The sequence below is a fragment of the Xyrauchen texanus genome, chromosome 6 (assembly GCF_025860055.1).
Source record: "Xyrauchen texanus isolate HMW12.3.18 chromosome 6, RBS_HiC_50CHRs, whole genome shotgun sequence".
Lineage (NCBI taxonomy): Eukaryota > Metazoa > Chordata > Actinopteri > Cypriniformes > Catostomidae > Xyrauchen > Xyrauchen texanus.
This window is the reverse complement of record NC_068281.1, coordinates 48,563,885-48,627,183: the sequence shown is the minus strand read 5'-3', so window position 1 is coordinate 48,627,183 and position 63,299 is coordinate 48,563,885. Positions and strand designations below refer to the sequence as shown.

The window sequence follows — 63,299 nt, the reverse complement described above, 5'->3', positions numbered from 1 at the left end:
CACGGAATGGTGCAAGAACTCTATGCTAGTCTCTAGTTACTGTTCATCGCTGTTGGAGCTTGTGACTGTTAGATGCAGACCTTTTATCTACCACGGGAATTCACCACTGTTTGCATAACCGGAGTTTACATTCCCCAGCGCTAACGCTAAGGAAGCACTCTGTGAACTGTATGGGGCTATGAGCGAACTGCAGAACGCTCACCCCGACGGACTGTTTATTGTCGCCGGAGATTTCAACCATGCAAATCTCAAGACAGTGCTCCCTAAATTCCATCAGTATGTGGACTTTGCAACGGGAGGGGCTGAACGCGCTTGATCTTGTTTACACAAACATCCCAGGCGCGTGCCGGGCGGAGCCCCGCCCCCACCTCGGCTACTCAGACCACATCTCTGTTATGTTAATTCCAGCATACAGACCGCTCGTCAGACGCACAAAACCGCTTCAGAAGCAGGTGAAAACCTGGCCAGCAGGAGCCATCTCTGCTCTTCAGGACTGTTTTGAGTGTACTGACTGGCACATGTTCAGGGAGGCTGCAACATATGGCGATTCTACCAACTTGGAGGAATACACAGCATCAGTGACCAGCTACATCAGCAAGTGCATTGATGATGTCACTTTCTCCAAGACCATCACCACACGCTCCAACCAGAAGCCGTGGATGACTGCGGAGGTGCGCACGCTGCTGAGGTCCCGAGACTCCGCCTTCAGAGCAGGCGATAAGGCAGCCCTAAGAACAGCTAGGGCCAAACTGTCACGGGCAATCAGAGAGGCAAAGCGCGCACACGCCCAGAGAATCCACAGTCACTTCCAGGACAGCGGTGACACGCGGCGCATGTGGCAGGGCATCCAGGCCATCACCAACTACAGGACAACATCAGTTGCCTGTGACAAAGATGCCTCCCTTCCAGATGCGCTGAACGACTTCTACGCTCGGTTTGAAGTGCAGAACGACGTGATGGCGAGGAAGTCCACCCCTCCTCCCAACGACCAGGTGCTCTGTCTTACCACGGCAGATGTGAGGAAAAATCTACGTAGAGTCAACCCACGGAAGGCTGCTGGACCAGACAACATTCCTGGCAGAGTGCTCAGAGGATGTGCAGACCAGCTAGCAGATGTTCTTACCGACATCTTCAACATCTCTCTGAGCAGCGCCGTTGTTCCAATGTGCTTCAAGGCCACCACCATCATCCCCATGCCAAAGAAGTCTTCAGTGTCCTGCCTCAACGACTACCGTCCCGTCGCACTTACACCCATCATCATGAAGTGCTTCGAGAGGCTCGTCATGAGGCAGATTAAGACCCAGCTGCCCCCTCACTAGACCCACTGCAGTTTGCGTATCGTTCAAACCGTTCAACGGACGATGCCATCACCACAACCCTCCATCTGGCCCTCACCCACCTAGACAATAAGGACTCATACGTTCGAATGCTGTTCATAGATTTCAGCTCAGCATTCAACACAATCATTCCCCAGCACCTGATTGGAAAGCTGAACCTGCTGGGCCTGGACACCTCCCTCTGCAACTGGATCCTGGACTTCCTGACTGGGAGACCTCAGTCAGTCCGGATCGGGAACAGCATCTCCACCACCACCACACTGAGCACTGGGGCCCCCCAGGGCTGTGTGCTCAGTCCACTGCTGTTCACTCTGCTGACTCATGACTGTGCAGCAATGCACAGCTCGAATCACATCATCAAGTTCGCCGATGACACGACCGTGGTGGGTCCCATCAGCAAGAACAACGAGTCAGCATACAGAGAGGAGGTGCAGCGGCTGACGAACTGGTGTAGAGCCAACAACCTGTCCCTGAATGTCGACAAAACAAAAGAGATGGTTGTTGACTTTAGGAGAGCACAAGGTGAACACACTCCGCTGAATATCGACGGCTCCTCTGTGGAGATCGTCAAAAGCACCAAATTCCTTGGTGTTCACTTGGCGGAGAACCTCACCTGGTCCCTCAACACCAGCTCTATCACCAAGAAAGCCCAGCAGCGTCTCTACTTTCTTCAAAGGCTGAGGAAAGCACATCTCCCAACCCCCATCCTCACTACATTCTATAGAGGGACTACTGAGAGCTTCCTGAGCAGCTGCATCACTGCCTGGTTTGGGACTTGCACCGTTTCGGACCGCAAAGCCCTGCAGAGGATAGTGAGGACAGCTGAGAAGATCATTGGGGTCTCTCTTCCCTCCATCAAAGACATTTACAAAAAACACTGTATCCGCAAAGCAACCAGCGTTGTGGACGACCCCACACACCCCTCATACAAACTCTTTACCCTCCTCCCGTCTGGCAAGAGGTACCGAAGCATTCGGGCCCTCATGGCCAGACTGTGTAACAGCTTCTTCCCCCAAGCCATCAGACTCCTCAATACTCAGAGACTGGTTTGACACACACGTGTCCTGAGTTGCACTTTAATTACTGTCACTTTATAACTGTCTGCTACCTCAATAACTGCTATGTGCATAGAACATTATCTCATAGTATGTTATGTTTACATTTTAGAAACTGTCATCTTTTTGCACTACTGAGTACTGATCGGCGCTGCACTGTCTATTGTCCTGTTCATTGTCAGTAATTTGTTGTACTGTCCTGTACTTTTTGCACATGTTTGCACGTGCACTTTATATAGGTATATATAGGTAGTTTATATAGGTATTTTATTTCATTGTGTAGTCTCATGTGGTCCTATGTTGGTCCTTTGTTGTTTTTATGTAGCACCATGGTCCTGGAGGAACGCTGTCTCGTTTTGCTGTGTACTGTACTAACTGTATATGGTTGAAACGACAATAAAAACCACTTGACTTGACTTGACTACCACTGCCAAATGGAGTTTGTGGTTGTAGCAGTGCACATATGGGATATCTTTAACCACTTTGTTTTGCAGCAAAGCCTGCACACCGCCCCTCACTCCAGACATGACAGAAGCGCCATCATAACACTGAGACACTAAATTGTCACCATTGTAACCCAGGTCAGACAGATTAGACAGAATTTGGTCACACACATACTCAGCATCAAGCTGATTCAATTCAATGAGGCCGATTAGGTGTTCCTCTGGGATCGAGTTGCGGACAAATCTAATGATGACTGACAAATTCTCAATGTTACACCGATCCCTGGTACCATCACTTTTAATGCAAAGGCCAGGAGAGTCGGCCTCCTCATATTTAGTCTGGATGTTTTTTAGTACCATTTTGGCAAGAGTTTGAATTATCTCGTTCTGAATCAAATTGGATGTGTATTTCGCGTTTTCGGGAATGCTTTTTGCAATCTCTGCGAGTTTAGGGTCTTTTTGGAGGGTGTAATCAAATAGCCGAATTAAAAGACCTTCCTCATCCCCACCCCCGTGATGGTGCCCACGTAGAGCAAGTTCATTAACCACCAGAAACTGAATAACTTCCCCAATACTTTTTACATAATATCTGTTTTTTTCAATGTGAGTTTGACCAAGCTGGTGAACAATGGTATTATTGGTCTCTGTCCGGCACTGGTATTCCTGCCACGCAGACATGGCTCTGACGTGCGCAGGATAGGCATGTTTCTGAAAACCACTGTTTTTTATCAGCGCTGTTTTTTATCAGCGCTTTTTTCCAATTGTTGTAGCCTACTTTTGTGAATGCGTCATCTCTTTCCGAATTGGAGACACTAAATTTACGGCAGGGAAAGCAAAAGCTGGCATCACGTAAGACAGAATATTCGAGCCATGGTCAAGACTGATACCAGCCCGCATTTAAACACCTGATAGCCTGTCCAAATGGGCGCTTAGGATAGCTACTTAGCTTGGGCTGGGATGGGCTATACAAATCTAAGTCAGGGGGAACAGACACACTAGACCTGGAGGAGGATTGTCTGTTTTGGGGAGGGCAGAATGTTGCTGGCTCCGACACAGATGCAGAGCTGGAGGATGGTGCATGTGGATTTTGTGGAGGACACGCGTTTGGAGGATTTGCCGTTGTGCATGTGGCTGCAACAAGGCTCTGCTCAGTGTTGGGAGCAGAGGTACTGGGCTTGTCAGAGGCAGCATGTTCACTGTTACTAGCAGGTGTGCTGAGCTCGACAGAGGCAGCTTGCATGGAGGGTGAATGACAAGGTGCCTGTTTTTTAATGAGCCACTTATGTATTTTTTTATGTTTAATAAAAACTGGTCTAATTATTACATCCAAAAGTCTACTTCATTGACTTCAGTGCCAACTTCATTGACTAGAGACTAGCAATTTAAGTGACTAGCAGGTAGCTAAGCAGCCTGAGCTAGGGTATGTTACCCAACAAATTAATAGCCTGCAAAAATGACAAAAAAAAAAAAGTGCAAACAAAACTTAACTGTTCAAATACAAAACTTTCATGAAAAGCTTATAAGTACACACTAGCATTAAATGAGAAAATAACAAAGTTGTGAGCAGTGAGCCTTGTAACACGAGCTGCCAACAGATTCAAAATATATATCGTCTGTGTGCAGAGTGACTGTCTGACTGTGACTACTGCGCACTCTGGTTGTTAATGTGATCTGGCAGCAGACTGACACACACCCAATAACGGCCAATAGAAAAGCAATAGGCTACATTTTTTTTTAATGAACGTTCTAGTTAGGACTGTTCGTTTTTTATTTAAGGGGCTACTCGAGGAGTTTTGAGATCTATAGTCAAAATAGACTTAGATAAATGTATTTAATTAAATACTACTATTTTTCACAGTCTCATTTTTACTTTAAGACCGGGGTAAATCAAGGAAAACTAAAATTTACCTCAACAAGGTGGGATAATGAATGACTCTAGTCTCATTCGTGGAGGTGGAAAAACAAGTTCTTTGTGAAATGCAAGATTTATTGTATTAAAATTTAAATGCAAAAGAAAAGGTATGAGTCTGCTGTTTTTGTCAATTTTAAGTTTTAATTTAAAATGTTTGCGATTTTAATATAAATACATGGTTAAATATTTTTCCACTTAATTGCTGGAGCAAATTAATATATACATCTGTATAGAAGTAATGCATTGAATACGTTGATTAAATTGGGTTTTAACGTGAATACGTCTATTAAAGAGTGTATATGTGTACAAAGAGAATCGCAATGCTGACAAAAACTTTTTTTTTAAATAAAAGTTGCTGATAACTTCTGGATTTGAAATAAAAAAAATAGTAAGTATGCCTATGTGTTTCTGATACAGTACAGCCGCGGATCAGTTAGCCTACAAAGTAACGCAGCATATGTGAAAGCATCTCGCGCTACTCATGCACCGCATTTTTTTTGCTTTTGGCACCATTCTGAGTAAACTCTTGTGTGTGAAATTCCCAGAAAATCAGCAGTTACAGAAATACTCAAACCAGCCGGCTGGCAACAAAAAACAAAAATGATTTTATGCATTGCACTGCTGCCACACAATTGGCTGATTAGATAATTGCATGTATAATTAGGTGTACAAGTGTACCTAATAAAGTGCTCTGTGAGTGTATCTATATAATTTTGAATCATACCAATTCACTAATGAATTGTGAACCATTTTGGCCTATATATAGACTTACTCACAGTTTACTCACTATATAGAAGGATTCACTGACAAATCAGACATCACTATGGCATGTAAGCAGGTTTTACTCTACACAACAGCAAAATCTAGCTGATGAGATATTTTAGGCAGAGGAAATCTATAAAAATGTGTATTTTATATAAATATTATATTTTCTAAAGATTTTATCAACTTCCATGACTTTTCCAAGCCTGGAAATCACAATTGTAATATTTCCTGATATTTCCAGGTTCTGGCAACCCTGAGCAAATATGACTCTTTTAAGACTTTCCCTGACTGAGGCATACCTTCTAGACATTACTGTATTATTTAATTTAGCCAATCAGAATAGATGGCACTGGCATTTTTTATTCATAAAGGCACAGCAGCAAAAATCGCTTGTTAAATCTAAAAGGCGCTGTAAGCAATTTTGTTAATGGAATGGCACCTACAAAATGTCTGTATATACCAGACAGATATCAGTAAATCTGAAATACCATACCTTTCTCTGCGACAGTGTTTAATTTGTTTAGCAAATCATAAGATTTTTATGTGCTTTCTTTTGTCATGTGAGAGTGCTACTGCTACTTCTGAATTTTACATGACATAGTTAGGCATTTTCAAGAGTCTTTTTTTTTTTGCGTGTGCTGTCTTCATCTCATAGAGACTATCTATGTGTGCTGGAAGGGTGTTCTGTGAGGGGTATGGTGGAGCTCTGCCGTGGGCACAGGACCTTCACGAATGCCCTGCGGAAGCTGCTGTGGCACAGTGGGTACAGGAACGGGTTGATGGCGGAGTTCAACCACAGCAGCCAGAACGTCACCTCATACCAGTGATGGGACACACAGTCGCCACGACACGCCGCCCGCACGATCATTAACAGCGTGTACGGCGCCCAGCAAACGGCAAAAACACACACGATTATCGCCAAAGATTTCGCAATCTTTTTATCCTGCCTCAGACGTGAGCGCTGGACGCATCGCATCGCCAGACCGTTGCTCTCGGAGCGCTTCTCGCCATCCACCGTGCTGTTCCTCTTAAGCGTCAGCGAGTTCCAGCCCATCCGCATGTTCATGCGTGTCCTCTGCCCATATAGAGTTGCAGCGTCCGGGCACCTGGTATGGCAGGATTCTTTTTTGCTGCTGAGTCTCCTCTGTCGGATGCTGAGGTAGATGCTGACGTTGAAGAAAGTGACAGACAAAAATGGCGAGAAAAACTCAATAACTGATGCACAGAGCAGGAAGTACCAGGTGTAGTAGAACTCGGCGAAGCACTCATCCTCCGGCACGTGGCTCTTGCCCGTCAGCTGCTCCCAGAATAATATCGCCGGCCCGTAAAGAACAAATGCCAGAATCCAAACCACTGCAATCTTCACCATGGCAAAATGTGTCATTCCTTGCTTTGCACGATAAGATACCTGAATAAAAATACATAAAAAAACTGTGGTAAAATTACATTTAAAGTATTTAATAACTGACAAACATACAGTGCATTGTAGATAACAACAGATGGATTACTAAAAATATAGTAGTTTTGTTTAGTTGGCATGAATATTTGATTCGGATTGGCATTCTGTGATTAAATCTTTTTTTATTGTGACCAATAAACTGACATCCCAAGCAACTGAATTTCTTCATTGCCCTGTTGTATAAAGTACAATCATTATACTTAAGTAAAAGTAAATGGAAATGAATGAGTATAATTAAAAGTGGCTAATGAGACATATTCTTCAGTTAAAGTATAAGAAGAGTAACTGACTAAATTACAGTACAATTCCTTAAGTATCAAATGTTAATATTATATGGAATAGATAATGGTACAACAAAAATCTAGAGTTGCCACAAACTTGCCAAAAATGTCCCACTGAGCATTGTGGCAAACTCATCATTGTCGCCAAAGGCTTGCTGCTGATTCACCACTACAGGTGAAGAGCAGCAAACTTCTGACAAACATTTGCTGTGAATATCAAGCTAGTATACATGTCAAAATAATGAGTGGCGAATTTTGCCAGAACTTTAGATTTTTTGTAAGGGTAATTACACACCCATTGCAACCTGGGGTGCATTTCCCAAAAGCACTGTTTGCCAAATATGGCGCAAGTTCCATCGTTACCAACATAGTTTTTACCAAGATTTTTTGTTTTCCGAAAATGTAGATCCAACGAACATTTGCATACAGCATTGCACAGTTCTGTGTTTGGAAATGTAAATGCAGCATAGTTCTAGCGGAAATACTAGCAGCTGTACATTATTGCACCATTAGCTGGGTAATTCCCACCCAATCACATGTAAGCCATTGCTTTATAAGTCTGCTCACAATCTATCACATTGCTGTTTCAGTGTGCTAACATGGCAACCTCCACCACCCCACCACCACCAGTTGAGTCCCATCCCACACAAGGGTAGGCTCCTCGCCCCTGCCTCCTATCTCCTGTAGGATATGACAGTTCTGAGTACAACTTCTTCGGACCGTCAGACTGGGCCTACGCCAAAGAGAGACATTTCTTTTCTGTTTTATATTCATTAAATAAATGTCATCTTAAATTTCACTCAAGTCTGCAAGTCTTCCTGATAGAACTATAGCTCTTTACCTGTGTTTAGAAGCATAAACTGTTTTTCCACCATCAGGCTGAACAGTTCTCATTGCAAAAGCATACCATTCGGTGCCGATCTGGGCCAGCTGGCACGGTTAAGGTTTCTTTTTCCATGTTACAGATCCGTCTTTTGGCGACGCCATGAGAGGTAAACATTGGAACGAGTGCGGTGTGCTATGGAGGATGATCGCATATTCCAGTTTTAAGGATTTCTTTTTACCCTGCTTTTACTTTGAAAACAAACACCAAAGACACAAACCATGTTGAAAAGGAAAGTAAAGAGAAAAGACGGTAGGTTTACCATAATTTGCTGAGGGCTTGTGTTTACCACTGGATGATACACTAAATGAGTTGCCATGTACTAAAGCCATTCAACCAGCATGCTTGAGAATGTTTGAGTAGGGTTAGCCAACCGTGCAGAGAATTCCGGACTGAGAACTCTTTATAATCATGCTGTTCCGAACCGTGCTTGTGGAAATACTTCTGTAACTGTTCCATGCCGTGCTCAGAACCGTTCGGCCCATTGTTATGCTTTTGCAATGAGAACTGTTCGGCCCAATGGTGGAAAAACAGTACTGGTCGGCGCTGCACTGTGTCTATTGTCCTGTTCATTGTCAGTAATTTGTTGTACTGTCCCGTACTTTGCACATGTTTGCACGTGTACTTTATATAGGTATATATATATAGGTATTTTATATAGGTATTTTATTTCGTTGTGTTGTCTCATGTGGTCCTGTGTTGGTCCTTTGTTGTTTTTATGTAGCACCATGGTCCTGGAGGAACGTTGTCTCGTTTTGCAGTGTACTGTACTAACTGTATATGGTTGAAACGACAATAAAAACCACTTGACACTTGACACACTTGGTGTAAAAGCGGCTATTGTTTCTTGTTAGATTGCTGTGTAGAATGAATTTGATTTTGCTGAGACTTCTATAACTTTCATTCCAAATATATATTTAATTCTGTCAAAATATTGACCACGTTTACATGCATTTAAAAAAACAGCTTATTATGGGGTTTTGCAGAATGTGGCGTTCGAAAAGTCACGTAAACGAGAGTGCAGCAATTTAAGGGTTTAAAGACTGTTAAGAGAAAGTGTTTCATCACAGATGTTATGTGTTTATGTTAAAACATAAGTGGCATTAATATGTTTTTGAAGAGTGTGCATGTGTGTATGTGCTCAAGTATGTCAAGCAGAACACCGAAGTCTGATATAGTGGGAAACGCCAATATTGTAGTGCAATGCATCTGTCACATTGCAGATTGCATGCCTCTTTTGTGTCTTCTGCAGCTTTCTGGTGTACATGTGAATGAGCTATTATAATTTTATATTTGCAGAAGATATTACTCAACCCCCCAAGTTATGTAATTAACTATGTTGTTGAACAAAAATGGTTCGAACGATGGATGTGTAACATACAGTAGTTAGGATGGTTTTGAGAAACCAAGTCATGACGAGCTAGCGAAGTTACGCAGTGAGTTACGTCATTGTATGGAAAACGCACACATGGTTAGGTGGCAGTGCCTGAGTCAAAAACTGCTCTGTGGTGTGTTTCCCAAAATTATCATTAGCCATCTAGGGTTGCAAGTTCCATTGTTACCAAAATATTTAAATGGTTAAAGGTGCTTCCCAAAATCCGTATTTCAAATGAACATTTGCCAACAGTATTGCACAGTTGTTTGTTACGTTGCTGTGTGTACATCATTTCACTTCGCTGAGGGTTCTATACATTTCATTCCAAAAATATATTTGGGTGGTTTCACATATAGTCTATAGTTTAAATGAACCAAACCCAGTTCAGTTAAAGAGGACCAAAAAGGGAGCCGCAAAATATCTCAGTGCTTTTGGTGTTCACAATGTAAGTGGACTTGAAAGAGGACCCAGTTTCTTTTTTGGTCCTCTTTGCATTGATGTGGTCTCAGACCCTTTGTTGTTCACACCACAACTCCTTAAGAACTCAGACCACATTGCAGTCACGATTATGACAATTGGCTAGCAATGAATTGTCATGCATACTGTGATCGTGATGATAAATTATCATACATTTTAAGGTGTATGTGTGCTTAATTCACATTCACATAAGTAATAATTCATTAATATTTAACTTTGAATGTTATTTTTAGGGCTGTCGATTTAACGTGTTCATTCAGTGTGATTAATTTGACAAAAAATAACGCATTAAATTACGCAATTAATCGCATGCCCACGGACCATAATAAGGAAGATTCCTGAGAAATGCAAGCTTGTAGTACCACCTGTTTACTCCAGAGGGCAGTAAGTGAAATTTCAGCTGTATGCGCAACGCACAGTTTATACAGTGAAGAAAACAACCTTCAGCAGCAGAACAACACAAACATGTTACGTTCTTGCTTTCAAAACACTCGAAGGAGCGCAAATACAATCTAAGGGACCTCAAGGTGTGTTTAAAGATTGAGTATTAAACTATATTTAACTCATATAGTGACCTAAACATTTTATGTTTATGACGCAACACACCCGAGACGTCTGACGTAGGTGTAAATTGGTGGGCCCTTAAATTAGCCCTCATAATAAATCTCCAACTGATTGACAAATTCACTTGTGAAATTGCTGTGAACTGTGTGCCAATGATTGACTTATGATCAATAATATGGTAGTAAATAATACATTGTATTCTAAAGCCGCTTTTTGTATTGTCTTATATACATATATATATTATACTTATATAATCATTGGATTAACTCTTCTGCTACAAGAATGTAAAGCATTTTAATTATCTGAATATTTATATATTTATATATAAGTAAAATATTTACGTTAAAAAACACATTAATCGTATGCTTGCAGACATATTTGCAGGTTATTGTTTTTTTTTTAATCCAGACATGTGCCTGGGAACTTGCATATGCACATTTTAATGCCTGTTTTGTGCATACACATGCACAGTAATGTGTTAAAAACCACAGGGAACAACTTAGCAACAGCATAGCAACAACCTGGAAACCTTGGGTAAGTACAATGTAATTATACTGAAATCAACCACAATATTTCTATTTGCAATTCAGTTTGGTGATGCTAGTGGTGCATGAATTACACACTTTGGCTTCAGACAATTGCCTGAAAAGTTTTTGTCTTCAATTTGAATATTATCTGCTGTTTTAACATTTTAAACCCATTTTTTCTGAAATGTTTTCCTTGAAAGTGTTCTTGTGCTATCTTTCTTTAAAATAAATGCCACTTGCATTGATTCTTTGTTATTTAATACATGATAATGCATTCAGATATTTGAAAGTGTGACTTCAATGTGCAAATGTTTCACATTTTGTAAAGTATGGCATTAGTCCACGGAAGGAAACCAGCACTGTGAAAACATCACAGCAGGGAATGAAGACAAATAGTTTTTTTGTGTTGAGGCTGTTCTAAAGAGAACAAGTGTTTCTATCTTCACTGGCTTTGATTGAAGCTGAAGCCTCAGTCTGTGAGATCAAACATGGCTGTCGAGTAGATTAAAGGCAAATGTTATGTTTGTTATTTATGTGTGTATCATCGCTCTGATGTTAAGAGCTTTCATGGCAAAACAAAACAAGACAATTTAAGGACGCTTTCTGACCGAGTCCAACCAGACATCAGAGGAACCTTTGAAGCAAATATTCTTGTATATCTTTCCAGGTCACATGAGATTTTTCAAGTTTGGGTCAATTCCTAGCTGTAGTTTATTTAGATTTGTCATGTCACGCTCTCTCTGCTTAAGAAGTGAAGTGCATTCCTAGCCACACTGCTGACCTCTGTCTCTGCTTAAAGGAACAGTTCACCCAAAAATGAGAATTCTCTCCTCATTTTCTCACACTCATGCAATCCCAGATGTGTATGACTTTCTTTCTTCTGCAGAAGTCAAACGAAGATTTTTAGAACAATTTCTCAGCTCTTTTCACCCATACAATGCAAATAATCACAAAATTCACAAATAAAAGCTCCAAAAATCACAGAAGTCAGCATTAAAGTAATCATATGACTCCAATGGTAAACTCCATGTCTACACATCACTTGATTTGATAGGTGTGGAGGAGAAACAGAAGAATATTTAAGTCCTTTTTACTATAAATTCTCCTCCCTGCTCAGTCAATCTCCACTTTCACTTCTCATTCTTCTTCTTCTGTTTTTGATGATTCACATTCTTCAATGCATATCGCCCGCTACTGGCCAGGGAGTAGAAGTTCTAGCAAACAAAGAACTTAAATAGTTATCTGTTTCTCACCCACACCTGTCATATCACTTCTGAAGATCTAGGTTAAATCACTAGTGTCAAATGGATTACATCTCTGCTGCCATTACATCTTTTGGAATTTCAAAATTTTGGCACCCATTCACTTGCATTGTATAGACCTACAGAGCTGAAATATTCTTCTAATAAATTATAATTTGTGTTCTGCTGAAGAAAGAGAGTTATACACATCTAGCATGCATGCAATGTAAATTATGAGAGAATTTTCATTTTTAGGTGAACTATCCCTTTAATATATTTACCATTTAAATTACTTAAAATGGTTATTATATTTATTTTATAATGGTATGTTACACTGTAAAATAAAAAATATAAATTTTAACTGAAAACGAATGTAAAAATGCTACTGAAAAGAAAATTGTATTTGGTTAACAGCTACTGTATCTTACCATGTGCAGATAATTTTTTTTTTTTTACAAGACAGTACATGTATGCGGCAAGGAGTGTGTGGCCGGGACATAAGGATGGATGCCTGTTAGAGAGAGAGAGAGAGAGAGAGAGAGATAGAGATGCATGCAGCCAACGAACGTGTGTATTCTGCGTTGGGCCAGGAAGGCCAACAGTGTGAGCGACACAGAGAGCTGTGTGTGTTTGTGCACTGACGAGCGTGTGCTAAAAAAAAATCACTTTTATGTTGTGTCCAAGTGAAACTGTGTCTAATTAAAGTCTTTCGTAAACTATTCACCCGATTCCTGCTTCCTCCTTCGTTGGGAAGGCAGAGATCTACCACAATGAATTTACAGTAAACTATTGTTAAAATTACGCTGAAAAAATTTAGAATCAGGTATTCTCAGTACAACATTTCATTATATTTTAGAGAAATATTCAGTAGTGGCTCGTGACTACATAAATGGAACAGATCTTGAGCGCTAGAGGTTATACTGTAAAATCTCAATTTATTTGTATATTTTTTTACATTATTCAACCCCACAACTGTCATTTACATGTTTCCACAGTTCTTAAAAACTAAATGCTTAATAATAATAATAATAATGTTTTAAACCACTGTAAGTTTCAAGTAGTAAAAAGGTTCACTGTAGAAATGTTTCAAATCACATACGTTGCTGTTTGCATGATGTAGTACTGTGCAAAAGTCGCATGAGGCACATGAGATGTTTCACAAAAACATTTGTCTTAAGATGGTTATTTATACCTGCTACTTTAGTGTCAATAGGAAATATACATTTTATACTCCCAAACATTCCTTTTACAAATAGAATAGAAGAACAGGGAGCCCTGCAACTGAACACTCGAGACAGTCTGGGATTACATGAAAAGACAGAAGTAATTGAGACAGCCTAAATAAGTAAAAGAACTGTGGCGAATTCTCCAAGAAGCTTGGAGCATCCTACCTGTCAACAACCAAGAAAAACTGTGTCCAGGTGTAAGTAGGAGAATTGGTGCTGTTTTGAAGGCAAAAATGTTCACACCAAATATTGATTTAGCTCTTTTTCTGTTTACTAGACTTTGTATGATGTTAATTGATAAATGAAAACTATTTATGTCATTATTTGTATAAGAAATCCTCACTTTGAAAGTTTTTCACAAATGCCTAAAACTTTTGCATACTGTATATACACATGTAGAAATGTAAAATTACTTTGATATTTACATATAAGACCTACAAAAAATTTGTAAGGGGGTTTAGACGGGCAAGGAGGAGGCGAGAACCGGCTTGACAATATAAATAATAGTTTAATGAGAAACGTAAACAAAAGACACAAACACACATGCCCGTAAACGATCTCTCTCTCTCCCGCACCATCTTCCGCAGTCGGCCTTAATCCCTCCCGGAGGCTTGATTAGCCTAATATGGGACCGGGTGTGCAGAATCATCACCCGGCCAGCCCTCCGCCCTGCCACATTCCTCCCTCGTTCTCTCAGGCTGGGGAGCCCCCGGCATGACGTATACCCCCCCCCCCCCTTTCCCTGGGGAGGGGCGTGCCTTCCGCCCCATCTGCCGGCAGGCCATCCCCGTCTACCTGGATGAGGGAATGGACAAGGGGATGGAAACAGAAATAATTAAAATAGGGGGGTACTTCCTGTAACATCGTAGTACCCCCCAAAAAAACACAAAAATGTAAAAGATTAAAAAAAATTCCGCAGTCGGCCTTTATCCCTCTGGGAGGCTTGATTAGCCTGATAAGGGACCGGGTCTGTAGAATCACCACCCGGCCCCGCCCTCCGCCCTGCCACAAATGTGCATGCTAAAAATAGATTTAAGCTGAATAAGGCAGAAACATGTTATCAGAGTCTGTTAAGAAGGTCCACTGCCGAATCTTGAGCGCTCAAACTTTAGCCAGTTACCATGGACCTAATGCAACTACTTAAGTGAACTCAGAAACTCTTAATTCAGAATGGATCAGAACGGATGGTGTTTCAGAGAAACACCATAGTCGGACAAATTCCTCTAATCTGTGTTGGTCTATTCTTTACCATTACAGTTAATAGGTAAATTGTGGCAGGGAGGAGGGCCGGGTCATGATCCTACACACCGGTCCCGTATTAGGCTAATCAAGCCTTACGGACATGTTCGTCAACTATCTCACATAAATAAAACGTTTTATTGTTTTTTAATTGCATAGTAGAAAATAGGGAAGTACATATTATATGGTGGTGGGAGGAAACTGGCCAGTAAAAGAAATTACGAGGGTAGTGCATCACAATGATCTTGTGATGAATATTTATAGCAATAACAATATACCATAATAGCAAATATGGTTTAAAACTATGACATTGTATCAAAATTGTGTTATGGCTTTTGATTAATTAGCATATACTGCACTTTCTTATGAATGGGGTTTAGTTGCTAGAGGCCTACTTGGAAAACACCAAACATCTAAGAAAAGGGATTTTAAAGAGATTTAAATTTGCTGACAAATATCAAAGGAAACACTGAAGTGGATAGTCTCAGGCCATATCCACACAAAGAGTATGGTCTTTCATGCTGAACTGGCCTCTCAAAGCAAAAACATTTTCCAGCACCAAAGAGGCAGTGTATACAGTCATCTACAAATTCAACTTGTGAAATGGCTTACTTTACACACCTCTGTTTAAGTAGAAAAATCAATGCGTTTCAAATGAAAACGTTACAGTGTGTTCGATGTCCACAGACCATTCATGGCCTACATAACATGTATTGTACACAAAATTGCAAGAACTGGCAGAAAATCCATTCTGAATGGTTGGCTGCTATAGGCCGGGTCCAAAATAATATATTTTGTCTGAAAAGAAACAACAACATATATTTCACTACGTTTACTGATTATTGTGATTGTGGCTATAGACAATTTTTGTGATTAAGTGGTGGGGTGCACTCGTTTTTTAGTCCACCTCAAAATCAATTCTAATGAACAAATTTAGTGATTTTAATAATACAATTATAAAAACACAATACCATCACAGAAGTCAAAGTTAGAAACAACAGAACACAACATAGCTGCATACAAACCCGGGAACCAAACTTTCTATGCCCAGCCTCATTTGTTAGAAACAGAGTACTCAATCAAACAGAGAGATTGAGGAAGCGGGAATGACTAACATCTTCTCCATTCTGAACTGGTGAGCAATTGTGACAGACCTCCGACTGAAGAGATCGATACCTTTTTTACCGGCTAGTGAGATGCTGGCTTCAATAAACTGTTATGAGAAAGTTTTTGGATTGTGTCAGATTATAGTGGGCGGGGTTTCCCGCCGCAATGCTGAAAAAATAAACCAAGCAATCAACAGAATATTCTGTCACTCATCATGGCTTGTTAGGACCAAAACTCTGATTAACATAGAAATGATACCTTTTATCATGTGTCGTTTGCAGTCAGGTTAGGACATTCTAGCTGCCTTTGGCTTCCCCTGACAATCTCTCTCAGTTTGATTGAGTTCTCTATTTCAAACAAATAAAGCTGGGCATAGAAATGCCTCTATTCTCTGACTACAAATTTATCCGAAATATTTTGTAAGTTTGGTTCTATGGTTCTCTTACGAGAGGTTCTCTCGTATTGCGTAAGCTAGCTTACGCTACGGGAAAGATTCATCTTTTCTGAGATATTGAAGCCAAAAAATTATCCTTAATTTTTGTATCCATTGTCAACGCAGTGCGGCAGCTGCAGACCTTGAGCGGGCTAGCTAGCGAGCTCATAGGTTGCTCTGCGGCAACTGCTGCAGCCTATAGACGAGCTTGGGCTGAACTCGCGATCCAATGAGAGGCGTCCCACGCTCACTGCATCAAAGCCCGCCAAAATAGGCGTGACTTGAGTGCATATAAGCGTAGTTCGTAGGCTGGAACCCTGATTTTCATCTCTTCAGCGAAGCTCTTCGCATCGCTGACCTGGAAGCCGCGTCGCCGTTCGAGGGGCATCAAGCAAGCGTGGACAGCGCTAGAAGAAGCCGGCCGCCTCAGCCACCTTCAGCCATCCTGCGAAGCTACGCCATCCGACGACGTATCCTTTTATTCAGCAAGCTAGTTCTCACCGAACTATTCACAAAAGAGTATGAGCGTCTTTTTCAAGATGCCTCGCTCCACTTGCGCCTCATGTCGCGCTCTTCTCAGCACAGGAGACCGCCACATCATCTGGCGCCTCTGCCTGGGACTGGGGCACGCAGAGCTCGCCCTCACTGAGGGCGGATGCGATTTCTGCGAGGAGCTACCGATGTCGACCCTGCGGGCTCGACTCGAAGCACTCAAAGCAGAAACCGCCGCGCCGCTTTACCTTCAGCCGTGCAGGAAGAAGCACCGCTCACAAAGGCTGCCGGAAACTGTGGTTGAAGCGACTGCCTCGCCGGAGCCTCTCCCTCGAGCATCGCTTTCACCCTCCCTGCCCCCCCGGGACGCGCAGTTGCCGCCGAGCGGCCACACTGCTGCCATCTCGGATGACAAGGCGGAGGATAAGGGCCGCTGTTCCATCATGGCTTCGGACAGTGAGGAGTGGTCAGGCTCCTAAGCCTCCTCCTCTGCCCAGGAATCCAGCAGGACCCGCCCCGGAGTCGAAGGGGAGTTAACACGCCTCCTCACACAGGCCGTCGACCGCCACGGGCTCGAGTGGTCACCGCCCCCTGAGCAGGCACCCAACAGACTCGACGGCTGCTTTCTTCAAAGCCATTGCCGCTCTACACCCGCGGCCCGGGCCGCTCCCTTCCTGCCGGAATTACACACGGAGCTTGCAAAGTCGTGGAACGGTCCTTTTTCAGCCAGGTCCCGTTCCCACGTCTCCACCTCTCTCGCGTCGGTGGACGGCGCCACTGAGAGAGGCTACTCCTCCATCTCCCGGTCGAGGACTCAGTAGCAGCACACCTTTGTCCGCCCTCCGCGAGATGGCGTTCCAAGCCTGTGCTCCCGTCTAAGGCCTACAGAGCGACTTCCGCCTATGTTGGCCGCGCCTATTCTGCTGCCGGCCAAGCCGCATCTGCTCTGCACTCAATGGCCGTTTTACAGATCCTACAAGCAGACCTTCTTCGGGAGTGGGATGAGAAAGGCAGGCACCCAGAGGCTGTTACTGATCTACGAAGCACGACAGACCTCGCCCTTCGTGCTACCAAAGCTGCAGCCCAAGCTCTAGGGAAGTGCATGGCCTCGCTGACTGTGACCGAGACACACTTGTGGCTAACACTAGCCGACATGGGAGAAGCAGAGCGCTCCACGTTCCTCAACGCACCGCTCTCTCCGACCGGTCTCTTCGGCTCCGTGGTGAGTGGCATTGTTGACCGCTTCTCAGAAGTCCAGAAAGCCACCCAAGCCATGAACCTCTTCCTGCCGCGTCGCGCTAGCTCCTCTGCAGGCCGCTCACGTGATCAGCCTCCTGCACGAGCCTCTTCACAGCGCCCAGTTCAACAAACTCAGACTTCTCAGCGTCGACAGGGCGGCCGCCCTCGATCAGCGCTCAGACAGCCGCCGCAGACCGCCGCCCCGCGGGCCTCGATCTAAGGTAACGCTGAAACCCAAGCAGCCGAAGTCTTCCTAACTGTGTTGAACAAACGACGGCTCAGTCCCGCCGCGGCCGGACCACCGTCAAAGCTTCGCCCCTGTCAGTCCCCTTCTCTCAGGCTACTGCAGTGGTGAATTTAGCAGCCAACAAGCCGGTGACACTGCCCGCTTGCTCTGCACTCAAACGCCGCTTTCACGGCGACCCAAATAAATCTTGTAAAGAGCAAACATGTCTTATGTGTAGAAAATGTGCCCACAACCCAGTGTTCACCCCTACACACAAGCATAACACATCCCGTGCCCCTATCAGAGCACGCTCTCATAAAGCGGTTACTGAACCGCTCGAAGCGCCAGAGTCAATGAAGGCGCTCACAAATGCGTGCGCGCGCCCATTCTCTGGCCGCTCTGTCACACGACCAGCCCTATGTGTAGAAAATGTGCCCACAATCCAGTGTTCACCTCTACACACAAGCACTGCATGTCTCATGTCCCCACCAGAGCACGCTCACATAAAGCAGTTACGAACCGCTCGAGCGCTAGAGTCAATAAATGCGCCCACGAATACGTGCACGCGCCCATTCTCTGCCCGCTCTGTTACACGGCCAGCAAACATTCCTCTGTGTGTAAGTCCCGTGCCCATGACTATGCTTGCGCATCACGTAACAGATGTGACTCTTTCCCCATTCATTCCAATCGGGAAGTCACTCACAAAACAGCCTGTTCATGCTGTATGCGAGCAATCATGCATAAACACACTAAACACGCTCACACATTTTGTTCAGCGCTCTGTGTGCGGCAATCAGAGCGAATTGGCCATTCACCCTCTAGCGTTATGCTTCAAAGCGTGGGAAGCTATTCCAGGGATATCCAAGTGGGTGTTAAGCACAATACAACAGGGCTATTTGCTACAGTTCGATCGCCGCCCTCCTCGCTTCAGAGCTGGCTCGAAACCACTGTGAACACGGAAGCAGTGTGCATGCTTCGTTCAGAAATAGCAAGCCTTCTGTGCAAAAGGGCCATAGAGAAAGTGCCACCCCCTCTGAGCGAGTCGGGGCTTTACAGCCGTTATTTTCTTGTTCCCAAGAAAGACGGCGGCCTCAGACCCATATTAGATCTCAGGGTTTTGAACAAGGTGCTTGCAAAAAGACCGTTCAAAATGCTTACAATCAGGAAACTCCTCGCGCATGTGCGCCAGGGGGACTGGTTTATTTCTCTCGATCTGAAAGATGCATACTTTCATATTCAGATAAATCCCCGTCACAGGCCATTCTTGAGATTCGCCTTCGACGGCCAGGTTTATCAATACACCGTCCTTCCGTTCGGCCTGTCCTTAGCACCCCGTACTTTGTGCATGGATGCGGCGCTCGCACCCCTACGGAGTCAGGGTTTGCGAATTCTGAACTATTTGGATGACTGGCTGATTATGGCACAGTCACATATGGAGCTTCTGTCTCACAGAGCAGTTCTCCTCAGCCATCTGAACAGTTTGGGTCTTGCAGTCAATTGGACCAAGAGCTCACTACAGCCCAGTCAGACAATTTCCTTCCTTGGAATAGAACTAGACTCCGTGGCAATGACGGCTCGCTTATCTACACAGCGCGCGCGCCGTGTTCAGCGACTAGCCGCATCTTTTCAGATGAACAGCCTCACGCCTCTGAAGAAATTCCAGAGAGTGCTAGGTTACATGGCCTCAGCCGCAGCAGTACTTCAGCTGGGTTTACTGCACATGCGCACGCTTCAGCATTGGCTAAACACCTGCGCGTCTCGCCGGGCTTGGGCCACAGGCCGCCAGCCCATCAAGGTGACTCAGACCTGTATTTCAGCTCTGCAGCCCTGGACAGTGGCCGAATGGTATCAGCGGGGAGTGACAATGGGAGCTGTATCTCGCCGAAAAGTCATCTCGAAAGACGCGTCCAACACGGGTTGGGGCGCGGTCTGCGAGGGCTCTCCGGTTTTCGGCCTATGGTCAGTTCAGGAAAAGCTCCTTCACATAAACTGTGTGGAAATGATAGCGGTCGAGTACGCGCTCGTGCGCTTTCTCCCAGTCATTCAGGGTCACCACGTCCTGGTCCGTTCGGACAACAGATCTGTGGTATCCTACCTAAACCGTCAGGGCGGTGTCAGATCCAGGAACCTATTCCATCTGACGAAATGCATACTGAGTTGGTCCCAGTGCCACCTGCGCTCGCTGAGGGCGACGCACGTGCCAGGCCACCTGAACGACGGCCCGGACAGACTGTCCAGAGACAATATTCCCCCAGGGGAATGGTCCCTGCACGCTCAAACAGTCCAGACGTTATGGCACCTATTCGGCAGAGCAGAGAAAGACCTCTTTGCGTCCAAAGAGAACTCTCACTGCCCAATATTTTTCTCGAAGCGAGGACGCGCTGGCCCAGGACTGGCCCAGACGCCCGCTTACGCCTTCCCTCCCGTCTCGCTATTGCCACAGGTAATGCAGAGGATCAGGGAAACGCGTCACTCGGTGCTCCTCATAGCCCCGCGTTGGGAGAATCAGACATGGTTCCCGGAGCTTATGCAGCTGTCACTGACAGCGCCGTGGCCCATCCCAGTGAGAGCAGATCTCCTCTCTCAAGCTCGCGGCACAATCTGGCATCCCCACCCAGAGCGCTGGGCGCTGCATGCGTGGGTGATCAACGACTACCCGTCGCTCTGCCAGAAGGAGTAATAAACACCATCATACACGCTAGAGCCCCTTCCACGAGAAGACTCTATGCGTCAAAATGGTCTGTGTTCTCAAAATGGTGCACCGACAGAGACCTGGACCCGCGGACATGTGGGGTGTCGTCGCTGCTCGTATTTCTACAAGAGCTGCTGGATAAGGGCAGATCCCCATCCACGCTCAAAGTGTATGTGGCGGCCGTTGCGGCGTTCGCTGAACCCCTGCACGGCCAGTCATGGGGTAAAAACGAGCTGGTCATCCGCTTCCTCAGGGGAGCTAGAAGGATGAACCCCCCACACCCCCCATCGGTTCCTATCTGGGATCTTTCTATAGTTCTCGAAACTATGAAAGCCCCCCCTTTCGAACCACTTCAATCCGTGGATTTGAAATACCTTTCACTCAAAACCGTTTTTCTGATTGCCCTGTCATCCGTCAAACGTGTGGGAGACCTTCACGCGCTGTCTGTCAGCGCTGCGTGTCTTGAGTTTGGACCAAGTGACTCCAAGGTCATTTTAAAGCCTAGACACGGCTATGTTCCCAAGGTGATCGGTACTCCTTTCAGAGCACAGGTCATTTCCCTATCGGCGCTGCCAGCACCCGATAGCGAACGCGACGCCAATCTCCTTTGCCCGGTAAGAGCACTGAGATTGTATACTGCGCGCTCCGCCACTTTCAGACGCTCTGAGCAGCTTTTCGTTTCGTTCGGAGGGCACACCAAAGGTCTCGCCGCCTCGAAACAGACACTATCTAGATGGACAGTGGATGTTATTGCTGCTGCATATGCGTCAAAAGACCTGCCATGCCCATTGGGCATTAGAGCTCACTCCACTAGAGGCATGGCATCCTCGTGGGCATGGTCCAGCGGGATTTCCATTCACGACATATGTGTGGCAGCGGGATGGACTTCTCCCTCCACCTTTGTCAGATTTTACAATATGGAAGTGCCCGCTCTGCAGGCAAAACTACTAGCGGTTTAATAAGCTACAGCTCCCCTGGTGAGCTGCACTGATGGGACACATTCCACACAGACCGGCACCGCCGCTCTGTCGTTCCCTTCCCACTATGTGCTTATGTATTACACAATCAATGACCCGCATTCTTGCCGGCCAAATATTATTTCCCCACTCATAAGGGCTCCCCCGGGTCCCCCCTTAATTCAAGTCACGCCCATTTTGGCGGGCTTTGATGCAGTGAGCGCGCAGACGCCTCTCATTGGATGCGAGTTTGCCCAAGCTCGTCCATAGTCTGCAGCAGTTGCCGCAGAGCAACCTATGAGCTCGCTAGCTAGCCCGCTCAAGGTCTGCAGCTGCCGCACTGCGTTGACAATGGATACAAAAATTAAGGATAATTTTTCGGCTTCAATATCTCAGAAAAGATTAATCTTTCCCGTAGCGTAAGCTAGCTTACGCAATACTCGTTCCCTCATCTAGAGAGAACCGAGGTTACGTTAGGTAACCGATACGTTTGTGTGCAGCTGTGTTGTGTTGTTGTTTCTATCGCTGTGGTGGACCTGTTTTTAGATAAACAAAATGAACGCCCCATGTCCAAAAGGGGCTGCGTGAATTGAATCTCTCGTGCAGTCTCATTGTGAATGCGCAGAGTAACGGTTAGCCAACAGTTTCACTAAATAATACATTCGATTTCAGTTTGTTTTTAACCAAACTTCATTGTATGGTTTCACAACAATCATGAGTCTCATGGAATAATTTATTCGACATCTGAATTATACTTTTGCATCCTTTAGAAGCTTGAAGAGGTAGTCAGTATAAACTGCCATTGTGTGACATCAATGAGCACAAATTTTCCTTTGGGTTAAGAAAAAGAAAGAAAGTCAAATGGGGTTATAACAACACAGGGGTGAGTAAAAAATGACAGAATATTCATTTTGGGGTCAACTTATCCCTTTAACTGAAGCCTCCACTATATCAGCCCAGTTATTTTCCATAGCAACAGAATAAAAACTAAAGTTAGCCTAGGGGTTTACTATCTTACATTTTGGTCTTAAATCTAACAGACCTAGACAGATCTAAGTTTTTATGCAACTGACTAAAAAAAGTTTTGTGTAGTCATTTTTGACAACTAACTTGTAAAACAAGTCCAAAACTGTTTTATGCAACCAGTTCCTGGCCTGGGGGAAAGATTTGGGGAACACAGAGATTCTCCAGGTCATGAATCACATCTTTAGCCATCTTCAACCAGATCACATCCCAGAAACACACATCTATAACCACTTTAAACCCATTACATGGCTACAAGCAGAATACCCTGCTATAGATTGGTCAGTATTATACAATCAAATAAAAGACTCACCGCTTTTGTAACAGAGAGAAAGCGATCATAGCTGATAAGTACGATGTTGAAGACAGACGCAGTGCAGAGCATGTAGTCTACTACAAGCCACAGTTTGCACAGTCCTTTACCCAGCATCCATTTCCCTGTCAGAATGTAGGGCATGTACACGGGTATGCAGAAGGCACCTGTGAGATACACCAACCAGAAATGTAAAGTCAGTCTAAGCACATTAGTTGTTTCATTATATACACTGGCGACCAAAAGTTTGGAATAATGTACAGATTTAGCTCTTATGGAAAGAAATTGGTACTTCTATTCACCAAAGTGGCATTCAACTGATCACAATGGTCAGGACATTAATAACATGAAAAATTACTTCAACAATTTAAAACAAAACTAGATGAGCAGACATTCAAGGGGATCTGTCTAAAGGAAAAAAATGGCAAGTGTCTTTACACCGATTTATTGCTCTAAAAATACCTTTAGGTCTTCATCATGCAATAAATATATAAATAAATAATAATAATAATAATAATCTTAATAACAAAACATACCCATGTGCATTACATCAGGAAAACATCTCAACCAAACAGTTAAAAACCCATGAAGAGAGTGATTTCACACCACTGCTGAACAGCTGTTGAACTCTCTTTCTGCTTCTGCGTCTCTCGCGCGAGTCGCACCACAGCAGGACTTTCTTTACAAGCTTACGGACATGACATAAACACGCAAGGACAAATTACGTTCGCCTGCGATTTACCGCCAAATCCGTCTGACAGCTCTAAATAAAAATCTCTATTGTAGACTTACAGTAGTGAATTGGGGTAAGACAAAAACATGGTTTGGAAGACGGGCTGTTGGTGTACTCACTCAATTACATTTTTAAAATTTCACAAAAAAAAAAAACATGCATAGTTTAGCTTTAATAGAAGTAATGCAAGCAGTGAGTAAGAGTAAGTGTGTGTGGCAGGGCGGAGGGCGGGGCCGGGTCGTGATCATACACACCCGGTCCCGTATTAGGCTAATCAAGCCCCGGAGGTTTAAAGGCCGACTGCAGAGTATCGTGCGGGAGAGAGAGATCGTTTACGGACATGTCCGTCATGTGTGCGTTTATGTGGTCTTTTGAGTTTATCATTAAAACTATTATTTATATTGAAAAGCCAGTTCTCGCCTCCTCCTTTCCATTGATCCCTTTACACTGGTGCCGAAGCCCGGGAAGGAGGAGGGATACGCCGTAGTAGAGTTCTTGCCACTACTGTCCACCCAAACGGAGCAGCCGCAGCCATCTGCCGGGGGACGAGGAGCCCTGCCACATTGTGCTACTCGCTGTTTGATTGGATTTTGGTTCATAGCAGTTAATTCGCTGAATAGTCTATCCTAAAACCAAGATGATGCAGGCATTGGTCAGTGAAGACTCCCTTGATGTCTGGCTGGAGATGGCAGCAGGTCATCCTTTGTGAAGTTTATCGTAGTAAACTGAAATGATACAGACAGTGATCATCTAAGCGCCCTTGTGTTTCTGGTTGGCACAGACTGCAGTTAGTAGTCATCGCTCAGCAACACATAGTGCTGGGAAAGCGACATCAATCTGGGTCTGGCAGGCTCTAGAAACCCCTGATTATATATCCAGAGGAAGAGTCAAGAAAACAAATGGAATAATTTAAGTGTAGATGACATTCATTTTAAAGCAGAGTTCTGAAATGTGTTTTCGGTTCAGGCAGACCTGACTATTATTGCTTAACTATGGTATAAGGATGGGAAATATACCGGTTGACATGATAAACCTGTAGATACTTGACAACAGGTAAACATTTTGTATTTTCTTCTCTATTGCGGCTATGCAGAAATCACCACTGTGTGGCAAGAAATGTGCACAGCAGTATATTCAGGTTCCATCTCTTACAACGTGGTACACATTCTGATAGAGAAATTGAGGAGGAGGGAAAAATGGCTGCTGGTTCCTCAATCCCTGGCTGTGAACGAGTAGATGAAGATGAGATTGTGAAAAATGAAACGTGTGTCCTCCATGGTGTGGAATTGGCTTGGCTTCATAAAAAGCGATACGGACAAAAACCAGCGATTAGCAAGGTTTGCATTTCACGTATATCGATATATATTGCAGGGGTGTAGGCCTTATGGGAAGAATTGCAAAGAAAAAGCTACTTTTGAAACGGACAACAGATAATAGTGTTATGGATCTTAACCCCATTGAGCTTTTGTGGGATCAGCAAGACTGTAAGAAGGTGCGTGAGAAGTGCCCGATAAGACAGTTACATCTATAGTAAGTGCTACAGGAAGCGTAGGGTGAAAGGAGTATCTGGACAAACTGACAGCTAAAATGTCAAGGATCTGCAAAGCTGTCATTGCTGCACTTGGAAGATTTTTTGATGAGAACTCATTGAAGTAGTTTAAGAAGTTCTGAATTTTTTTTTCAAATTGTAATAGTAATTGTTCATGTTATTAATGTCCTGACTATACATTGTGATCTGTTGAATGCCACTTTGGCTTTTGACACATAGGACAATTAAGGGACTTGTCCACAACTATTACATAAGGTGCTAACATTCATTGATGCTTAAGAAGACAACACACTATACAACATGCATACTATACTTTATATAAATACATATATGAAATGTAGATTCTGAAGAGCAGTACTAAATAAAAAATTGTTTTTTATCTCTTATAAATTATTAAAGGTGTGTGAATATTTATGAGACAAAAGGGAATGCAAACTTATCTTCTCACATATTATCTTTAAACCTTCGAAGAATGGGCTATCAACTGACTTCATTTTCTTTGGCTTTCTATCTTGTTTCCAGGGGTGGAAAGAGTACTGAAAAATAATACTCAAGTAAAGGTACTGTTACTTCTTAAAAATTTAGTTTGAGTAGAGTAAAAGTACCTGTCCTAAAAACTACTTAAGTAAGAGTAAAAGAGTAGCTTATTTAAAAGTACTCATGAGATTTTTTGTACCAGCGTACAAGTACTTGAAGTAATTCTATTTAAAGATATTGTGGGAAACAAATGGTAGCCTTTTTTTTTACAAGAGTATTGAGTACTGAGTTGTGAAAGATATGCCGTTTTATAATAAAAACTCTATGCAGCAATTTAAAAATACAGTTTAAAAATGTAGCACACATACCGTAATTTACATTCTCTTTCATGGCTGTTTGCCAGAAAGAATAATAAATATAGGTATTTTATAGGTGTTTGTGACTGACAACTCTTAAAATACATCACTTATGATATTTTGAACACTACATTAATCTGATTTAAAAAAAAAAAAAAATTATATATATATATATAGGGTGACATGATTACAGAAATGAGAAAATATTTTTTTTCAATTTCATAATGTATGAAACAATTACATTTAAAATCAGTTCCCCTTCTGTCGCTCTCTTACGTTGTGTCAGAGAACGACACTAGGGGTCTCTCTTGAGCGCCGATATTCACCTCTGTACTATGAAAAAAGGCCAATGAGAGTTGGCAGCCAGTATTTGCATGTCCGCCCCGGACATACGGGTATTTAAGCGGCGCAAATACGGGAGTTCATTCAGAAAATTTCTTCGGAGCCGATGGTGCGTGTTTGCAGTCTGCTGCGTTACTACACACCGAGTTCCTGCTATCCTCTGCTGCATGCTGTTGGATTCTGCGGCGCACAACAGTGGCTTTCTCCTGGTTGCACGGCTGTGCACTTCCTGCCCCTGAGCGCATCGACAGTTGCAGATAGAAAGATCTCTCACGAGTCTTTCATTCATAAAAGAGTGATTTTATTTAAAAGAGTAATTTCCTCTAAAAGAGCAAAAACACAGCGGCGTTGAGCGTCCTTTTCAGGGCGCGTCTTTTTAAAGATGCCCTTCCGCCCCTGTGTTGTTTCTGGATCGCGGTAGAGTACTCTCCGCTTCCGGCGGCCACAGGCGTTGTCTCGTGTGTCTGGGCAGCGATCACACGAGGCTGCGTTTGTGGATGGTTCATGTTCTCATTGCGAGAACATGACCATGACAACGTTAGCGGTCACGGCTTGCTTACAACCGTAGCAAGCCACAACCGTAAGCAAGCCACTCCAGCCGCCCCAGCGTCGCTCCTTCTTCCCACGGGATTGAGGACGATGCGGCTGGCGATGGAGGTGATTTGAGGATGGCAGCGGGTGCAGCTCCGCCGGGTACGCCCCTCGGACCACCAGCGCCCCAGCACGCTCGTTGACTCCGTCCCGCTTCGAGGTGGCGGCGACTCGCCTCACAGCCAGTCTGCCTACCCTCTTGCGATGGAAGCAGATGAGTTCGCCGCAACATCGGAGGGCGTGGGCTCTGGCGCTGAGGGCTCCTCTGGGCTGCCGCCTCGGGCCTGCACGCCCAGCAGGAGGCCGGCAGCGCAGATGTCCGATATGCTTTCCGGGCAGCCAATAGCGTGGGCCTGGATTGGAACCCTCCATCCTCCCGCAGCCATCACGGCTAGGCGATTGGTTTTTGAGCGTGGGCGCCGCTCACAGCCTCGCCCCCAATACCTTTCTTCCGGAGGTGCATGATGAGCTGGCGTCTTCGTGGAGAGCACCCCTCTCCACTCGTCGTGCCACCTGCTCATCCGCCCTCGCCACCCTCGGCGGCGGGCGCGCCACGGGTACACGGAGATCCCCAGGTGGATAGAGCTGTTGCGATCCATCTATGCCCGGAAGCACTACCACCTGGCGGGGCCGCCCTGTACTCCCTTCCCGGTCCTGTAGAGCAACATCCTTGCTCACCGCGAGGCCTACAGCGCTACCGGACGCGCCGCTTCCGCCCTGCATGCCATGGCTCTCCTGCAGGTCCACCAAGCCAAGGCACTCCGCAACATGCACAGGGGTGGCCCTGATCCCGACGCGCTGCAGGAACTGCGCTCAGCGACCGACCTGCGCCCTGAGAGTGGCGAAGGTCACAGCGCAGGCACTCGGGCAGGCGATGGCCACTCTGGTGGTCCAGGAGCGTCAGCAATGGCTGGACTTGGTTGAGATGCGTGAAGCCGACAAGACTCGCTTCCTCAACGCCCCTGTCTCCCAGTTCGGCCTCTTCGGCGACACCGTGGAGGACTTTGCCCAGCAGTTCTCCCTGGTGAAGAAGCAGACGGAGGCCATTTCTCACATCATGCCGCGCCACAAGCCTGCCGCCACGGCCCAGGCCCCATCTACTCGCCGAGGGCGTCCTCCTGCGGCCAGAAGACCTTCTGCTCTGCCCCAACCTGGGCCCAGCTCTCAGCCCCAGCATCGAGCAAACCGCAGGAAGCGTACGCCCCCTGCCTCACGGACCCCGTCGAGGACCCGGAAGGCTCCCAAACATCCCTGAGACAGCGGACCCAGAGGAGCGAAGTTAGCTCGGAGATGGTGAGACCGCTCCGTCCCCGGTGGAGGGCGGGAGGAGAATCTTGTGTTTTTCATTTGCCGCACCCCTGGCCGGGGCTGCGGTACCAAATTCTCAATAAAGAGCTATTTCCTTTACCTCTGGGTCACATGGCCCGCAAATGCCGTACTCACGGCACTTGTGTTTCAGGCCTCAACAGTCCGCGCCCAGGATGCGGTGCTCCGCCCTCAGCCCCACGACTGTTCCCGGCCGGCCGGTTCAGAGCGAGTCCAGAGGGCGCCGACATCAGACCTCCTCCTCTGTCACGAACCCGCCCCTGCCGGTGCGCGGAACAAGGTAAGTGCTTTGAGCTTATTCTCAGCACCAGAGCCTCGGGGCGCCACAGAGCCTCCCGGCGCTGCGTTACCTGTTCCGCACCACTCGCGAAGCCCGCCGGGTACGTCCAAAATACTTGTCCCCTTGGTGCCCCTAGCACAGAGCGCAGAGGCATGGCTTTCTCTGCCCAGCTCGTCACGCTGGCTGCACCGGACCATTCGACTTCGGTTACGCAATTCAGTTTGCCAGGTCTCCGCCCCCTTCCTGGGCGTTCGTTCCTCCGCAGTGCACGGCGAACATGCCCTCTCCCTGCGCGAGAAATCGCCTCCCTTCTAATCAAGGGCGCGATAGAGCCTGTCCCTCCAACCGAAGCGAAGAAGGGTTTCTGCAGCCCTTACTTCGTTGTACCCAAGAAAGCGGTGGCATACGACCGATCTTGGACCTCGCGAGTTTTCAATCGGACCCTGTCCAAACTCCCGTTCAAAATGCTCACCAAGAAACAAATTCTATCTGGCGTTCGGCATCTAGATTGGTTCGCAGCGGTAGACCTGAAGGGCGCGTACTTTCGCGTCTCAATTACGCCCTCGACACCGACCCTTTCTACGGTTCGCATTCGACGACCAGGCGTATCAGTACAAGGTCCTCCCCTTCGGCCTGTCTCTGTCCCTCGGCGTCTTCCACGAAGGTCGCGAAGCGGCTCTTGCCCGCTCACGAGGCGGGCATACGCATACTCAATTACCTCGGCGATTGGCTCATTCTGGCCCCTCGCAGGAATTACTATGCGCACACAGAGACCAGGTGCTCGAGCACCTCCGCCGCTGGGGCTTCAGGTCAACTGGGAGAAGAGCAAGCTCACCCCAGTCCAGAGCATCTCTTTTCTCGGTTTGGAGTTAGACTCAGTCTCAATGACAGCACGTCTCTCCAGCGAGCGTGCTCAGTCAGTGCTGGAATGCCTCGCTTCCTTCAAGCCAGGCACCGTGGTCCGTTGAAGCGTTTCCAACAGCTCCTGGGGCATATGGCATCCTCCGCGGCGGTCGCGCCACTGGGGTTGATGCATATGAGACCACTTCAGCATTGGCTCCAGACTTCGAGTCGAGGCGAGCATGGCGCCACGGCACGCGCGGTGTGGAAATTACCACTGCCTGCCTCCAAACCTTCAAACCCTGGACAGACCTCTGCTTTCTTCGGGCAGGGGTACCCTTGCAGCAGGTGTCCGTCGGCGTTCTGGTTACAACCGGCGCCTCCAAATTGGGTTGGGCGCCGTGTGCACGGCAGCGCAGCCGCAGGCGGTGGAACCAAGGCCGCTGCGCTGGCACATCAACTGCCTAGAGCTGCTGGCCGTTCGTCTTGCCCTGAAGAAATTTCTTCCGATGATTACGTGGCAAACATGTCCTGGTCAGGACAGACAGCACCACGGTGGTGGCTTACATAAACCGCCAAGGCGAGTATGCTCCCCACATGTCACAGCTCGCCCGTCGTCTCCTCCTTTGGAGTCAGCAGTACGCTGCTGCGCCACTCACATCCCGGCAACCTCAATGTGATAGCGGACGGCTGTCAAGACAAACCTTGCCTGGCGGAGAGTGGAGGCTCCACCCCCAATCGGTCCAGCTGATTTGGGACAGGTTCGAGCAAGGCCCAGGTAGACCTGTTTGCCTCCCAGGAAACCTCCCACTGTCCGCTCTGGTATGCCCTCACAGAGGCTCCCCTGGGGACAGATGCTCTGGCTCACAGCTGGCCCGTGGGGCTGCGCAAGTACGCTTTTCCCCTAGTGAGCCTTCTTGCACAGGTGCTATGCAAGGTCAGGGAGGACAAGGAGCAAGTCACTCTGGTGGCCCCCTACTGGCCCAACCGGACGTGGTTTTCGGATCTCACGCTCCTTATGACAGCCCCTCTCTGGCGAATTCCCCTGAGGAAGGACCTTCTTTCTCAGGGGCCGGGGCACGCTCTGGCACCCGCGCCCAGACCTCTGGAAACTCCACGTCTGGTCCCTGGGCCGGGACGCGGAGGGTCTAGCCGACCTACCTTTAGCCGTCATAGACACTATTAACCAAGCCAGAGCCCCTTCGACCAGGCATCTTTACGCCCTGAAGTGGCGTCTGTTCATGAACTGGTGTTCTTCCGAGGCGAAGACCCGCAGAAGTGTGCAGTTAGGTCAGTGCTCGTGTTTCTTCAGGAGAGGCTGGAGAGGAGGCTGTCCCCCTCCACCCTCAAGGTGTATGTTGCTGCTATCGCGGCCCACCATGACCACGGTAGAGCGGCAAGTGTCTTGGCAAGCACGACTTAATCGTCAGGTTCCTAAAAGGTGCCGGAGGATGATTCCCTCCCGGCCTAACCTATTTCCCTCCTGGGATCTCTCGGTCATCCTGAGGGGACTCGGAGACCCCCTTCGAGCAGCTTGACTCAGTTGGACTCAGGGCCCTCTCTCTCAAGACTGCCCTGCTGATCGCTTCGCCTCCATCAAGAGGGTCGGGGACCTGCATGCGTTCTCTGTTAGCGGCGCCTGCCTGGAGTTCGGTCCGGCAGACACTTTCGTGATCCTAAGACCGCTGACCGGACTACGTGCCCAAGGTTCCTACCACACCCTTCAGGGATCAGGTGGTGAACCTGCAAGTGCTGCCCGGGAGGAGGCAGACCCAGCCCTCTCACTGCTGTGTCGATGCGTGCCTTACGTATTTACCTGGACCGCACACAGAGCACCAGGCGCTCTGAGCAGCTCTTCGTCTGCTTTGGGGGACAGCAGAAAGGGCAGCTGTCTCCAAGCAGAGACTTCGCCCACTGGGTTGTCGATGCCATTTCCCTGGCTTATCACACCCAGGCCGTGCCCCCCTTGCTGGGTCCGAGCCCACTCCACCAGGAGTGTTAGCGTCCTCATGGGCACTGGCTAGGGGCACTGCCCTAGCAGACATTTGTAGAGCTGCGGGCTGGGCAACACCTAACACTTTTGCGAGATTCTACAATCTCCGAGTTGAGTCAGTTTAGATCCCGTGTTCTCTCAGGTACCGAGCCCGTGAGAACTTCGGTGACACGCCGACGATCTGACCGGGTGGATCGCTTGCACCCAGCGCCCTTCCCCTAACCAGGGAAACAGTCGCCTTCTTCCCAGGAGATCTCAGGCTTGGGACACTGGTTGGCTCCTCCCTAGCCCTTGCGTGGTCGCAGTTCTCGTGGAGGGACTCGCCGACCCAAACCACTCGCGGTACCGCTAGCTACCCTGTACTGGTATAGGGGCCCCACAGGTAAGGCCTCCTGCTCGGACTCCCCTGTGTGTAAAACCACGGTTCTGTCCCCTCCACGTGAGTTGGCCCGTGTTTCCCTTAGGCAGTCACAGCTGCCTCAGGTGCCGTGCTGTATGCTCCCCCTCTCTGAGGCTGGTGCTACCACCGCACTACTGTTCGCATAAGGCCTAGGTATAGGCCATGCGATGTATGTGCCACTCAAATTTGCCTCCCCTCCGGGTAGGTGTGGCCTCCGCAGGGTCTTCCCCGCCCTACCAAGGGCTAAGACCCCCTTCCCTCAATGCGTGTAAGGGCCCGGCCGTAGTTGCTCTATCGCGAGAAACATAGAGAGAAAGAGGCCCAGCCAGGCTGGCCCATTCCCATGTTGGCGGCCGTCACCTTGTTCCCTCCTCGGGGTAGCGATAAGGAATCCTGATGGCTTAAATGGGGCATTGGGGAAGAGTGCGTCGCGGCTGATACAGTTGGTCGTTCTGCACGTAGGAATACCTGCTCGCTCCTGTATCAGCGGATCACGTACACGGCTCAGCGCATGGCGTTTTTAAGTGGACCCCTAGTGTGGTTCTCTGACACAACGTAAGAGAGCGACAGAAGGGGAACGTCTAGGTTGCGTATGTAACCTCAGTTCCCCGATGGAGGAGCGAGGCGTTGTGTCCCCCTTGCCACGTCGCTGAGCCGAGCCCCTGTTGTGGCCGGACCATTTCCGGCTCCTCAGAAAAATCCTGAATGAACTACCGTATTTGCGCCGCTTAAATACCCGTATGTCCGGGGGCGGGACATGCAAATACTGGCTGCCAACTCTCATTGGCCTTTTTTCATAGTACAGAGGTGAATATCGGTGCTCAAGAGAGACCCCTAGTGTCGTTCTCTGACACAACGTCTCGTTCCCTCCATCGGGGAACTGAGGTTACATACATAACCTAGACGTTTATGTGCATAGTCTAAATTTCCCTTAATGCCGACTGAGAGAGTTATTGTTGCACATAAAACATGTTCAAAGCAATGCAAGGAATGAAAAAAAAAATAAACACAAAAAAGCAGGGTCACTTGGCACAATAGAGGCAGTAGAGAGCAGTTGTTTTGTACAGGGGCCAGATCGTGCATTAAAGGATACAATTCGGATATAATCCACAAAAAATGTAAATTCTCTCATTATTTAGTCACCCTTATGCCATCCTGGATGTGTATGACTTTCTTTCAATAACAGAACAAAATTAAGATTTTTAGAAGATTATTTCAGCTCTTTTGGTTCATACAATGCAGGTGAATGGGAGCCAACATTTTTAAGCTCCAAAAATCACATTAGTCAGCATAAAAGTCAGAAGAATATTTCAGCTACAATGCAAGAGAATGGATGCCAACATTTTGACGCTCCAAAAAGCATATAAAGGCAGCATAAAAGTAGCCTAATCCATGTGACTCCAGTGGTTAAATCCATGTCTTCTGAAGTGATATGATAGATTGAATGAAGTCTTTGCAAATTTTTGCTAGAAATTCTACTCCCTGCTCAGTCAATCTCCACTTTAACTTTAACTTTCTTCTTCTTTTGTTTTTGGTGATTCACATTCTTCATGCATATCACCACCTACTGGGCAGAGATACACATTTCTAGCAAAAATGGATTTCAATATTGAGCTGTTTCTCACCCAGACCTATCATATCACTTCAGAAGTCATGGATATAACCACAGGGGTCACATGGATTAGGCTACTTTTATGCTGCCTTTATATGCTTTTTGGAGCGTCAAAATGTTGGCATCCATTCTCTTGCATTGTAGCTGAAATATTCTTCTGAAGAAAGAAAGTCATACACATCAGGGATGGCATGAGGGTGATGAGAGAATGTTCATTTTTGAGTGAATGAATTCTTTAAGTAGCACATGGAGGGCCACATTGTCCTCTTTTTGAGATACAGTGTTCCATATTGATTTAGTTCTTGTATCTTTTAAGACAAGAAATAATTGTGTTCTCATTCTAATGCATGATGCACAATTTTCTAAAGTTTGTGACAGGTGGAATGTTCTGCCTGAAGTATTGCTCTACAAAGATTGATACTTTTCTATCAGGCATTAGAAAAAACTTGATAAAGGCTAAGCATAATTCAAAATGATTTGATCATCTCTACTTTCCTGGTAATTTATTATACAAATTAACACTCTCTCTACATCAGGGGTTGGTATTATAAAAATATATACAAGTTATTCAGCCAAAAGTTGTGAGTGGTTTTCTCGTTTCCTTGTTGTTTTATTAAAAGTCTTTATATGAAATAGCCTACTAGACAGTGCTCAGTTTGGTTACATGTACACATGTCCAACCCCATACGTTCACTTTCGACCAAACCGACTGCGTTTACATTAAATCCTCATCAAGACGGGCATTGGCGGAATAATTATAAAGTGTATTTGATAGTTTAGGTGCAAACCTGCATTAGCGCTCAAACATTAGCGCCTGTCAATCAAACAGCACGCAGCGACAGACATCAGGAAATAAAAAGTAAATATTTTATATTTCATCTAGATCAACCAACCAGTGATTGTCTTGCTATCGCGATTGATGTAATGAAAACCCCTGTTCTAGATGTAGAATATAGGATAAATATAGAAAATTACTCAAATTTTTATCATTGATGTCTGTCTTTTTATTTTCAGATAAACATCAAGATTGTTTTATCACCCAGCCCTATTGATAACGTTGCCTTAATCTATCACATCAAACCCAATAATCTCAGTGATATAAAACTAATTTACAGGCTACATTATAGACACACAGAATCTAGTGAGCAGAAATATGAAATTTACCTCAATATGTTTCTTCAAATTAGAGGTAGGATTAATGTTGATATCTGGCTTGAGCAAGATAAACTCACATGACACAATCAAGCAATTTGTAAGCTGTTGAATATAAATAAGAGGAGGGACCATGCCAGTGTTTGTAGCGTTTCCACCCTGTCTCGTTTGGCGGGGAATGGAACCGCACACCTGTTGGTCATTTGATTAATGTGCTCAAAGCTATAAAGTCGGTATGTTTCCTGTGTGGTGGGGGGATTTGTGTTTGGTACTGTTGAGCTCGAAACCTAACTGCCTGCCCTGTCCGGTAGCAGGTAAGGAGGCCAGCAGTCCAGATTTAAGGTATTTTAAATTTATGAACTAAGGTTTGACATGTTGGGGTTTCTTTTTGCCGGTGTGCAGGGTCTAGTTGTGAGTATTAATATACCTGTGCTTGCGTGCGTGCGCGCTAAAGCACAGGGCTGTTAATCAGAAGGTCACAGGTTCTAACCCCACAGCCACCACCGTTGTGTCCTTGAGCAAGGCACTTAACTCCAGGTTGCTCCAGGGGGATTGTCCCTGTAATAATTGCACTGTTAGTCGCTTTGGATGAAAGCAACTGCCAAATGCATAAATGTAAGTGTGTGGGTTATTTTCCTTATTTCCATGCTTCAGCTACTGTACCTAATCAACGGCTGTTATGTATTTAGCTTGATTGGTATCAATGGTATGTACTTTTGATATTTTGTTTTGGTGTGTATTTATTGTAAGGTATTTGTGTGTGTGTGTGTGTGTTGGATATGTACTGAATTGCAGTGTATTGGGGGTTCACATGGGTCATTAATTTAATGCATGTGGGACAAAAGGGCTTTGAAACCTTTGCTGAATATTAATCTGTGTTGGTGTGCTTACAGTTTAAAAGCTTGTATATTTATTGTTGAACATCTAAATGTAAACAAGGCTCTTAACATCTCATGCATGTATTATGATGGTTCTCGACCTGCTGCTCCCTACAGTGTTTTACATTTAAGATCTTTGTATAAATAAAATTGTTAGACTTTACGGAACCAAGCTTGAGGTGGTGAAGTGTTTTTCTTGGTTACTGATGCTCAAGCAAAATTAACGGTCCAGTACAGAACCTGTATATGTGAGTCATATTCTCTGACTTTTGTCTTGTTACAACTTGGCCTTTTTCAATGCGAAAAGCCATTTCAGGTGCAGCTGTGATGTGTAAACCGTGCTTGAGGCATCCTTCACATCCATAACAGGTGGCTCCGGATATGCAGCTGCCGTTTAAGTTGTTTACGTGTGATTTCATTTGAAGGGAGTCACGTGACTGTCCCTAGCCAATTACGTTGACCGATAAAAATTAAATCAGGACAGGGAAGTAGCGAACATGGACAATGGGAAAATAGCGCGTTAAAGTTAGTGCACTTAAGTAAAAGTATACCATTTTTAAAAGAGTACAATTCTTGGGATAAAGTAGAAAATTACAGTAACGTGAGTGTTTGTCATTCGTTATTTTACACCCCTGCTTGTTTCTAAACCGCAATCTAAATTGAGAATCTGTGATTTGGCTACTAAAAACAGCCATTTGGCTCCATAATGTTTCAGTTTATGAGCCAGGTGGCTCCTAAGTCATATTTTTATTCTGGAGCCCTGGACAGGTGAAAAGTGTCAGTGTCGCAATCTGCTGACACATTTTTACTTGCTGTTAACAAAGTTGTTTGCAGCTGTCACAGAGACCAGTGAGATAATCAGGACACTTATTTCATTCATATCTTTAAGGGAGTAGGACAATTATTTGCATACTTCATGAATTAATCTCTTCCAGCACCTTTAATCAATAAAGAAATTCACAAAGTACTTCCTATGCTATGATTGTCACGGATCCACCTGACCTTCCCACCACAAACACTCAACCTTCCAGCTCCCCTGAATTCTGATCACCTGCCTCCAATCACCGTGTCAATCAGCTCCTCTATGTAACACACCACTCTCCCTTCATCCTTCGTCTGGTTTATCGCAGTATGCAGACTCCCTTACCTCCTACTTACCTGACTCTTCAGATGCCATTCCAGCGTGCTCCCTTGATGATTCCTCTCCAGCGTTATTCTGATGTTTATTCCAAGTCCTCTCTCCTGCAGTGTGATTCTCCAAACGAACATTGGAGCAAAATTAACATTTGAAGTAATACTTCAAACAGCAAATACAATAACCACTATTAAGTACTGTTGTCTGTTCCTGAATCGATCTGCTCATTCTTCACTCACCTGCTAATTGCTGTCTGTGTTTGTTCCAATAAATATCTGCATTTGGGTTACTGTCACAGGATACCAGACCCTCACAAAACCATGAACCCAGCAGGTCAGGACCCCATCCGGGAGCTGGTTGACACACTCGAGTCAAGTCGAGTACTAATCACCTCTGCTCCATCATCTAACCCCACTGCTCCACTGATCTCAACCAACACTTCCGCAATTTCTTCACCGGTCTATTCTGCCAGTCCCTTGGTCAATCCAGCACCATACTCCGGATTGGCGGAGAACTGCGATGGCTTTTTGCTCCAATGTTCACTGGCCCTATAGATGCAGCCGCATCTTTTCCCCACAGAGCAGGCTAAGGTGGCTTATATAATCAACTTGCTCTCTGGAGGAGCACTGCAGTGGGCCCAACCTCTTTGAGACACATCAGGGGCTCGACCCAACACTGCAGCTGGATCTCTCTTCATTTGATGACACCATGGGGCTTGAGTGCTTCATCCAACTTTCCATCCAAGTTGCCAACCGAATGAAGCCCTGCCTAGATGAAGTGCCCGCCTTGTAGTCTTCGCCTGTACCATCACGATCACCCTCTGTCCGATCTTCTGAACCAGGCGTGGAGCTCATGCAAATGGATGTTTCTCTGCTCTCATCAGCAGAGCTCCAGCTTCGGTTGACCCAGCGGTTGTGCCTGGACTGTGGTGGTAAGGGACATATCATCTCAGCATGTCCCATTTGTCCTCCCCACCCATGGTGAGTCATGTTACTTACATTCGAATCTGGATGGGAGATGAATTGAAGACCACCTCTGTAACTCCAACAGGCCACTACGAGTACCGAGTGATTCTGTATGGCCTGGTCAACAGCCCCTCCATGATCCAGGGCTTCATGAATGAGATGATCCATGAGTACCTCGATTCGTCCTCGAGTACCTCCGACATTCTAGTGTACTCCTGGATGAAGACCGACCATTGTAAAAACGTCATGCTAGTGTTGGAAAAGCTGAGGGAATACCACCTGTACCTCAAGGCTGAGAAGTGTTCTTTTCATCAGTCGTCCCTCCAGTTCCTAGGTTACCACATCAGTCCTGATGGTATCCAGATGGACGAGGGGAAGTTAGAGGCTGTGCGATCCTGGCCCATTCCTACTAGAATCAAAGAACTCCAGTGCTTTGCCACTTCTATCACCGCTTCATCAGGAATACAGCTCTCTCACCTCTCCCTTAAACTCCCCTCTCTGATCCAAATCTCTCAAGTCTCTGACCTGGAACTCCGAGGTGTCCTACGCCTTCCAACATCTGAAGGAGGCCTTCACCATGGCTCCACTTCTCATCCACCTCGATCCTAGAAGGCCTTTTGTGGTGGAAGTGGATGCCTCCACTAATGGCGTAGGAGACATCCGGCGCCACAGCAGGGGAAACCATCTAAGCTCCATCCATGTGCCTTCTCTAGAAAACTCTCCCCGGTGGAGCAAAATTATGACATCGGAAACCGGGAGCTCTTGGCTGTCAAATTGGCCCTGGAAGAGTGGTGGCATTGGCTAGAGGGGGCCCAACACACCTTCCTGGTACTAACTGACAAGAACCTTGAGTACCTCCGGGAGACTCGTCGTTTAAATCCTCGCCAGGCAGGATGGGCCCTCTTCACATGTTTCAGTTTCACCATCTCCTATCTTTCGGGGGACAAGAACATCAAGGCCGATGCCCATTCCCATCTTTACGCTCCAGAGGAAAGCCCAAAGATGTCTCCTCACGTAATTGTAAGCCCTATCCAATGGTCCCTGGACGATAGAATCACTGAAGCCACAGCCACTAAACCTGCTCCACTGGGCTGTCCCACCAAAAATACCTTTTGTACCCTCCTCTCAACGTTTATCACTCATCGACTCCATCCACTCCTCCTTGTGCACTGGCCACTCTGGGACCAATAAGACCTTCTGGTCCCGGATATGAGAGAACTGGTGGCCACCCATGGACAAAGATATCAAAAGGTTTGTCCAGAGACACCTGGAATGTGCCATGTCTGGAACCCAATGACAACTACCGGCTGGCAAGCTCCTTTTGCTATCCATTCCACACTGACCCTGGTCACACCTCGGGGTCGTCTTTATCATGGACCTGCCATCCTCTGAGGGATTCACCTGTGTTTTGATGGTCCTTGACCGCTTATCCAAAGCCTGCAAGTTGATACCCCTCAAAGGTCTTCCCACCACCTAAGAAACCACTGAAGCACTCTTCAACCATGTGTTCAGAAATGATGGGATTCCAGAAGATATCGTCTCAGACAGAGGTCCCCAGTTCATCTCCAGAGCCTGGAGGGCTTTTTTTTCTGTCATAGGAGTAACCATTAGCCTCTCTTCCGGGTATCATCCTCAGAGCAACAGGCAGATGTAGAGGAAGATTCAGTAGATCAGCTGTTTCCTCCGAAGCTTCTGTCATCGCCGCCAGAACCGTTGGAGTTGTTTCCTGTCCTGGGCCGAGTATGCACAGAATTCCTTACGTCAACCCTCCACCAACCTAACACCCTTCCAGTGCCTACCAACCTCCTCTTTCCCCTTGGTCCGGAGAACCATCTGACGTCCCAGCAGTCAACCATTGTTTAGAGAGAGCAAGAGGGCCTGGGACTTAGCCCTCCATTTCCTGCAGAGAGCTGTGCACTGCCAGAAGATCCTTGCTGATGCCCGGAGATCATCTATTCCCATTTACCAGCCCAGGCAGAAGGTTTGGCTCTCCACGAAGGACATCCAGCTGCGCCTGCCATGCAAAAAGTCCCCATTACATTGGTCCCTTCACTATCACAAAACAAATTAATCCTATCACCTACCAACTCCCATCTTCACCAGAATTAATGTGGAGCACCTCATTTGGCTTTCATAATATTCTTTAGTGTGCTTCATTTTGATATTGTAATACAGATAGTTTGAATTGCCACCAGTTATTATCGTTGAGCAACACAGTTTGCAGATAACATTTTTCTGCTCCGTGTCGGCTTTTGTGAACCAACACCACAGATGTCGCACCTGTTTTAATAACAAGCTCCTTTTCATTTTCTTGGTATTTCTATTGATCATATCAGCAATGATTTATCAAATGAAGTACAGACATGTGTAGTCAATTGCACCTCAGCATGTTAAAGAGATGATTCAGGTGTCTTGATCACAGTGACGCTGTCCCAGCTGTTGTTCACTTGCCTTTTCAGCACATGCATTCAATGTGAACTGCCAAGGAGCAAAGAAAAGACATTTTGCAAATTATAAAAAAATTCTGGTATCATTATCCCGCTTTGTTTAATTGATGTCTGTTCTAATGAATTTGACACGGTTTAAGAGCGTTACAGGGTAACAGGTTTATCTATGTTAATGTGGGATATTGGTTTGAATGGGAACTGTCGATTACAGAGCAGTAAATTGCAAGTGGAATTATTTTATTTGTCTGAAATGTGTTAATAATTGTCCTATATGCTTAAATTATAAATAAAAAAATAATTGTCCACTGGTCTACTCGTAGCATGGCCATTAACCATGCATATTGACCTTGGTTCAAATCGTCTGCAATATCTATATTTTTATTTAAATTGTTATAACAGCATCCTTTACTTTTCAAAGGTTATGTGCATGACAATGTTCTCTAATTGATCATTCACTTTGTTGATTTTCAGGTAAATCAATTCATTATTCAATATAAAGAAATAAAAGCGATTCAAAGTGTATTATCACATATCAGCCTTTGATGCTTTAATTTTGCAAATAAAATAGTTCCACTTAGACATTGACTAATTTTACTTAAATTCTGTTAATTCTGCCAGCAATTTGTTTTAATATATTAACAAGTTGAAAAATTATAGTCAACACAACGTCATGATCAATCTCATGGATGCATATTTTCATATAGAAATTCTGTCACAACACAGGAAGGTCCTGAGGTTCGCTTTCGGGGGCGACGCTTTCCAATATCTGGTTCTTCCATTCAGCCTAGCCTTTATCAACCCGCACATTCACGAAGTGCATGAATGCAGCACTGGCTCCTTTGCGAATTATATTGACGACTGGCTGATCCTAGCACAGTCACAAGAACTGGCATTACAGCACAGGGATATCATCTTAGCTCATCTGGTTTCTCTGGGTTTGAGGCTCAACGTCAAGAAAAGCGCCCTCTCTCCCAATCAGAAAACTACCTATCTGGGGATCGTATGGAGTTCGATCATAATGCGGGCACAATTGTCTCCCGCTCGAATAGAGTCCATTCAAAACACCCTGAGCAAAGTCGGGCTAGGCCAAGGTTGCACTCTTCGTCAGTATCAACGAATACTAGGTCTCGTGGCATCTGCGTCCTCGGTGATCCCTTTTGCACATGAGACCATTTTAGTTGTTGCTCAAAGCCAGGGGCATTCATCTAAGGGCCGGTCCCCTAAGGCTGATAACGCTACGTACCCTTTCTATGTGGTTCAGACCCCGGTTCCTCACTTTGGGTCCCACTCTAGGTGCGTCTTGCCGTCGCAAGCTGCTAACAACAGACACCTCCCTGATGGGCTGGGGAGCGGTCTTAAGTGGTTGTCCAGCTCAAGGACAACACTGTGGTAGTATATTACATAAACCATCAAGGAGGTCTACTGTCACGCCAGCTGCACAGCAGATTCTCCTTTTGGCCCAGGGCAAGCTCCTGTCAATCAGAGCAGTTTATAAATTGGACCTCTTCGCCTCCCAACAAACAACGCAATGTCCCCTCTACTTCTCTGAGTCACACAGCCCCCCTGGGTCTGGACGCGATGGCACATACATAGCCCATACATGGCCCATACAGCTCTGTCTGCTTGCCACGCCTTGATTGATGGGATGCCATTGGGGAAACATCCTCTGCTCACTGGCTTCTTTCGTGGAGCCATGCAAATAAGACCTCCTGCTAGGACCAGGATCCCTTCATGGGACTTAGCAATAGTCCTTGAGGGTCTGGTTGAGACCCCCTTTGAACCTCTAGAGTTAGCGTCTGAAACTTCTGACTCTCAAGATGTTTTTTCTTATGGCGGTTACGTCTCTAAAAAGAATTGGGGATTTGCAGGCTCTGTCTGTCTTGCCAGCCTACTTAGATTTTGCCCCAGGAATGGCTAAAGCAATATTGAACCCTTATCCTGACTACCTGCCTAAGGTTCCTTTCTCGGCCATACATCCGGTCACTCTTGAAGCCTTCTGTTCCCCGCCGTTTACAGTGCCGGATCAGGAAAGTCTTCACGGACTGTGTCCAGTGCCCTTCAGGCTTACGTCCACCGCACTAGACAGTGGCATAAGTCAGGGCAACTAGTAGTTTGTCATGGGGGCCGTAACAAGGGGGCAGCCGTCACCAAGCAGACAATGTCACATTGGGTGAGGGATGCTATTGCCCTGGCCTACCAGGTGCGCGGTCAAGCTTCGCCAGTAGGGATCAGGGCTCACTCTACAAGAGGGGTCGCCTTCTCTAAAGCCTTGGCTAGAGGTGTCCCTCTGCAGCATGTTTGTTATGCGGCAGCCTGGTCCTCTCCGCACATATATAAGATTTTATAGTTGGATGTTCATGCCACTCCAGGCTCTTATGTCCTTGAGTCAACATCACAAGCTCATGTCCAAGACCTCTCGCACTCTTGTGAGCACAACTACACAACCGTAAGGGGTCCAGACATCCACAGTGTGGCGGCATGGGTATTCTCATTCCCAAAGCGCTAAATCAGCACAGCATCAAAGTGTAACGTCTGATAGGGAACGTCTCAGGTTACATAACTGTAACCCCCGTTCCCTGAAAAAGTGGAACGAGATGCTGCGCTTCATTGCCGCCCTGAGGATGCCCCAGGACTGCTCTTCAGACAAAATACATGATGATGCACCTGTGGCCCATCTATTTATAGCCCCTTTACTGGTGCATCCTGATGATGTCACCGGCAGAGGCTATAAATTATAGTAAATTTCATTGATGTGTGACGCACATATTCACAGCTGGTCACTCCTAAAGACGTTCCCAAAACACTAAATTAGCGCAGCATCTCGTTCTGCTTTTTCAGGGAACAGGGGTTACATTTAAGTAACCGGAGACATTTCTGCTGATGAGTCCTAGACCATGTAGGCATATTTTGATAGCACTCTTATTTGCATATCTGTTCAAACTTGTCTGCAAACCAAAATTCCTTAACTAAAGGAAATTGTATGATAAACAGCATTGAATATGACTATCCAATTATATCATTTAGAATTGAATCAGAGCCCTTATTTTTCATGGCTAAGAAACAAAGGGTTTTTTAAATAAAGTTATTGTTAAAGAATTACAACAGCAACAACTGAAAAAACATAGCTTGAAATGGAAAACAGCATTTAACTAAATATTTCGCTATTAAAATGATACCAAAAACACCAAGCAGGACTCAAATTAGAGAAGTTATTGAATCCGTTCATTTACTGATTTACCACTTTACTAATATGAATCAGACTATACTGTGTTTAGAGGACCTGCAGTAAAGCTGCAGGCAACACTGGCTAGAATGTCTTGTATTGATAAAGTACACTCAACTAAAGGATTATTAGGAACACCTGTTTAATTTCTCATTAATGCAATTATCTAATCAACCAATCACATGGCAGTTGCTTCAATGCATTTAGGGGTGTGGTCCTGGTCAAGACAATCTCCTGAACTCCAAACTGAATGTCAGAATGGGAAAGAAAGGTGATTTAAGCAATTTTGAGCGTGGCATGGTTGTTGGTGCCAGACGGGCTGGTCTGAGTATTTCACAATCTGCTCAGTTACTTGGATTTTCACGCACAACCATTTCTAGGGTTTACTAAGAATGGTGTGAAAAGGGAAAAACATCCAGTATGCGGCAGTCCTGTGGGCGAAAATGCCTTGTTGATGCTAGAGGTCAGAGGAGAATGGGCCGACTGATTCAAGCTGCTAGAAGAGCAACTTTGCCTGAAATAACCACTCGTTACAACCGAGGTATGCAGCAAAGCATTTGTGAAGCCACAACATGCACAACCTTGAGGCGGATGGGCTACAACGGCAGAAGACCCCACCGGGTACCACTCATCTCCACTACAAATAGGAAAAAGAGGCTACAATTTGCAAGAGCTCACCAAAATTGGACAGTTGAAGACTGGAAAAATGTTGCCTGGTCTGAGTCTCGATTTCTGTTGAGACATTCAGATGGTAGAGTCAGAATTTGGCGTAAACAGAATGAGAACATGGATCCATCATGCCTTGTTACCACTGTGCAGGCTGGTGGTGGTGGTGTAATTGTGTGGGGGATGTTTTCTCTTCCAGCATCCCTCTACATTGCAATTAAATGACTCCCATACAGGCCCGGACTGGCCATCGGGAGCACCGGGACAATTCCCGCTGGCCTGGCGACTAAGTTGGCCTGCTGCCAGCCAGCTTTTTTTATTTATTTTTTTTTTATTATTTTTATTATTTTATATTAATACCTTTTACCAGTGATCATTTTTGAATTTGTCATTCAATAAAATTATTAATATTAATTACAATAAAAAACATTAAATCATGAATCTGTTAGTCTTGACTGGCAAGGCTACGATTCGACTTTACGCCTCAGACAAACGGTTAAACAGAAAATGCGAGCAGCGCCCGTCTAACGTTACATTCGTGGAGAAATCAAAACAAATGAGTGCACACAGAAAACTCACAGAAGAAATGTATGGAGGTAAAAATTCTAATTGTTGTTTTTTTTTATTTATAACTTAACACAACTAAGGGAGCTGTTTTGCTGAATATTATCACGCTTGAAAATGTTACATTTAATTTATTGTTCAATAAACCAGTAGCGTAGTTAATATTTATTAAGTTACTTACATTTTAGACACAAACCATATTAACTGTTTTTGTTCTATTTCACCGGCTAAAATGGTTCCAAAGGAAAGCTACTGCAGCGCGGTGTTTTGTTACTGAATGATTCAGCGTTTTGAACGAATCTTTTGTATGAATGACTCACTAATTAAGACGGTCACTTGCTGCCACCTATTGGCAGTTTAGTTTAATGTTTAAGTATTGCATTTTTTTTATATTCAAACATTTATTTAAAACATCAATCTCATAACATTATTTATTGCAGTTGTAATTACAGTCCACAGGACGTTATGTGCAGACCCATTTGATATTAGGACTGCTTTACTTCTAGGTTGGTTGTTTATGTTTTTATGTTATGGTCATACTGTGAAATAAATGTAATTTGGGGGGGGGGGAACAAGGTTGTCCGTGTTTCTAAATTTTATTTGGGTACATAGGATGGCCTGGATGGGTGTAGGATTTCCGGCCTGAAATTGCGTCCTAGTCCGGCCCTGCTCCCATATGCTTCTGAATTTTATGCTATGTGACTAAAATATGTCTATTATTAGCCACTGGCTAGACAATATTCAGATTTTACTCTCCAGTGATTGAGCCAGAGCTCATGTATTGGTGAAGAACTTAATTACCGCAATCATTAACTGAATAAGAAGGTGATTAAGAAGCTGGATTCAACCTCAGCTTTTACTGCGTGTTGTCTCATAAGTGCACACTCTGAAGGAAATGTACCTTATTTAGCTGCAGTGGGTCCGTAGGTGTCATGATAATGATGTCACCATTGCTTTAGTTGAACCGCGTTTTGCCAGAATTACTTTTACAAAGCATTTAACAACGTCAACTGATATTGCTTACTTTTCCACTGACTGTTTTCACAACATTCTCAGTTTTATAGCATGGCTATAAATGTCCGGCCCTGCTTCTGTTGGATGACTGTTAGAAGGTAAAAGTGTTGCAAAACTCAAGAGCTTGCAGATTTGAATTTGAGAACATGTTCAGTAAATATATGTAAAAGCAAGTCAATACACATTATGCAAGTAAAAGTTTTATTTTGTAACGTTCTGTGTATTTTGTGTCCAAAGGCGAGATCCACAAATGAGGGAAAAACCACCATTTAACTTCACTCTAGTCAATGTGTGCTGCACTCATTCAACCGTAAACATTTTGCTTGCCAATCTGCCAGTTCTCTTAAAGAGACAGTACCATTTCAGTGCTTGTTATCCATATTGATGTAAACTCAATGTAAATCTCGTATATAACCAGCCATACAAAATGTAGTAATTTAGTAAGTGCAATAAATGTGTAAATACATCAATATTTAAAGGCAATTATGAAATATTTAAACTTCAGAAAAAACTGTTAATCAGAGGTGGGGGACTCGAGTTACAAATTTAAAGACTTGTGACTTGCTTGACAAATGAAGCGAATGACTTGACATTGACTTGAGAACAGTGATTCGAGACTTGACTTGAACTACATGGCTCGACAATGACTTGAATGTTTTTATTATTTTTATTTTCAACAACTTAAACGGTAATGAAATGTGTTTAAAAAATATTGCGGACATCAATTAATTAATATGCAAAAATGTAAACCCACCTGCACCACTGATCTGAGCTGCGCAGTTAATGTGCAGTTATTGTTAAAGGATTACAACAGCAACAACTGAAAAAACATTGTGGCTCACAATGCGCCAAAATGACGGATGATTGTCCAGTTCCCAAAATAATCTCCTTTGGCTATAAAGATTTCGAATTGGACCATGTGAATTAAAAAAAAGGATGAAAATATGCAACGCAAAAATATCCGATACAACCACCACAACCTCGAATTTCATCAGATATTTCAAAAGCCACAAGGAAAGGTAAGTAAATCATTTCATTATCCAGGAAAATTATTATGTAAAATTACTGTTCAAATGTTTGAGGGTTGTCAGTAAATTAAAACTATTCACCATTAATCTCATGTTTTTTAGCGCTACAAGTTTGGAATGACCTGACATTGCCTCTAAATGTATGTGTGCATTTTTTTTAAACCTTCTTAACAGTCAACAATACCATAACCATTTGTTGGCAATATAAAAACATAACAGGCAGATTTGCAGTCACAACACTTTAATCTAACTAATCTCAACACTAAAATCTAAAGAATGACTTGTGATGAAATCCAAGTGCTCTCTCATAGTGATGAGAGAGCACTTGTCTCATATGACTTCTGAAGACTTTAACTAATGCCCTTGAATGCAATACTTTTATGACTATTTTATATAAATGTATGTCTGAAGGGAACTGACTTTCTACAGAAAAGTTTCAATGGCATTTTCTTTTCATCTTACCTCCGTATTAGAAATTATAAAGTATTGTTTATAAACGCAGGGCTGCTTTGTTTACAGGCGTTACCAGAGTAACCGCTATATTTCTGCTGTATAAGGGCCACCTACTGTCAGAGTGAATTTGCATTTTCAATCAGCCCGTCTGCCATTTTTGTTCAATGTGAAAATCTGACTGCATTTTTACACAGTAGGCCTAGATGCAGGGTTATACATTTTAATAGGTTAATTCTAAAAATATAAACAATTCGGATAAGGCATCTAGAAGGATTCACAGTATTTTTAAGTGCCCACAATAAAAATACTGTGCATGTTCATTAACGCAAGTTACTTCTATATATATATAAAATGTTTGCAATGTGTTTTTACAGAAGAGATGCACAGGTGAATGTGGGCTTATTTGAAAAACATGTTCGATGTAGGTTCAAATACAAAGAGTTTGGCATTTATTTGTGCATTTGATTTAGAAGCTAAATTTAAATCAGAGACCAAATGCCCTGTGTGTATGTGTTGATTGTATTAAGCTCTTTCAATGCAGTGTATAAATTGCGATAGCTACATGCACACATGAATGGATGTTACATAAAGTGTTTAAAATACAGACCACTCAGACCCCTCTTTTAACTCTCATGTGGTGTTCAGGTCATTTTTGACCCACTCTTTTTTTTTTTTTTTTTCCCTCCTCTGATAAAATTGGTAACCTTTTCCTCCACTAGCTATCTAAATCCATGTGGTGTTTTGGGAAAATTGTATCCACCATAGGAAATGAATGGGAAACACTAAAATACAGACATTTTTTTTAATTTGTCAAATAAAAATAAATAAATCAAAAACAATGTAGAAAATACACGCATACAACCACACACACAGGTTTGTTTGATTATATTAGCGATCTCTCATTGACTTCCATTGATTTCATATCAGGCTAATTATATTTTCTATTTCCAAACTCTACCCCAAAACCTAACCATCACACAAACATGTGCACATCACTAGATTTGAAGATCGACATCATCTGAGTTTTTTTTTTTTTTTTTAACTGAAGACATTTGGACCTCACAAGCGTAGACAAACCGGTCTATATACACTGATCAGCCACAACATAAACACCTGCCTAATATTTTGCAGGTTCTCCTCGTGCCAGACAGGCTGGTTTGAGCATTTCTGTAACAACTGATCTCCTGGGATTTTCACGCAACAGTTCAACAGTCTCTAGAATTTACTCTGAATGCTGCCAAAAAAATAACATCCAGAAAGGGGCAGTTCTGCAGATGGAAACGCCTTGTTGATGAGAGAGGTCAACGGAGAATGGACAGATTGACAAAGTGTACGGTAACTCAGGTAACCGCTCTGTACAATTGTGGTGCGAAAAATATGTGAGTTGGCGCTGTTTTGGCAGCACAAGGGGGACCTACACAATATTAGGCAGGTGGTTTTAATGTTGTGGCTGATCGGTGTATATAGCACACAGGTCGAAGTCTGAGTCTGGCCCCTGGGTGACAAAGTTTTGGGTTAGAATTTTGATGTTTGATATAAATGACAAGAAACAAAATTATGACTCTTTGTAACACTATTATATTTGACTCTGGCAGCATGGTCAGGTTTGACAGCATATTGGAACTTCATTGCAAAATCTGACACTTCAACACAAGTGGTTTAGAAAAATATGCTACAGTTTGACAAATAGTTTATCATGTCTAAATATATATCTAATGCCTTGTGATAATATCTAGAAATTAAGTTTGTTACAACATTTGCTAAATCTGTATAAAATGTACTTGTTTTATATGAAAATGAATGGGGTCATTCATAGTTACATAGGGTCTATGTACCAAAAAATTGCCCACAAAAATGCACAACTTTAGTGTTTTTATTTTAGTCCATTTTTTTTTTTTTTTTTTTCATTAAAAAAGAAAATGTAACAGCAGACAGAAATTGTCTTTCCATTTTTTTTTTCATCAAAATGCTTGTATTAGAATAGGCTACTTTTACAGAAAGCTATGAAGTATAGCTACAACTTGAAATGTAACTAAACGTAGCCAATTATTAAATTACTATTCTGTATAATAATTAACATATTAAATACATCAGTCAGCATTCAATAGCCAAGTTTCATCTTAAACGGCTTGTACTGATAGTATTCTTGTCTAATAGTAAAAAATTTATATTTTTTTAAAGAAAACAAAGTAACATTTTATTCAGTCTTGTTTAATACTGAATACAAGTCATAAGAGATATTTCAGCTTTATAATTAAAACGTCATCAGCATTTATACAACCCCTTTTGAGATGAGTTAATTGGTTAGTTTTCAGGCAAAAGAAAGACCATTTGAAAATTCCCTGAACACTTACCAACGAGAAAGTCTGAGATGGCCAGGTTTAGTAGGAAATAATTGCTCTGTTTGCGCAAACTCTTGTCCATCTTGAAGGCGACGATGACCAGCGCGTTTCCACACACGATCACCGCGATCAATACGACCATCACGAGCGTGAGCAGCACGAGCACTGGACCCGCGAAGCCCGCGTCTCTCCTCACGGCGGTCCAGTTACTGACCGTGTGCTCACGGGTCATGTTGGGATCCCATTGATGGTTACCCATCGAGAGAAAAGAGGGCTTCCACCGAGTTCAGTTGCTTGTTGTCTGTTTCATGTGTCACAGGAAGGTTCATATGAATTCCTCTAGTAAGTGTCGCGCCGCTGAAGTTGACGCCCCTCGCCCACTCCAGTTGCTGTCCGCTCCCGCTGCTGCGCGTCAAGGACTATTGTAATTAAACATTAATTATCCGTTAAGTAAATCAAGTCCACATATACAGTAAATCAAGTCAAGCTATTTAAGAAATACAGGGCAGCATGATCGTTACGAACATTAGTAGGCTATTTATAACTTTTCAAAGTGACAATAAAACCAACGGTAGCCTATATAAGGTGCCAAATTTCACTAAATAAAATGACAAATGAAAGTCCGTAGGATCCCTTGGCAGGGCATTTGCTGGCTGCAGATTACTAGGGTTTGCACTTGTGCCTGCTTTAGTTTGCTATGCATTTCCAGGATCTGCACTGGTGCTGCTGGTCTTACTGTAGAACGTATCGGTTACCTAACGTAACCTCGGTTCTCTCTAGATGAGGGAACGAGTATTGCGTAAGCTAGCTTACGCTACGGGAAAGATTAATCTTTTCTGAGATATTGAAGCCAAAAAATTATCCTTAATTTTTGTATCCATTGTCAACGCAGTGCGGCAGCTGCAGACCTTGAGCGAGCTAGCTAGCGAGCTCATAGGTTGCTCTGCGGCAACTGCTGCAGCCTATAGACGAGCTTGGGCGAACTCGCATCCAATGAGAGGCGTCCGCGCGCTCACTGCATCAAAGCCCGCCAAAATGGGCGTGACTAGAGTGCATATAAGCGTAGTTCGTAGGCTGGAACCCTGGTTTTCATTGACTGAAGCGAAAAGTCGCTGCGTGGCGCGAGCACGGCCGGCTACGCAATACTCGTTCCCTCATCTAGAGAGAACCGAGGTTACGTTAGGTAACCGATACGTTCTCTTACGAGAGGTTCTCTCGTATTGCGTAAGCTAGCTTACGCTACGGGAACCCATTATCAACGCCGTGCGCGCCAAGCATCCACTGTATGAGCCCCAGGGAATTAAGGGGGACCGGGGAGCCCTTATGAGTGGGGAAATAATATTTGGCCGGCAAGAATGCGGGTCATTGATTGTGTAATACATAAGCACATAGTAGGACGGGAATGACAGAGCGGCGGTGCCGGTCTGTGTGGAATGTGTCCCATCAGTGCAGCTCACCAGGGAGCTGTAGCTTATTAAACCGCTAGTAGTTTTGCCTGCAGAGCGGGCACTTCCATATTGTAAAATCTGACAAAGGTGGAGGGGAAGTCCATCCCGCTGCCACACATATGTCGTGAATGGAAATTCCGCTGGACCATGCCCACGAGGATGCCATGCCTCTAGTGGAGTGAGCCCTAATGCCCAACGGGCATGGCAGGTCTTTTGACGCGTATGCAGCAGCAATAGCGTCCACTATCCATCTAGATAGTGTCTGTTTCGAGGCGGCGAGACCTTTGGTGCGCCCTCGAGCGAAACGAAAAGCTGCTCGGAGCGTCTGAAAGCAGCGGAGCGCGCAGTATACAATCTCAGTGCTCTGACCGGGCAAAGGAGATTGGCGTCGCGTTCGCTATCCGGTGCTGGCAGCGCCGATAGGGAAATGACCTGTGCTCTGAAAGGAGTACCGATCACCTTGGGAACATAGCCGTGTCTAGGCTTTAAAATGACCTTGGAGTCACTTGGTCCAAACTCAAGACACGCAGCGCTGACAGACAGCGCGTGAAGGTCTCCCACACGTTTGACTGATGACAGGGCAGTCAGAAAAACGGTTTTGAGTGAAAGGTATTTCAAATCCACGGATTGAAGTGGTTCGAAAGGGGGCTTTCATAGTTTCGAGAACTATAGAAAGATCCCAGATAGGAACCGATGGGGGCGCGGGGGTTCATCCTTCTAGCTCCCCTGAGGAAGCGGATGACCAGCTCGTTTTTACCCCATGACTGGCCGTGCAGGGGTTCAGCGAACGCCGCAACGGCCGCCACATACACTTTGAGCGTGGATGGGGATCTGCCCTTATCCAGCAGCTCTTGTAGAAATACGAGCAGCGACGACACCCCACATGTCCGTGGGTCCAGGTCTCTGTCGGTGCACCATTTTGAGAACACAGACCATTTTGACGCATAGAGTCTTCTCGTGGAAGGGGCTCTAGCGTGTATGATGGTGTTTATTACTCCTTCTGGCAGAGCGACGGGTAGTCGTTGATCACCCACGCATGCAGCGCCCAGCGCTCTGGGTGGGGATGCCAGAACGTGGTGACCCTGAATGACCGGGAGAAAGCGCACGAGCGCGTACTCGACCGCTATCATTTCCAGACAATTTATGTGAAGGAGCTTTTCCTGAACTGACCATAGGCCGAAAACCGGAGAGCCCTCGCAGACCGCGCCCCAACCCGTGTTGGACGCGTCTGTCGAGATGACTTTTCGGCGAGATACAGCTCCCATTGTCACTCCTCGCTGATACCACTTGGCCACTGTCCAAGGCTGCAGAGCTGAAATACAGGTCTGAGTCACCTTGATGGGCTGGCGGCCTGTGGCCCAAGCCCGGCGAGACGCTGGTGTTTAGCCAATGCTGAAGCGGGCGATGTGCAGTAAACCCAGCTGAAGTACTGCTGCGGCTGAGGCCATGTAACCTAGCACTCTCTGGAATTTCTTCAGAGGCGTGAGGCTGTTCATCTGAAAAGATGCGGCTAGTCGCTGAACACGGCGTGCGCGCTGTGTAGATAAGCGAGCCGTCATTGCCACGGAGTCTAGTTCTGTTCCCAGGAAGGAAATGGTCTGACTGGGCTGTAGTGAGCTCTTGGTCCAATTGACTGCAAGACCCAAACTGTTCAGATGGCTGAGGAGAACTGCTCTGTGAGACAGAAGCTCCATATGTGACTGAGCCATAATCAGCCAGTCATCCAAATAGTTCAGAATTCGCAAACCCTGACTCCGTAGGGGTGCGAGCGCCGCATCCATGCACAAAGTACGGGGTGCTAAGGACAGGCCGAACGGAAGGACGGTGTATTGATAAACCTGGCCGTCGAGGCGAATCTCAAGAATGGCCTGTGACGGGGATTTATCTGAATATGAAAGTATGCATCTTTCAGATCGAGAGAAATAAACCAGTCCCCTGGCGCACATGCGCGAGGAGTTTCCTGATTGTAAGCATTTTGAACGGTCTTTTTGCAAGCACCTTGTTCAAAACCCTGAGATCTAATATGGGTCTGAGGCCGCCGTCTTTCTTGGGAACAAGAAAATAACGGCTGTAAAGCCCCGACTCGCTCAGAGAGGGTGGCACTTTTTCTATGGCCCTTGTGCACAGAAGGCTTGCTATTTCTGAACGAAGCATGCACGCTGCTTCCGTGTTCACAGTGGTTTCGAGCCAGCTCTGAAGCGAGGGGCGGCGATCGAACTGTAGCAAATAGCCCTGTTGTATTGTGCTTAACACCCACTTGGATATCCCTGGAATAGCTTCCCACGCTTTGAAGCGTAACGCTAGAGGGTGAATGGCCAATTCGCTCTGATTGCCGCACACAGAGCGCTGAACAAAATGTGTGAGCGCGTTTAGTGTGTTCATGCATGATTGCTCGCAGACAGCATGAACAGGCTGTTTTGAGATTGACTTCCTGATTGGAATGAATGGGGAAAGAGTCACATCTGTTACGTGATGCGCAAGCATAGTCATGGGCACGGGACTTACACACAGAGGAATGGTTGCTGGCCGTGTAACAGAGCGGGCAGAGAATGGGCGCGCGCACGCATTTGTGGGCGCATTTATTGACTCTAGCGCTCGAGCGGTTCGTAACCGCTTTATGTGAGCGTGCTCTGGTGGGGACACGAGACATGCAGTGCTTGTGTGCAGAAGTGAACACTGGATTGTGGGCACATTTTCTACACATAGGGCTGGTCGTGTGACAGAGCGGGCAGAGAATGGGCGCGCGCACGCATTTGTGGGCACCTTCATTGACTCTGACGCTCGAGCGGTTCGTAACCGCTTTATGAGACCGTGCTCTGATAGGGGCACGGGATGTGTTATGCTTGTGTGTAGGGGCGAACACTGGGTTGTGGGCACTTTTTCTACACATAAGACATGTTTGCTCTTTACAAGATTTATTTGGGTCGCCGTGAAAACGGCGTTTGAGTGCAGGCAAGCGGGCAGTGTCACCGGCTTGTTGGCTGCTAAATTCACCACTGTAGTAGCCTGAGAGAAGGGGACTGACAGGGGTAAAGCTTTGACAGTGGTCCGGCCGCGGCGGACTGAGCCGTCGTTTGTTCAACACAGTTAGGAAGACTTCGGCTGCTCTGGTTTCAGCGTTACCTTAGATCGAGGCCCGCTGGGGCGGCGGTCTGCGGCGGCTGTCTGAGCGCTGATCGAGGGCGGCCGCCCTGTCGACGCTGAGAAGTCTGAGATTGTTGAACTGGGCGCTGTGAAGAGGCTCGTGCAGGAGGCTGATCACGTGAGCGGCCTGCAGAGGAGCTAGCGACGCGGCAGGAAGAGGTTCATGGCTTGGGTGGCTTTCTGGACTTCTGAGAAGCGGTCAACAATGCCACTCACCGCGGAGCCGAAGAGACCGGTCGGAGAGAGCGGTGCGTTGAGGAACGTGGAGCGCTCTGCTTCTCCCATGTCGGCTAGTGTTAGCCATAAGTGTCTCTCGGTCACAGTCAGCGAGGCCATGCACTTCCCTAGAGCTTGGGCTGCAGCTTTGGTAGCGCTGAAGGGCGAGGTCTGTCGCGCCGTAGATCAGTAACAGCCTCTGGGTGCCTGCCTTTCTCATCCCACTCCCGAAGAAGGTCTGCTTGTAGGATCTGTAAAACGGCCATTGAGTGCAGAGCAGATGCGGCTTGGCCGGCGGCGGAATAGGCGCGGCCAACATAGGCGGAAGTCGCTCTGCAGGCCTTAGACGGGAGCACAGGTTTGGAACGCCATCTCGCGGAGGGCAGACAAAGGTGTGCTGCTACCGAGTCCTCGACCGGGGGGATGGAGGAGTAGCCTCTCTCAGTGGCGCCATCCACCGACGCGAGAGAGGTGGAGACGTGTGAACGGGTCCTGGCTGAAAAAGGAGCGTTCCACGACTTTGCAAGCTCCGTATGTAATTCCGGCAGGAAGGGAGCGGCCCGGGCCGCGGGTGTAGAGCGGCGATGGCTCTGAAGAAAGCAGCCGTCGAGTCTGTTGGGTGCCTGCTCAGGGGGCGGTGACCACTCGAGCCCGAGGCGGTCGACGGCCTGTGTGAGGAGGCGTGTTAACTCCCCTTCGACTCCGGCGCGGGTCCTGCTGGATTCCTGGGCTGAGGAGGAGGCTTGGGAGCCTGTCCACTCCTCGCTGTCCGAGCCATGATGGAACAGCGGCCCTTATCCTCCGCTCGTCATCCGAGATGGCAGCAGTGCGGCCGCTCGGCGGCAACTGCGCGTCCCGGGGCGGGGAGGGTGAAAGCGATGCTCGAGGGAGAGGCTCCGGCGAGGCAGACGCTTCAACCACAGTTTCCGGCAGCCTTTGTGAGCGGCGCTTCTTCCTGCGCGGCTGAGGGTAAGGCGACGGCGGTTTCTGCTTTGATCGGCTCGAGTCGAGCCCGCAGGGTCGACATCGGTAGCTCCTCGCAGAAATCGCATCCGCCCTCAGTGAGGGCGAGCTCTGCGTGCCCCAGTCCCAGGCAGAGAGCGCAGATGATGTGGCGGTCTCCTGTGCTGAGAAGGGCGTGACATGAGGCGCAAGTGGAGCGAGGCATCTTGAAAAAGACGCTCAGTACTCTTTTGTGAATAGTTCGTGAGAACTAGCTTGCTGAATAAAAGGATACGTCGTCGGATGGCGTAGCTCGCAGGATGGCTGAAGGTGGCTGAGACGGCCGGCTTCTTCTAGCGCTGTCCACGCTTGCTAGATGCCCCTCAAACGGCGACGCGGCTTCCAGGTCAGCGATGCGGAGAGCTTCGCTGAAGAGATGAAAATCAGGGTTCCAGCCTACGAACTACGCTTATATGCACTCTAGTCACACCCATTTTGGCGGGCTTTGATGCAGTGAGCGCGCGGACGCCTCTCATTGGATGCGAGTTCGCCCAAGCTCGTCTATAGGCTGCAGCAGTTGCCGCAGAGAAACCTATGAGCTCGCTAGCTAGCTCGCTCAAGGTCTGCAGCTGCCGCACTGCGTTGACAATGGATACAAAAATTAAGGATAATTTTTTGGCTTCAATATCTCAGAAAAGATGAATCTTTCCCGTAGCGTAAGCTAGCTTACGCAATACGAGAGAACCTCTCGTAAGAGAACTTGTGATTTGTCCCTGAAGGCAGATATAATAATAATAATAATAAAATATATTTAATGTAAAATGACCTAACACAGTAACAGTGCAAAGTAATTGTTAAAATGTTAACAGTAATGCCAAAGTTTTTGCAAACAATGAAACATTGACCAAGAAATGAAGAACGAACACTGAAAAACATATAAAAGAACAATTAAAGCTGCGCTTGCGCTATGGAACTTTGCTCTCTAGCAACATATGTGGTTGAAACAATAATCCCCATCCATTATTTGGCTCTGTCACTCTACTCTCTCCACCAACAGCTGGTGTGTGGTGAGCGTACTGGTGGCACATTGGTGGTTGTTGAGGAGAGTTCCCTGGTCAAAAGCTACATCACTGTGTAGGTGTATACTGAATTGGTCACTTGTGATAGCTAAGAGGTCGGATTCAGTTTGCGATTCAATCTGAATGACTCAAAGCTCTCGTGCTGCTAAATCATTTGAAGTGGCTCTCACTCGCCCATACAATTATAGAATACTTTAAAACACGGAAAACTGGTTGCAGTGGATATTTATCTATGATCAATGGAAACAAACTTGTTAATTTGTCGTATAGTTTGCCAGTGATTAAGAAAGTATTTTTTAAGTTCAACACGTGAGCTGCTTGACTACTGCAGGTATAGACATTATCCAACCCAAAAAGTATCAAAACACTTTTTAGCCTACACGAAAACACGTAAAAAAAAAGTGCCATGGCATTACCATATTTTGGTTTTTTGCACATACCATTATCTGCAAGCATCATATCAATAATGGTCTATGAATATGGCAATCATTTATCAATGTCAGTACCATAGTATTCATTGAATTACCTTGAAGCACCAAGTAAATACAATGGTATGTGAATATTTTAACAGAATATTAAAATGGTAGTAGTACAGTATTCTTTGAATTACTTTCAAGAACTATGTAAATACAGAATAGTTCATAAATAAGGTAATCGTACATTAAAGTACCATTGTATTAACGTCTGATTCGTTATGGGTGAAAGATGCCATGTATTGTTCCTTACAGGCCACTCAGCCTTACAGGTTAGGATTAGGGTGAGGGTGGGGTTAAGGACATCTGCTGCCTCCCAGGAACAAAATGAGGCACCTTTGCACAATTGGCCATCTGATGCCATCAGAGCAGTCTCCTTGGCAATCATGATTTCAAGCTTGATAACACTTCCTAGTGCACTACGCAGAGCACTAAATGGCAATATAGGTACCGAGCTTGAAATCCTGATGGCCAAGGAGACTGTTGTAAAGATTTATATTGAAAAAGGAATTATATTTAAACTGATTGGATTGCTTCAGAAGATGTTGATTAACGTTGATATGGATTACTTTTATGATGCCATTATGTGATATTTGGACCTTCAAATTTCTGGCCACCATTCACTTGCAATTGAATGAACCAACAGAGCTGAGATATTCTTCTAAAAATCTTCCTTTGTGTTCTGCAGAAGACAGAAAGTCATACACATCTGGGATGGCATGAGGGTGAATAAATAATGAGAGAATTTTCATTTTTGGGTGAACTATCCCTTTAAGGAATCACTGACTGATAAAGAGAGAAGTGCACTATAGAATGGACAGTATATACATAAGTGCAAGTGTGCAAAAGAGAACTCAACAGAACAGAAATTTACATCACATAAACAGAAATGAAGGTCCATTAGTAGCTTTAATCCCCATTGAGGAATGAAGCAGGCTTAGGGGACCAACGTTCTTCCAGTGCAATCTTTTTGGCTGATTGGGGAGTAGCCACATGGAGATATCAGGTAATACTATTAAGTGCTAATAAACAAGTAACCAGTGATAATAAAGCTGTTCTTCAGTCATACAGATCTTGTTTGGAAGCTTCTTCCAGATAGAAGTGGTGAGAACAAGCCAAAAGAATATTGGAGTTGTCCTTTTTAGTGCTGTCATGTTTTCTTCATACACCACGTTCAACTGTATATAACCATTTGAAGTTGAAATTGCATTAGCAAAAAATAGTTAACACTTGAGCTGTAAGTAAGGGATAACGTAAAGTTAGCAGGTCATTATCACAAAATAAACCCTGGATGAACAGGGTTTCCAGAAAGCAGGTTTAGTGACCACAGGTGGGTAGTATCGTGCTACATTTACTTGAGTAACGCTTGAAGAAAAGCAAATACTTTTAGAATATTTTTAAACTCTTAACTCTCACACAAGTACATTTCTAATGAACTTTTACAGTGGGTGGTGTTTATGTACAAATATTACATGGTTTATTGTTAATTATTGTTTCATTTATTGAGAGATTATTAAATGGGACTTTTAAAGAGAATCCTTGTTTCATTTGCAGCACTGCCTTCGGGCTGCGGTACCCACATTCTCAATTGAAGAGCGATTTCCTCACTCCCTGGGTCATCCAGCGCATCCGGAGCTGTTTTCACGGCACCCCGGCCCCAAAACTCTACATTGCTGGCTCCCCGGACGCGGCTCCCCGGACGCAGCTCCCTCGCCTCCGGACACGCGACTGCTCAGCCCCGGCAGGGCAGCGTTGACGAGTTCCGAAGACGCCTTTCTAGGTCTTCTTCAGTCTCTAACTTTGAGTCTTTTCTCAGCACCCAAGCCTCGGGACGCTCATCTGCCTCCTGACGTACTATTACCTGCTCCCCCCCGCCGCGAAGCCCAACACGGCAAAAGCGATCATCCCATTAGTGCCCCTCGCGTGGAGTTTGGACGCGTGGCTTTCCCTGCCCAACCCATTGCGCTGGTTGACCAGGATCATCCGACTCTGCTACGTGATTCAGTTCGACCGGCTCCTGCCTCGTTTCGGTGGTATTCGCTCCACCTCCCTATGCGCCGAAAAAGCCAGCGCTTTACGGGCAGAGATCACGACTCTGCTTCTCAAGGACATGATAGAGCCCATCCCTCCAGCCGAGATGAAGAAGGGTTTCTACAGCCCTTACTTCATCATACCTAAAAAAAGGTGGTGGGTTGTGACCAATCTTGGACCTGCGAGTTCTCAGCCGGGCCTTGCAAATCTCCCGTTCAAAATGCTCACGCAGAAACCGATTCTTACCTGCGTTCAACAGTTATATTGGTTTGTGGTGGTAGACCTGAAGGATGCGTACTTCCACGTCTCCATCTTGCCTCGACACGACTCTCCCTACGGTTTGCATTCAGCGGCCAGGCGTATCAGTACAATTGTCCTCCCCTTCGGCCTTTCCCTGTCCCATCGTGTCTTCACAAAGGTCGCAGAGGCAGCCCTTGCCCCGTTAAGGAAGTGGGCATCTGCATACTCAACTACCTCGCACATCCTGGCTCACTCTTGAGTGTTACTATGCACTCACAGGGATCAGGTGCTTAGGCACCTCAGTAGTCTAGGGCTTCAGGTCAACTGGGAAAAGCGCAAGCTCGCCCCAGTTCAGAGCATCTCTTTTCTCGGCATGGAGTTAGACTCAGTCTCAATGACAGGGCGCCTCACGAACGAGCACGTGCAGCCAGTCCTCAGGTGCCTCGCTCTCTTTGAGACTGGCACAGCGGTTCCTCTAAAACAATTCCAGAGGCTCCCGGGGCATATGACATCTGCGGTAGCGCTGCTCTGTTGATGTATATGAGATCGCTTCAACACTGGCTTCAGACTCGAGCCTCGAGATGGGCATGGCGCCGTGGCACATACCTTGTGGTAATCACCCCCTCCTGCCATCAGATTTTCAACCCTTGGACAGACCTCTGTTTTCTGTGGACCAGAGTCCTCCTACAGCAGGTGTCCAGACATGTTGTGGTCACCACAGAAGCCTCTCAACACCATGTACAGGCACTAGAACTCGGGAATGTGGCACAACCGACCGGGTGTTCCGCTTCCACACAGTGCTCTCCACCAAGTTGATCCAGTGTGCCTTCTCTTCCAGGTTAGCCACTAAGCATCGCTTGATGTATGTTCTCCTCCCTAGACTTCTGGCCTGCGAAATTAGCGGAGCATTTCGCGTCCAGACCCACTACGAGCCACAGGTGCTCTGTACTGGGGTTGGGCTCCACGGGATTAATTCCCTCTTCAGGCAACCTCCCCGTGATTTATTTTCTGCGGTATGGTCCCCCTGTCAGCGTATCCCTTGGGCAGTCTCACTGCCCTCAGTCGCCGTGCTTGTAGAGCTCCTTCCTCATCAGGCTGGACCTAACACTGCGGCGCTCCCACCTACAGCTTCACAATCCTCTTGGTGTATTTCTCATATGTTACCTCCACCTAGTCTGGGCAGGATGTGGCCTCTGCAGGGTCTTTTCCCCCTGAAAGAATAGGACCGGGAAAGACCGCCTTCCCCGATGTATTTCATAGCGCTAAGATAGCCCCAGCAACTTCACACCCTATGCGAGAGACATAGAGAGAGGAAAGGCTGTGGCTGCCGGGCTTGCTCCCATGCTAGTCATGACGACTGTTCCAGTGCGGGTACTGGGAACCTAAGAGCGGTATATGACACCTTTAATTGGGGGCATTGAGGAGGGTAACGTGCGGCTGACATAGCAGCTTAAATGAGACCCCTTGTGTCACTGCAATCTACATAACTTCGAGTGAGTGACAGAAGGGGAACATCATGGTTATGGTTGTAACCTCCATTCCCTGATGGAGGGAACAAGAAGTTGTGTCTCCCTTGCCATGGCACTATTCCTACCACTGTAACACGTCGTATCTTATTCTCAGCTCCTCAGTGCAAAAACCAGACTGACAGACGCACGTCCGCTCCCTTTATACCCATATGTCTGGTGGCGGGACATGAAAATTCTATGTGCCAATTTCACATTGGCCTTTTCTCAGTTCAGAGGTACGCGAGGCTCCCAAGGAAGACCCCTTGTGTCACTACAATCGACACTGCGTCTCGTTCCCTCCATCAGGGAACGGAGGTTACAACAGTAACCATGACGTTATTTTAATCATGTAATGATTTGTCAAAGTCATTTAATACATTCAGCATGAAATAAAACATTGCAGGAGTGAATGAAGAAGTAAACTGGCATCTCTCTCTCTCTCACCCGCTTGTGCTCATGTTTTCATCATAATAATTACTAGAAAGGTTTCCAAACCTCTCTTCTTACTGACAAATTCATCGAGATCTGACAAGAACCCTTAAAAAGATAGTTCACCAAATTTTTTTAATTCTCATTATTTACACATGCCATCACAGATGTAAATTACTTTTTAATCTGCTAAATACAAATGAAGATTTTTGAAGAATTTCTAAGCTCTTTTGTTCCATACAATGCAAGTGAATACCAACATTTTAAAGCTAATCAAAATCACATAAGTCAGCATAAAATTAATCCAAGACTACAATGGTTTATATCTTTAGAAGCAATGCGATAAGTGTGTATGAGAAACAGATTCTTTTTCTTGTGGAGTCATATAGATTAAATTTATGATTCCTTTATTTGCTTTTTGGAGCATCAAAATGTTGGCACCCATTCACTTTTATTCTATGGACCTACAGAGGTGAATTATTCTTCTAAAAATCATAATTTGTGTTCTGCAGAAGAAAGGAAGTCATACATATCTGGGATGGCATGAGAGTGAGTAAATTATGAGAGAATTTTCATTTTTGGGTGAACTATCCCTTTAAAGTGATAGCTCAGCCGTAATTTAATATTCTGTCATAATTTCCCTACCCTCATGTTGTTCCAAACCTGTGTGACCTTCTGTACACAAAAGATGTTAGACAGAATGTTAGAGACAGACAGACTCAGTCACCACTCACTTTCAAAATATGGAGAAAAAAAACACATTCACTGAAAGTAAATGGTGACTAAGGCTAACATTCTGTCTAATATGGAGACAGGTGGTGTAATGTGGAGTGGTGGTGGTGTAGTGGTCTAAAGCACATAACTGGTAATCAGAAGGTCGCTGGTCCGATCCTCACAGCCACCACCATTGTGTCCTTGAGCAAGGCACTTAACTCCATGTTGCTCAGGGGGGATTGTCCCTGTAATAAGGGCTCTAAGTCGCTTTGGATAAAAGCATCTGCCAAATGCATAAATGTAATATCTGCTTTTTTTGTTGTATGGAAGAAGGAAAGTTATACGGGTTTGGAACAACACGATAGTGAATGACGACAGAATTTCCATTCATAATAATAATAATAATAATAATAACAATAACTCTGTAATACATGTTAAATGTGTATTATGTAATGGAATATAGGGGAGTTAACATTCATTATGTCATTTGTGAAAGTAACCAGTTACTCACTACATGAGTACTCTTTAAAATTGGATACTTTCTTACTCAAGTAATTATTTATGTTAGTACTTTTATTTCTTCTTGAGTAATATTTTTTTTTTAAGTTATTTTACTTTTACTTGAGAACAGTTTTTGGCTACTCTACCCACCTGTGTTAGTGACTTACAATTTACTCAGAGTAAGCAGATAACATGAATTTTTGTTTCCAAAAACTGAGGTGACTTTCATGGTATTTTAGTAGACATAGCAACTTGTTCTTTGAACATAACCAGAGCCATATAAAGAGAGAGTTGCGACAACTCCATTGACTCCAATGGAAAGTTTTTTTTACAGCAATGGCGGCTCGTGGAGCCTCTCAATAGTTCCCGGAAGTAGCAGCAAACACATGCCGTGCCGTTGAGATGCAGCAGAACAAACCGTTTGCGACGCACTTTTAAAAGGTGAGACGTTTAAACCTCTTCCCAATCCTGTAAAATTAGCCTAAAACGCCTAATCAAGGCATACCCAAAGTAAATTTAAAGCTGTTCTTGAACCTTTTGGAGTACATGCATGGTTTTGGTCACATTTGAAAGGGGACACTCTGAAGTTTTTTCCCCAGCAGACAGAATTACTGTAAGTGCTATTGATTTTGAGTAATAGAAGTTTGAACACAATGAAATAGAAGTTTGTTTTTCCGCCTGAAATTTGTTTTTGCATACAGATGCCTGCAGATGACTATAACTTGTAGCTATTAGCTTCAGAACACAATGGGATCAGAGCATGAAGCCTTACCTAGTCCAAGTTCAAATGTTATAACAATACCATAAAAAATGAATATTTTACACATGTTTTTCTAAGGGTACACCCAGGCGTTTTATAAAAGTGCCTTTTGGATACTCCAAAAGGACCCTTTGGTAACCTAGGACAAAAAGGCTACTACTTTTGAACGCTTCAACGTACAGT

The 63,299-nt window shown here is 45.4% G+C and overlaps 1 protein-coding gene across 1 annotated transcript; it reads right to left on the bottom strand.

The window, feature by feature from the left end:
• Positions 1 to 6,170: 6,170 nt before the first annotated feature.
• LOC127644634 (histamine H3 receptor) lies at positions 6,171 to 49,890 on the bottom strand. The gene is made up of 3 exons (XM_052127910.1): positions 49,644 to 49,890; positions 23,266 to 23,432; positions 6,171 to 6,920 (listed from the first exon to the last, which is right to left on the bottom strand). Exons 1-3 carry the CDS (start codon positions 49,888 to 49,890, stop codon positions 6,171 to 6,173), a joined length of 1,164 nt encoding a protein of 387 aa, XP_051983870.1.
• Positions 49,891 to 63,299: the final 13,409 nt, after the last annotated feature.

Coding starts and splice junctions, on each gene's coding strand:
- LOC127644634 (XM_052127910.1), bottom strand. CDS start 49,890: ATGGGTAACCATCAATGGGATCCCAACATGACCCGTGAGCACACGGTC. Junction 23,433..49,643: donor CATCTCAGACTTTCTCGTTG/GTAAGTGTTCAG, acceptor TGTATCTCACAG/GTGCCTTCTGCATACCCGTG. Junction 6,921..23,265: donor TTCTCTCTGTTACAAAAGCG/GTGAGTCTTTTA, acceptor ATTTTTATTCAG/GTATCTTATCGTGCAAAGCA.